The sequence below is a fragment of the Panthera uncia genome (genome assembly GCF_023721935.1).
Source record: "Panthera uncia isolate 11264 chromosome A1 unlocalized genomic scaffold, Puncia_PCG_1.0 HiC_scaffold_17, whole genome shotgun sequence".
NCBI classification, from domain to species: Eukaryota; Metazoa; Chordata; class Mammalia; order Carnivora; family Felidae; genus Panthera; species Panthera uncia.
The window spans coordinates 138,653,153-138,725,241 of NW_026057577.1; the positions used below are offsets into that span (position 1 = coordinate 138,653,153).

General features: G+C 44.1%; 1 protein-coding gene across 1 annotated transcript; it reads right to left on the reverse strand.

Moving 5' to 3' along the window:
- Nucleotides 1-3,662: 3,662 nt before the first annotated feature.
- Nucleotides 3,663-59,746, reverse strand: BASP1 (brain abundant membrane attached signal protein 1). Its single transcript, XM_049648265.1, has 2 exons — nt 59,663-59,746; nt 3,663-5,250 (listed from the first exon to the last, which is right to left on the reverse strand). Exon 2 carries the CDS (start codon nt 5,239-5,241, stop codon nt 4,570-4,572), a length of 672 nt encoding a protein of 223 aa, XP_049504222.1. The 5' UTR covers nt 5,242-5,250; nt 59,663-59,746; the 3' UTR covers nt 3,663-4,569.
- Nucleotides 59,747-72,089: the final 12,343 nt, after the last annotated feature.

The window sequence follows — 72,089 nt, forward strand, 5'->3', positions numbered from 1 at the left end:
ACTGGTTAGTGATAGCATTTTTTGGTATATTCTTAAAATTATCTTCTGAGCATTCAGCTTTCCATATTGAGGAAATTATTTACAAAGTAACGATCAAAATTACCCCACAGTTACTCTCAAAAAGCAGAATAGAAATCAAAAGAATGAAGATTAACCTCATCAATTTTGAGACAAGTTCGTCACCAAAATAGTAAATTTCACAAACAGCAAATTTTTCCCCATAAAATCTGAGTCCCCACTTGACTCAAATCGGCTGTGTGTCACAGCCTTCTGTCTGTAAAGGAGTGTCCCAAAGCCAACTCTGACAGTGGACATTAAGTGGTACGTTGGGTGAAGCCTTCAATGAAGATAGGGTGTTTCATTATGCCTTGATGTTTCATGTGAGGAAGATTAAGGATTTCGGATGCCCTATGAAAACAAACTTTGCGTAGCTGCTGGCACTTCCCAACTTACCCAATTCAGGCAGCTGAATGTCTAGATCTTGCCAGCACCCAAGTTGACCACCAATCCCCTGTTGTACGCTAGACCCTGGGTCTTGACCCCACTGAAAGATAGGGGACTGTCCAAGAATGGGGAGTGGTGTTCCTGTATCGTGACCATGTGTGACCTCTGCCTCAATGGGCAGTCCCAGGCTGAAGACGGTCTTCTAGGGCTGAGGCCAGATAGGGCCACTCCGGGATGCCTGGTGCTCCCCAGCTCTTGGGATTTGGCTCCGTTCCCATCATGCAGAGTCAGTGTCAGCTACTAGATAGGACCTTCAGGGTGGAGGGACATAGCTGGTAACCTCGGACTAGTTCATTTTGGTTCCTGTGTTTCCTCTTTGCAGTATGCACATAGGTCCCCAACAGGTATTAGACCCTGGAACCCTTCGTTCTTCAGAGGAGACGCTGTACTCCCCATGAGGGAGCTAGCGAGCCAAGTAGGTGGTGAGGTCCGAACAGTGCTGACTTGACTGCAAAGCACAGCCTGGGTATTGCATTCCCTTCATTTTATATTGTTCACGAGGAGGGAACAATCTAGGTTAATCCAAATTTAACATGGATTGCCCAATTGTTCCCTTCCTGGCTGGGCCAAATACTCCCACACATACGACACTTTCTGCTGAATATCTGATTTCAGACTACATCTTAGGTTTTCTTAAGAATGGTAAAATTTGATGTCATGAGCCATAGTTAGGTTAAAAGTCGGATTTAAATATTTTGGTGAGCACATTCATGATGGTCTTTAATCGCTTGCACACAGTTTGAGTAGAGTCAGAAAAGAGAAAAAAAAATGCATACTTGGTTCAGATTTTAATTCTTCTATACGTTACCCAACACATCTAAGTGTAAGAAAACTGAGAAAAAATGTCTCCTTAGTTTCACTTATCCCTGAACAGTGATCTATTGTAATAAACACTAATTCAGGAGGCTGATTTGATTATTCTAATCACCAAAAAACCTAGCGAATTTTTTAATTAAAAAAGGGGATGAAAAGACAGTGACTATATAACATATTGCTTCCACCGATGACATTTATCTGTAAGAAATGCACAGTATTTAATATTAGTAACCGTATAAATGTCCCCCAAGGTTCACTGAATCTGTGATCTCCCCACCACCCCCTACCAACCTGCCCCCAAGCTATTTTATATATGCCCGGACACCTTGTAACAACCTGGGCATTCCTCTGCTTTTTTTCCTACCTAAAACAGTTGCTTGGTGGTTAAGGTGTTTACGTCTTTCTTGTATGCTGTGCTCTCAAGCATTAAGAATTCAAATTCAAGGGGCGCCTGGGTGGCGCAGTCGGTTAAGCGTCCGACTTCAGCCAGGTCACGATCTCGCGGTCTGTGAGTTCGAGCCCCGCGTCAGGCTCTGGGCTGATGGCTCGGAGCCTGGAGCCTGTTTCCGATTCTGTGTCTCCCTCTCTCTCTGCCCCTCCCCCGTTCATGCTCTGTCTCTCTCTGTCCCAAAAATAAAAAATAATAAAAAAAAAAAACGTTGAAGAATTCAAATTCAAAAAAAAAAAAAAAAAAAAAGAATTCAAATTCATTTCACTATAGAAACAAGAACCAAAAGTCCCCAAAGGCAATCATAGGCATGAATTGAACCCAAGAGGTATAATATTTGCCCAGTATTCGGTTTCACCATTTCTTCTTCCAGAATTATCCTCTGACAACATCTTAGGTGTGGTACACACGACAGATCACTCAGAAGTTAACTTGGGGCCAATTTCTTTAACCCACAGGGACAGCACCAGGTTCGTCTGTATCTGCTGTATCACTTAAGTCTCTTTGAGAATTAATAATCCCCGTGTACTGGCCCTTCACAAGTTCCATAGAAATTTTTCTATGGTAGGGTGTGAAATCATATTTGTTACTCTGATTAATTACCACCCAATGCCACTCCTTGCCAAAACCTGTTGTTTAACTGATTCAATCATGAGAAAGCTTTCTGTGACTAGGGTTAAGTTCATTTTTAAGGGGTTTACATCTGAGATTTAGCTTCTAGAATCCAGTTGGAAAAGACCCAAATTACTACCAAGAGATTGAAGAGACAATTCCTTATTTTCTTGTGTTACAGATGGATGAGCACACTCTAAAAGTCACTGCTTCTGCCAGTTCTCCAAGCCTTTCCCCATGTACAGAATATATGGAATCAGAACAAGCTTTGGGGGAGAAATCAAGGATGAAGTTGAAGTCACATACGTTGGTGGCTATCTATCCATCCTATAACATTATTACCAGGCATATATACAAATTACTAAATATTTCCGAAGTGACAAGGGTCTTTCCTTAGAGATCATAAAACCTTCACCCTCTTGTAGGTAACACAGGGAGACCTGGAGGTTAAGAGACTGAAAAGTCATACAAGACAGTAGTGGCAAAACCAACAGAGGAATCCGGTCACCATGAACTCCTGTTCCACACTTGGCTTTCACAGAGCTGCTATCTCACTGCCTCCTCACAGCCCTTGGGGTCCTCTGTCCAGGCTTTGTCATGAATATGATAAGGAAAGGGCTAAAATAATATGATCATCAGTGTTTTCACAACGTACATATGATATTTTTCCATAGGATCTTCTAATTCTCTTTCCCAGCCTTCAAGATCAACTCTGCTTACGGCTTCTTGTTTTATTCAAAAATACTTGCTCTGGGGGCACTTGGGTGGCTCTGTCAGTTGACTGTCCATCCCTTGATTTGGGCTCAGGTCACGATCTCATGGTTTGTGGGATGGAGCCCCGAGTCGTGCTCTGCACCGACAGGGTGGAGTCTGCTTGGGATTCTGTCTCTCCCTCCCTCTCCGCCCCTCCCCTGCTCATGCTCTGTCTCTCAAAATAAATAAACTTAATATATATATATTGATAAATAAACTTAATAAACTTTATATATATATATATATATATATACACACACACACATTTGTTCTAAGTAAATTAATAACACCCATGTTATAAGGTATATATCCAGAGTCACTTTTTAGTTTAGCCTCTCCAAGATAATTTAGTGACACTGATCCACCAGCTAATTTTTTAAACAGATAATGTTCACCAAAGTGAGAACATACCGCTTTATACTTCTATCCAAATACCTCCAGGAAAATGCCCAAGAGCGCGCTCTATTCTCTACTGAGGTAATAACCAAGGAGGAAGGGGCCATAAAAGAAAACCAATAGTCCTCATTACTTCTTTTTAATTGTTTAACTTTATTACTGTTGCACCATTTATACAATTACATATAATTTCAATGCATCCATTGTACATTTTTTTTGTTTTTTTTTATTTTTATTTTTTTTTCCATTTTCCAATGAGCGGTGTGTTGGTGCCTGTGACACAGAATGGAAGAGAAACCAGAACTGCAATGAACGCAGACTTTTTTTTTTTTTTTTTTTCATTTCCACTGACCAATAAACAGAACTACAGGTGCACCCAACCACGGACATGCATTAACTCGTCATGAGAAATCTAGGGAGGCTAAGTAGGATGAGAGAATGTTTGTTACTCCCAAAAATACCTGGGGAGGAAGAATGGAGTCTTGGCATCGAGATACGTGTGGACAGGCTAAGAGGGCTGTCTGAAAGTTGGCATTCATCCACAACATTAAAAAAATATCAAAATAAGAAAAGCTGTAAATTAAAAAGAAAAACACAGAAAATACTGCTTTCCGAAAGATCTGATTGCCTTGGCCTAGGCCCTGTGGGCAGAATCAAACGCATCACTCCCAACCCCCTTGCAGAAGACAAGATATTCGGATCTTAGCGGCGGAGTGCCTGTGACAGCAGTTCAGGTACAAAAATTGTACTGTACTTTCAGACATTGATCTTTAAAATCCAGGACTGATTGGTAAAGTTGACTGAAGGTATATTAGATATTTCCCCACAAAAATACTATTTGGATTCTCCCCACCCCCTCCCTCCCTCGATGGGACAACATCCTTTTTTTTTTTTCTTTAATCTTGGGCAATACATATCATTACTTCGGATTTGAAACGAGTTAGTATAGGAGAGAGAGAGAGAGAGACAGAGAGAGAGAGAGACACAGAGAGAGAGAGACAGGCGGTGGAAGCAGACTCGGTTTCCATAGGCTGTCCTTGTTACTCCTTGACTGCTACGGTTTGCTCGGAGCTGGCGGGCGCCTCGGCCGCCTTGACCTCGTCCGCGGGGGCTGCGGGGGCCTGGGCCTTGGCCGTGGAACTGGGTGCTTCCGTGGCTGCGGGGCTCTCCTTGGACGACGGCGCAGCCTCGGTGCTGCTGGGTTTTGAGTCTGAAGCCGGGGCCCCGTCACTTTTCGTCTCCTGCGCGGCAGGAGCTGCGGGAGCCTCAGTCTTGGTGGGTTCCCCGGCCTCCTTGCCCTTGTCGTCGGCCTTGGCCTCCGCGGGCGCCTCGGGCTCCGCGGCCTTGGGGGCGTCGCCGGCCGCGGCCGCGGCCGCGGGCTCGGGCTCGGCGGCCTTCGGGGGCTCGGGCTTGCCCTCGGCCGCCGCCTCCGTCTGCTCGGGCTCCGCCTTCGGGGCGTCTTCCTTGGCCGCGGCCGTGTCTTTGTCGCCTTCCTTGTCTTCGGGCTTGCCGGCCGCGTCCTGGCCATCCTTGTCCGGCTTCTCCTCCTTGCCCTCCTTCACCTCTGTGGTCTCGGCGGCCGCCTGGGCCTCGTTCTCCTTCGGGGTTCCCTCCTCTTCGGTGCCTGCACCCTCGGCCTTCTTGTCTTTGTCCTTGGCCTTCTCATCATTCACATTGTACCCCTTCTTCTTCTTGCTCAGCTTGCCTCCCATCTTGGAGTTCTGTAACACAGCACAACACGACACAACACAGAAGCGTTACTGGTGGCTCCTGAGGGAATGGCTTTGCGCACCTCCCCACCCCTGACCTGGCGGGCTGAAATCCTAACCCCGCGCCCTGAGACGACGGCACCAGGAGGTGGGGCTTCTGCGAGGCGATTAGGACCCGAAGGTGGGGCCCTCGCGGGTGGGACTGCAGACGGGACCCCCACGTGGCTCCCCAGCCTTTTCCCCACGCGAGGAGCAGCCAGGGGACCAATCACGACCAGTCAGAAGCGGGCTTTCCCGTCACCACACCTGCCTGCACCCCCACCTGGGACTTCCCAGCCTGCACAACTCTGAGAAAGAACCTTCTATTTACAAGCCACCGGGTCTGACTGTTTAGCAGCCAGCATGGACCAAGATGCTTCTCAGTAGGAAAACTAAAAGCTTCCGTTTACAAAGGAAACAGCTCCGGACGCTACTGAACTGTGCACTTTATTCCTTCTTAAGTTTATTTATTTATTTTGAGAGAGACAGTGAAAGCGTGAGCAGTGGAGGGGCAGAGAGAGAGGGAGAGGGAAAATCCCTCCCCGTCAGGGCAGAGCCCAGCCCCGTCTGGAGGTTACGCACGAACCATGAGATCGTGACCTGAGCCAGATGAAGAGTCCCACACTTAACCGCCTGAGCCCTCCCCCCCAAGCGCCCCAGAACTGTACCCTTTAAGACAGGTTACTGCAGTCAATTTCATATTTTGCCACAGTTAAAAATGACAAAAAAGTGAATCTGAAAAAGAGCCCAGTTAGAGAGTGTCTGGTTGCAGCAAGTAGAGGAAATAATAAACTGAGATCAAAGAATCCGTGATGAAACGCTAAGCGTGTCCATCGAAAAGAGAAGGGGCGCAGTATTTGTTTCTTGTCTGCTTTCCGACGTCCAACGCAAACACTAGTGAACGCTTGTGTACAAAATGGCAGAGGCAGCCAATTTATCTTATTTTAATTTCTTTCTAACTGTATTTATCATTGAGAGACAGAGAGACACAGAATCGGAAGCAGGCTCCAGGCTCTGAGCTGGCAGCACAGAGCCGGACCTGGGGCTCGAACTCCAGCTCACAAACCGGGAGATCGTGACCTGAGCCGAAGTCGGACGCTTAACCGACTGAACCCCCCCGGGGCGCCCCCAGAGGCAGCCATTTTAGATCCATAGTGCAGCCCGAAAGAGGCTCCATAATCTTAAAATACTTGCCAGAGAAATGGCACAGCTGTAATCAAGCACAAATGACAAATTCCTAGAAAAGAATCTCAAACTACCAACTCTTCTCCAACGAAGCTATTCAGCTACATGCTCATATCGGCACACACATCTCCAAAGACAAGCAGCATGTGGCCTTTCTGATTATCGAGCGGGACCGGTTAAAGGAAAACTACCACCCAAGAAATGAAAAGCCTACGTAGTGTCTCTAATTATATTTGCTTTGTCAGTTGTTCCAGACTTGTATTCACTGCTTTTCCAGGTATTTTTGGCTTACATACTAACATAGCAATATGAAAATGGCCTTCATTATCAATTATCATAATCAATAACCTGATTAGAATTCCAACTAACTCAATGGTCATTAACAGGCTTTTTCACTCCGAGTGAAGTCCCCAACTTCCTAGAGGCTTTTGATTCTGGCCTCAGAAGCTGTGATTGTATTTGAACCCTCAATTTTTCTTCCGTAGTACGAAAGCAAATCCAAATAAATAATAAATTATAAATTTATAAATAAATTCAGTCTAGAACCATTGCCAGAAATAAGCGGGCATGCTATTTTTTTTCAAGTGCATGTTTATGCCATCATATATCAGTGGGAACCCACTGACCTGTTGCTCTTTAGAGGAAATTTGGTTGCTTTTCCTTGATGAAGCATGGAAAAGATTGAATGTACATGTATTCTTCAGTCCTCACCATTAAGAAAAGTCCAGGAGAGAGAAGGCCTTGCCCTGGGCACCAGCGGAGGCAGAATTAGAACATTCTTGTTGCCCAGTCACCTTTTTTTTTTTTTTTTTGTCATTAATGTCATCCATTTAGAACAGAAAATTTTATTCCTTACACTTCTTGGAATCGTAATTCATGACCGTGAAATAATCTACATTTATCTTATTTCAAAGCAGGGTGTTGGGTAAGAGAGTGCTATGCTTTGGTCAAAATTCATCTCTGTCTGCTCATTTCCACTCTATATGTGAATTTCCTGTCTGGAATGCATTTAATGGTTGAAGGAGGGAAAAAGCAATAAGCTGAAAGATGACTAAAATAATGTTCCTAGTCTGAAGGAAGGGCTTTATTATGTTATGAAAGAAAGAATTTATCTTATGTAGCTTTAAAAAAAAAAAAAAAAAGAATGGCTTTTGGTCATGATCCACTTCGGATATCCAATGGGATCTATTTGACTTAATTTTTGGTTATTTCTCCCTCAGAAGTGGGGGCAAACATATAGGGTAAAAATACAATTAAACCCACTCTAATCTCCTAAACAACCACAAAGCAATAAGTGAAAACATAAAGAGACAAGTTGGACCAGGGTCTTAAGTTGTCGTTTACAACTCTTTCATTGAGTTCTCAATTAGCCAGTACGCAGGAATGTCAAAATAATTTCAGCTCTGATATTTCAAGATCTATTCTGGTTCATTAGGTTAGAGCTAAGAAACGCAAAACCTGACAGGCCTGCCTTTTCTATATATTCTCCAATTCTATCATAGAAACCTATACGCCAATTTAGAAGTCACGGAATAGAAGACAAAGTGGAAATGTGGTGTGCATTCTGCACATAACATAGGGGTGCCTCTTTTTGACATACACAGCATGAAATTCTATATAGCTATCCCCAGAGGCTTAAAGCTATGTTGGTCTACAAACCTAAAATCTGTGTTACTAAAATTGGTTTTCTGAAACACAGGGCCACTTTCTATTCTTTAAACCCAGCTGTGATTCATTTCTGGGCAGGAAATGAATGTACATAATCAAGTTGTAAGAAAGTCTCCAACCCTATTTGTTTTTCAAACACAAAGTTAATAAATGCCCCTACATTTTGCTAATTTTCTTACATTAGTTATAGTGGGGTATCAGAGGGAGGCTTATAGAATCCACCAGAACCCTGGAAAAGCAGGGAAGTCTGGTTATTTCCCAAGACCACAGGGGTGAAAACCTTGCATATGCCGAGGGGTAAATTAAAATTACAGTTTAAAATCTAACGGTTTCCTGCGTGTCGAGCACAATCCTAATCCTAAACACATTACGAGATTATTTTATTTAACCTTCTCAATAGTACCACAATGTAGTAAGTATACCATTAGTATCCTCTTACCCATATGGAAATTCTAACTAACGGAGGTCATGGGGCAGGACTAGAAGCAAAAGCCAAATCCAGCATGTAAGGTGAGAAGGCACCATCCAAGAGGTCAGAGGGAAGTTCATGAGCAAGCTTCTCACAGGACAGAGCTCATCTCAGGAATGTTACCCACCCTGGGTCACAAGGTTGGTGCCGACGTGGGGTGACTCAGAACTCAAGATGTTGTCAAGATAATGATGAAATTCTGAACTTCAGATACTCTCTGCCCATAAACTTTTCATCACCCCATTTGTCAGTGGAGCTTTGTATCAGTATCCTTAAAAAAATAAGGAGAGCAGTGGGTATGCGTTTTAATTACTTCTCTCATAGTTTTCATTCTAATTTTGAGAGAAATCAGTTGCTGTAGCAAGTTGTGAGTTGAAACATCTAAGCTATAAAAAAAAAAAAGCAGTTAAAATCAAAAATCAGCAGCAAATAATCCCCCCTGGAAATGATTTAAACCTCAATCTGAGCTACAGTGAAGGCTAAGCCTACCTTTGCATTTCTCCACATCTGGAACATTCACTAGCCATTAAAAACTCAGACCAATGCTGATGCACTGAACTGACCTCATAGTGTGGATACAATAACCAGACACTTAAGTTGATCTCTTACCAGAGTTGTCCTTTAAAATTACAAGACAATTCGATGTCACCAGGGCCAAAACTACACGCTAACGGCTTCAACGTGGCATAGAAAATAACTAGCGGCCAACAACAACCGAAGAGACTGCACTGTGTTAAATCTGGAAAATCCTGTACAAGAATTATTTCACGGAGTGCCCGCATGTTGCGTCATGGGTGACTCCTAAGATGTTGCTAATGAATCCCAACTCCTCAGCACACCTGCCCTGAATCCTTGCAAGTCACTTAACCTCATTGTCCTTCCATTTCCTCTACAGAAAAAAAAAACAAAAAACAAAAACGTCCACCTTCGGGGAATTTCGTGTGAAGCATCGGTATAACGTTTGACATTTCATGGGCCTGCAAGAAACATTAAATTCCCTTCCCCGTCACTTAATTTTGCGATTCCTAGCTAGGTCTGTGCTTGTAAACCCCACGAGAACAGTAGAACATGGGCTCCACACACACAGGCACAGTAATCAAAAGACGATTTAACAATATTTTGAAACGTCACCAAGAAGATTTTTGGGACGTGCGTTTCAAGCTTGCTCTTGCCGACCGGGTGGATGCGGAAAAGAAGTTGGTGCACCTATCTGTTGTCATCATGTTGCTGAGAGTAAATTTGTCTACTCTTTGGATGTGAATGTTCTATGCACTTAAGATTCTCAAGAGGTTACAAGTCTTTTTAAAAACATCAACAGTCTGTGATAGCAAGAAACTATTTTCTAGACAGAAGTAAAAATTATAGACCGGTCACCAAATCTAATGACTCGTAATTTGAGCTGGGTACCAGAGCGACCACGGAAGAAATATTATTTCATCTTCCTACCATCTATTCATCATTTGTTCCAAGGAAACAAGGGAAAATTCCGTCTCGGTCATCGGGATGAAGGCAGAACCCAAATTCTGCAGTTAAAATTCATTTATTGCCTATAATACACGTGGAAGGCCAAAAACCTGATCGACGCCTTAGCGCAGCTAATAAGCTAAACAAATTGCTTAGGAGGGAAGGTCACACTGTCAAATGCCCCCTTTTTTTCCCAGCATTCTGTGGAGGACTTTTTTTCTTTTACCAAGTACCAACACTTTCATACTTTTAAGGTCCTAACATGGTGTTTGAAATCTCCCACAGCTGTCCTGTGACTTACTCCCCCAATAAAAGCAAACCTCTCTCTAGTTAATTAATCCCACGTGGCTATAAACAAAAATTCCAGAGAATTCAAGTTCTGCTTGTTGGTGAAAAGAGGAGAGAAAGGGTCACTCTAGCACGGTTCGCTGATCAAAGCAACTGACACGTTTCTTTGTTGGCAGCTAATGACTTTTCCTAATAAATGACCGTGTATACTCGTGAACTTCCATGAAAATTCCAAAGGTGTGTTTCTCTAACGTCTTCAAGCGGATGAAGGCACGTGAAAGAACAACTCCCTAGCTAGGCAGGCAAGGTAAGATGATGGGTTCAGGCCTCAGAAATAGGTACATGAAGTAAAGTAATAAATGGCCTAAAAATTAGATTTTAATTCTTTCTCCAAACATCCTGTTGAATCTTGAAGCTGACAAGCCCTTTTTTTATATAAAACAAAATCCTGCTTACGAGCTCATGTTCAACTATGAAGTTGAAGACTATACATATCTATAAAGAAAAGAAATGTGACCCCATATATCGCCACTATAGCAAACCTTAAAAAAATGATTCTGACTCTTGACAGCTTAAATTTTACATAAAAAAAAAAAATTTGTTTGGGGGATTAAGGGCAAGAAATAATTTGAAAGGTTATGTTGTAGTCAACATACTCTAATAGAGATGATCTCCCCTACAAGGTTCTCCCAAGTCTTTGTTCCTTTCACTCCAGAGAGCCTATCAGGGAATGTGGAAGATGCTTCTTAGCCATTCAAATCACCTAAGTCATGTTTATTTTGTACACACAACCCTCAGGGCACACCGGGTCAAAATCACCTCTGTACAGAGCTGAATTATCACTTAATTTCATTAAGTAACAATTCTTACAAACACTAATATGATCAGCGCGTCCAGAACTTTCCTGATGGGCACTTACATTTTTTTCTTACCTTAAAACAAACCAGTCTACCATCAGCATAGCCTCCTAGCCTCCTGAGTTAAAATCTGGTCTTTCATTTTGAGACAATGAAGGCAGAAGGGCTGAGGACAAAATGTCACTTAGAAAAAGGTTAAGTAAGTTATAAATCTTTTAAGACGCGTCAAAAACAAGCCCCCTTGCACTCAGTATGAAAGTTTGCTAAAAATGGCAAGCACGCAGAGTGCTGGTCCCAGCTGTCAATAATTTGCTTAAGAGTCTGAGCAAATCACCTTCCCCTCTGGGTCTCAAATTTCCTATTCAGTAAAATGAAGATATTTAAAGTTCGTGCTCTTGGTGGGGAAGGTGGAAATGTGTGCATATATTTTATGAAGGCTTGTGACACTAACAAAATGCTATGTGTGTGAAAAATGGGTTATGATCAGTGCTATGGTCGGAATGCTTGTGTCCTCCCCCAAATTCGTAAGGTGAAAGCTCATCTCTGAGGTGACAGTATTAGGAAGCAGGACCTTTGGGAGGTCCTGGGCATGGAGCCTTCATGAATGGGATAGGTGCCCTTATAAGAGACCCCACAGAGCGCTTCAGCCCCTCCCACCGCGTGAGGACAGAGGAAGAAGTCGGCACTAGGCCCCAGAGCCCAATTATGCTACACCCTGACCTTGGAATTTTATTGCCTCCAGGGCCGTGAGAAATAAATTCCTGTTGTTTATAAGTCACCCAGTCTATGATACTTTCTTATAGCAGCTTGAACAGATGAAAGCCATCAGTAAAGCTCTATATTCCTGCTAATTATTATCATAAAAACTTACACACCACCTTGCACCCTGAAGACTGACATCCAGTTGGTTTCCTGCTATACTTGGATTTCTTTGTAGATATAATTAATGTACGATAAATGTTCAGTACCTTCAACACACGTGAAACTTGTTAAAAGTTAGAAATAAAAACTTACAAAACACCATCCAAGTATTGACCAAAAAACATTTTCTGATGTTTTCAATTACACTTAGGATATGTTTTCAGAATAATGCGTCAGCTCCGTTAAGTAATGAGTGGGGGCAGAACTGAACCCTGAAAACACTTCGGACGAAGACGTAACTGTCAGAAAAATTACGCTTCGTTAGTTTTGCTCATGCAGAACTATTTCATCTCGTTGTGTTTATAGAAGACGCTCAGTTGTTTCCCTTGACCTACTTTTGATGGGTCATCTACCAACCCTTGGTGGTCCTGCTGGCCAAGACGTGCCCTATGCCAAACTCTAAGAAGAAGCACTTCCTAGAAACAATCAAACGCTAACCATCTCCCCTTTTATGCAATGCTAAAAATATTTTAAAACTATCTTTTCAATAGAATTTAAGTCAATCTATGGAAGATCCATCACAGGCCCCTGAAGCTAACATGACTTGCAGTTGAGTGTTGGTTGAGGAAAACCATGTGGGAAGACTTCTTAGGTTCAATTTGCTACAACAATATATCCACCTAAAACTCAAAAGCAAAAGTCAGTGACTTAAATAGAACAATAGTGACATAGAAGGATTACTAAGCCTCAGAAGCCAAATTAAAACAATTTCCTTGTCCCATCCTATATCCTGTGAGAATCATTTAAATATATAAGTTAAGGGCTCCTGGCTGGCTCAGTTGGTAGAGCATGGGACTCTTGATCTCAGGGTCTTGAGTTCAAGTCCCATGATGGGTATAGAGTTTACTTAAATAAATTATATATATATAATATAATATATGTATATTATATATATTATATATGTGATAATAATATATTATGTATATTAAATTTATATAAATATACATATATATTTAAATTCAGTTAGTTATGGAAGACTATTTAAGTAACCAGTTTCCTGCATATAAAAAAAAGCATTTATAAAACAGAAACTTGCACCAGGTGGAAATTATTCTCTTGCCACCACCATGGGGAAAAAAAGTAACTTGAATTTTATGGAAAAGGGTAGAATTCTTGAGACAGAATAAATATTAAGATAGTCCAGTACCACAAAAGTGGTCTGAATATTGCTAAAGTTGAAGGTTGTAGCTGAGGACTCATTCTCTTTTCCTTCAGACTTGAGAAGTCTGAAGAGCTTAACACACAAACACTTACAATCACTTACACCACTTACTTTGGGTAGAACCATTTTTGTTTTGTGTTTGAGCACAGAAATATGGGATATTTCTTTCAAGGAAAAAAAATTCAATTTGTTTATAAAGGTCTGTATTTTTTCTGAATTTTCTTATGTGTTCAGAACCTCATTAAACAGTTTTATCTAAGAAATCTCTCATGAATTGTTTTTTTTAATTTTTTTAATGTTTTTATTATTATTTTTATTTTATTTTATTTTTTTTGAGACAGACAGAGAGAGACAGAGCATGCGCAGGGGAGGGGCAGAGCGAGAGGGAGACAGAATCGGAAGCAGGCTCCAGGCTCTGAGCTGTCAGCACGGAGCCTGACACGGGGCTCGAACTCATGGACTGTGAGATCATGACCTGAGCCGAAGTCGGACGCTTAACCGACTGAGCGACCCAGGCGCCCCAGGTGTTGTTTTGTTTTGTTTTACTTTTTTAGTCAAGCAGGAATTCATTTCTACATTTATTGTCAGGGACAAATGACACAAAACAAAATTAGGACGGACGCATCAACTTTTTACAAAGCTACAGAAAGCAACATTTTACAAGACTTTGTTGGGAGTTTGTAAGTTGAGAAAGAGTTCAGGCCAGTTACAGGTTTTAAATGCCAACTTTGCTTTGGGAGGTCATGGTCAGCACGAGGTCATGGTGACTTGAAAACAGTAAGGGCAAAGATTCACTATGTTCACATAAAAGAGAGAGCAAGGGCAAGAGTGAGGAGAATGAGATCAGAGAGGAAGTTTCTTATTTTGAATCAAGTCTCTCCGCCCTCGCTATACCACTTCTGAAAATCTACTCCTCCATTGGATCCAATCTTTATCTGCATCTTTTTTACTCATGGAAACCGCAGCCAGCTTTTCTAGCAAGATACCTTCCGGGCACCCAAGAATGAGAGTATCTAGCTGTGTAAGGTTTCTACCTGGACTCCACGGTGAGTGGCATTTTGAATCAGGGAGCCCATGAAAATAGTTTCTCTGTTCTCCAATGCTCAGAAAGGGGCTCAGTTTGGGTGCGTGGAGCCCTTGAGCTGACTTGCTGCTCAGTCCTCCCCATAGACAGAAGACATTCTCCCTCTTCTAGAACTGAGGCTCTCAAATCCTCTGGCTCCTACCACGCGAAAACACAGGCCCTGACCCCCTGCCTTTGGTTTTAGTCAAAAAAAAAAAAAAAAAAAAAAAAAAAAACAAACTAGCAATGTTTTAAAACATAGGAAGGCACAGCCTTAGTTACCTGGATAGAATCTAATCGATATTTTCGCCATTATGGAAGTTGTTCCTATAGTCACCGTAGGGTTTCTGGGAGCTCTCATTTACCCTTTCCTTTCTTCAGACCCTGAACTAAAACACTTACTAAAGAGTCTGGTTGGGTGCAGATGAGAGAGGAAAGGAGAAATGTTGGGTCAAAAGGGGTTCTGAGTAAGAGAAGCAAAGAAGCACTGTCACGACCGACTTTGAGATTTCAGTCCTTTGAGGCCACCGATTGTCGCTCGTCCCCCACTCCCTCCAAATAGCTTTCAAGAACCCGTCTGCATCTTGGTAGCGAGCAAAATTACTGGCCATTAAGTATTAGTATTTATCTTAGCCCACGTATTGAATTTTCGATGTCTCGATTTGCACAGGGCCGCCCCTTACAATTGTCGAATCTTCGTTTCAGTAATCCTCGGTTGGTCAGTATCATTAGCGTCGCCCCAGTCTTTGGAACAAAACTGCAAGCCCCAGTTACAGCAGTGTCGCTCTTCAGAAAATGCAGCCTTGCATAATGACATAGTTTCCGGGCATTCGCTACCCCCAAGCCCCGGGGGATTACATGCACTGTGTTCTCTCTCCAACCACTACATACTCCACAATGTCACCCACTTGCATTTCTTACTAATATGTTCGCGTTTTTGTCACTACGTCAGTGAACACCACCACAAGTCTGTGACAGGGAAAATCACTGGTATACTTAACTGGTATATACAACCAGACCACACCAAACCAAAAAAAAAAAAGACTAATATAGAATTTCTCCCATATGATCTAAAAGTGACTATATTTACAACTTCACATGCTATTCCTATTTATGTCTTCTTTCTCTGTGCTAATAATATCTAGGCACCTCCTATACAAGACGTACAAAGGTCCCATCCATTGCCAAGATTTTTATTCTGAAAATGCAAATCTGGATTAATTAACCATTTCATCTCCAACCAGGAGAACCGAGGTTTTTTTTTGTTGTTTTGTTTTAATTTTTTTTTTAACGTTTATTTATTTTTGAGACAGAGAGAGACAGAGCATGAATGGGGGAGGGTCAGAGAGAGGGAGACACAGAATCTGAAACAGGCTCCGGGCTCTGAGCTGTCAGCACAGGGGCCCGATGCGGGGCTCGAACTCAGGGACCGCGAGATCGTGACCTGAGCCGAAGTCGGCGCTCAACCGACTGAGCCACCCAGGCACTCCGAGAACCGAGTTTTTAAGGATGACATCAACCAGATTACAATGAGGATGACTCCACGCACGTAGCAAAACGCAACACGAATGAATATGCCACGGCAGGTGTCACAGGCTGGGGCGTTATTCCCACTTTGATTGCTGCTTCATGATATGATCAAGACCAAGTAGAGTCTCCTTTTGATTCCGTTTCCATTTCAGAATCAGAAGAAAATACATCTGCTTCACACAAATGCTGAGAACGAATCAGTGCTTCCTGCCATGGTTAAATGTGTGGCCAGAGTATATTAACGGTACTCTTGAACAAGTAATTATCACTCTGAATTCAGGGCTGCAAAGCTCCCACAGGTTTATAAGCAACGCAATCCATGATTGATTTTAAGGTAACCTGCAAAGTTAGAACTCATGAATTGTATCTGCAGACAAACTCTTCACCAGACCAACTGGGTTTATAATTACTGTGGCCTAAAAAAATACCCAAGTTACTGGTTAGCTGAAGCAAATATTAGGGTAAGAGAAAAGGGGGCGAAATTACCTTTAAGAAAGAATTTACAAGAGCACCGGGGTGGCTTAGTCGGTTAAGCATCAAGATTCCATGATTTCAGCTCAGGTCATGATCTCCCTGTTCCAGAAGGGGCCTCACACTGGGGCAGAGCCTGCTTGGGATTCTCTCTCCCTCCCTCCCTCCCTCCCCACTGCTCATGTGTGTGCGCTCTCTCTCTCTCTCTCTCAAAATAAATAAACAAACATTAAAGAAAAAGAATTTATAAAGAATGAAGAAACACGACATATTCAAAAACTATATTCGATAAGAACAGATATGCCCCAATATGCAGTGGGGCGCCTGGGTGGCTCAGTTGGTTGAGCATCCGACTTTGGCTCAGGTCATGATCTCCCAGTTCATGGGTTTAAGGCTCGCATGGGGCTCTCTGCTGTCAACACAGGGCCAGCTTCGGATCTTCTGTCCCCGCCTCTCTCTGCCTCCCCTGCTCACACTTTCTCTCTCAAAAATAAATAAAACATTAACAACAACAACAAAAAACAAAGAATCCAACATGCAGAGTGGCCTCGAGAACTTCAAATGTTCAGAAATTATTCTAGAAGAGACTTAATCTTAATAAGAAAAGAACTGTTTTGAGGTGGGTTCAAGTAGGAGCCATGCACAGAGACAAGTGGACCAAAAAACCTCCTCTCGTCTAGCAGGAGAGAGACGACATACAGAGACAATTAAAATGAGAGTAAGCTAAGTGTTACAAGAGGGTGAAAAACCATACTTTTCCCAGAAGAGATAACCTTTAGTTGGAGTAAGGGCATCAGGAAAGTTTGATAGAGGAGATGGGGTCTGAGATGGTAGAAATATCAAAAGTATTTATACACATAGTACTTACTCTTACTGTATATTGACTCATTAACGGTCTCATCCATCCTATGGAGAAAGAATTCTTATTACTACCCCCACTTTGCCCTGAGGAAACCAAGGCGTGTTGTGGGTCAATAGCTCACCTAAGATCGTACAACTATTCCTCTGGAGGTGTCGGTGTGAACCCAAGCACGCCGGCATTTACAAGAGGTCTCGACCGTCATGATAACCTCCCCGGACAGATAGCTACACTATCTATAGATGAAGACAAGAAAGCAGAAAGTCCAGTTAAGATTGTAAGAAAACCCTCTTGACATTGAGGAGACAGGTGAGGATGTATTTACCTGGAGAGAGGGATGATGGAATATAAATCTATAAGGCTGTCTAATAGAATGTTTGTATTCAAATGGCAGAAAGTAGGAAAGCAGCTCTTAGAGGAGTCGCAAAGGGGAAAAACGTATACGTCTCAGAAGGCGAAGGAAGAGAGGGTTTCAGGAAGCAGTTTGGCGGGTCTGCATGCTGCTGCAAAAAGGCCAAGAGGGAAATTGTGTGACTCGATCTGGGGATAAGTTGCCCACTACTGACTCTGGAGTGACTCGGGTGGAGGAATGAAGATACACGTCTCTCAGGAAGGGCTCACAGAGCGTAAGAGGAGCCAGGAGAGATATCCACAATGGTCAACAGAAAAGAGCGTTGCTACAGTAAAGGCAAAAGCCAAGACGAGAATTTGGAATGTTGTCAAGACAGAGTTTGTAAGGGTTTGGAAGAAGAGAAAATACACATGGGAAGAGAGGAAGAGACAAAGAAGGAAGAAAGAAATGAAAGGAGAAACAGGAAGGAGAAATCACTGATTATTCAAGGTTCCGGAAGACTCGCTCAGAAAGTAAGTCAAAATTGGGCTTGGTAAAGCTTACTTACTATACAGATGGGGAGGGAGAGAAAGGAGTGAGGGCAAGTCCAAGGCCAGTGGCGTGCCCAGACTCAGCATCCACATCCCTCTCTTTCAAGTGAATACGGTCAACTCTGACTTATTCCGGAACAAAGATTCACTACGATCTCAACAGGATCCCTCTGAAGGGCATGTTAACTCATGAGCATTTGAAATAGTTGTTTATCTTTTAGTATTCTAGGTCTTTATTTTTCTAGTTATTTACCGTATCACTTAGCTTCTTTCATATTACAACACTTAGGATTTCTCAAGCACACAGAGAAAAAAGGACAACCATTTCATCAATTAAAGTGTTAAAGGATGAACACAGTGACCAATAAACCTGGAGAGGTCTTATCGGAAAACAATTTGATGTGCACAAGTTAAAGCAAATAGGTTCATCACATTATATATAAAAGGCTTGGAAATGAGGGAAGGCACATTTGGTCTCTAGACCCTTATTCTCAATGTAAATATAAAAAAGGCATTCAGTCTTAAGAACTACTTTGCTACACTTATTCTTTCCTGATCATGCAATCTGGTCTTGGTCTTTAATTAAGCCATCCATCTGTATGATCCTTGCTTAGCCCTTGTATATTCTGTTGTATCGTGCAGGGAGCTTTAACAGTAACACAGCTCTAGTCTTACTGGAGCATTGACCTAAAGCCCTTCTTCAAATTTCTTCAACACGTATCTGAAAACTCAAGAGCAAAGGTTTTGTTTCACGGTTGTGAATCCACGATGGGTGCTCCATAAATAAACAAGGCAGACTTACTCCACACTGACAAATGCAATTTTCAAATTATAAACTTATAAAATGAAAGAACCAGGAGTATACATTTGGCTACATAAGCTCAGCTTTTCCACAGCGGTAGAAATAAGTCTGCTAAATTACAACTGAGATCCCCATTCCATTAAATGAGACATGGCCAAGTTCCAGAGATCATCCACGGTGGCGAATTCTACAGCATTAGGGCCCATCACGTAATTAAGAGGAGGACGCACAAATCACTGCGAGACTTTTGAAGTTACTAAATGCATATTGTGGAAACCAATTTTTCAAAGTATATCTCCAGTTGACTCTACAACTTTTAACCATACAACTGAATTTATGTGCTGCTATAAATATGACAGAGGACATTAAGCATGGCTTTGAATAGGAGGTTGACCGAATGCAGACCTTATGCAGAGGGTTTTTTTTTTTTTTCCCCTCCCGTTTAAAACATCCTGCCACACACAGCAGACCATCAGAAAACATGTATTATTCATTCTCGTCAATAGCCTAATATGCTTTCCTTCAGAGTCTGCTGTGCATTTGCATCATTATTTATGTGCACTTAAGAAGTGGTCCTTTCAAGAGTCTTGGCTGCGACATTCTAACATTTGACTCCATACGAATCACCTGTTCTTTTCGCCAATAAAGCTAGTAAGTGAACCACAACCAACCCACGAAATGCAAGCTAAGATCACTCCTGAACCACTCCTCCCATCCACTACCGACCTGGGAAACTAATATGTCCTATGACTGCCACTAACTGAAAGCTCTCGAGACAGAATTAAACAAAGCCCAGGGAAAAACAAAACAGAACAGAACAAAACAAAACAACAACTTCCAGAAGCTGAGATATTCTGGGGGCTTACTGGTCAACTAGACAGATCATCCTAGGCTTGGGGCCGTAACAGATGCGCTCAATGTAGTCCCCTGGACAAAGTCTGACTAGTAGCCAGGGAGAAGGGAGGAGACCCGGCGGTGCAGGGAAAAACCCCAGTTTTATTTCCAGTATTTTCTATATCTAATCACGAAGGGCTGGGTCACACGTTTTATGACCACTTAAAATTGCCACATATTGACATTTTAATGTACCTTGTTGTTCTGGCACCAATAGCAAATGTAGTGGTATTTCCAGTCCTGCTGCTATCTCATAGTTTAATCATTTTCAAAGAAAACCGTTATATATATTTTGAGAGAGTGTGTGTGTGCCCGCACGTGAGCGGAGCAGAGAGGGAGACACAGAATCTGAAGCAGGCTTCAGGCTCCCAGCTGTCAGCACCGAGCCCGACATGGGGCTTGAACTCACGCACCACGAGGTCACGACCTGAGCCAAAACGGGATGCTCAACCAACTAAGCCAGGCAGGCGCCCCTACAGGTCCTTGATTTTTTAAGCAAAGCATTTGCCCTTTTTTCCCCCCTTGGTGCCATGCTTAGCGCAAAACAAAGAAGAGTTTCGGAAACATGGGCTGAATGAAGGAAGAACACATCGAATCCACAGGCAAACAGTAAAAGCTGTCTCTTTTCAAGAGGCTACCGCAATGGCGAGCTTAAATAACACAAGGTCACCTTTGATGTCACTCGTAACGCGGCCCCCCACTCTTACAGGTGGAGTAGATCTCTCAATATTTCTCATCCAAGCATTCCCTCTCCACACTTGCCTTCTTCAAGTTTGAGTCTCTTGGCCACTTAATGAGGCATTGAATAATAAGAAAACATTGAAGGTCTGAGTCCTGGAGTGCTGTGGGATTGAAAAACATAACTGAGGGGTATTTGTTCCCAACCGGGAACTCCTAAAGCAAGACTACGCCTTTTATCTCCACGCCCGCTATGGTAAAAATTCAATCCGTATCTCCTCACGGAATGAATGAATAGGAACGATTTCTAACTGAAACAACTGGAATTCAGTACCAACTTGCCCCTCGTGTCGACGTCATTCAAAATCTTTTTATTTGGTGAAATTGAAAAACAACGTGTCGAATAGTAGTGAAATTTGAGAACAGCGGAATCCCGCGAGGACCTTGTTAATGATGCAGACCAAGGGGTCTTTTTCCAGATTAACTCATGGCTCTAGCATGGGTCCTAAGCATCGTATTTCTTAAGAAGCTAACGTGGTACAACTGAAGCCAGTGGCTCAGAGGACACTCACTGAGGAGTTTGCAGCCACACGGGAGTCGGCGAATGGTTTTGCCTCATCGATAAAAACTGAAACGTGAAAATTCCAAAGACCGGTATGATTATTAGGAGCCATGAAGCAGAAAACAGGCATAGAAGAACACCTAGCTGGGTCTAACCCCGAGGTAAGGGGGGACAGAACAGGGTGGCGTCAGCCCCAATAAAATCTCGTCACCTACGGGGCCATCTTTGAGTTCTCTCTGCTGTCACAATCACAAATACATTAGCATTATCGCGACTTCTCTCCCTCCCAGAACCTCTCCAGCAGCCATATCCCCCCCCCCACCTCCCTACCCCCCTGTTCTCCCCCCCCAGCCCCATTATTAGTGCCACTGTTTAGCCACAGAAGGGGCACCACGCGAGCAGTCTGCAGAGAAGAGGAAGGTTCCAGACCGAAGAGCAGTGTTATCAGCTGCAGAGAAGCACCCCCCCCCCCCAACGCACCTACATCAGGCCTTAGGTGGCCCTTTGTTACTGCAGCAACTTTTCACACTGGGGGGACACACAGTAGGGCTCTGTAAACTCCCTTCTTACAGAACCAAAGCTTCAATTGTTGCTCTGGGTTTATAACTCTCCCTGAGACAATATGCTTTTCCGGGAGCATCCATTTTATAGAATTAGACAACAGATTTTCCTCTTCTACTTCAAATGGAGCTTTGACGGCTGGCCAGTGAGTTTTGAGCCCCCATCCAATATACCCTGTGGGGAGAAAGCACTTGGGCAATGGGGTCAGCAGGCCAAGTTCGGCTGTGTGAACTTGGGCGGGGAAGTTCACCTCAGCAAACTCGGTCTCACCTACAAAAGAACAAAAGGCAGGGGAGGGGGGGAGCTAGGAGCGAGGTTGTTAATAGCATTAACTGCAGTACTTGCACGAGAGAGCAAAGTTCAGCTCAGGACACACAGTAGGTATTCAGGAAATTTTCATTCACCTTTCTTTACCTCGTGAAAGAGAACACCACAGGCCCAAAATGGAGTCATGTATGCTAGGCCAAGTCACCAAACCAGGGCTCAAGACCTAACCTACCTGCAGCTTCAACCTCCCCTTAGAAATGGAGGCTTACCCGGGCCAGTAAGGAATGTTCTCATCCGTGCTAATGAAGTAATCTGTCACATGGGCCCCCTCTATGCCCCTGAGGAAGATGAAGTCATCCACAAAACAGGAGCCCTTCTCTGCCCACTAAAGGAAGAGGACCTTGCCCGAAACAATCTCTTTTCTTTTGCTGGTAACATCCTTGCCCTACTGGCCTTCCTACAAAAACCTTCCATTTTGTACAATTCCTGGGAGCTCCCCTCTACTGCCTAGATGGGATGCTGCCTGATTCACGAATGGGTTGATAAAGCCAATTAGATCTCTAAACTTTACTCGATTAGACTTGTGTTTAACAACCTGAAACCTTTTCTCAGCCCTGTTAGTAGGTAACTGGTGGTGACCTTGAATTTCAAGATTAGGTAAAATAGAGGGCGAATAAGTTACTGTATTCAAAACAGGCAAACAAATGGAAATTGATTCAATTATGATCAAAAATAATCATTTTCCTTCACATTTAAATCCTAAAGCCTGCAATACTCATCATATAATGAGTAGGTTTTAAGAGCAAGTGAATGTTACTAAATGTGCAAAATCTTACAATGATAAGAACAGAGACCTCGTGTTGACAAAAGATGAATGCCAACAGGGAACACCAAATGACTAAGGGAGCCCAGTACGTATGGGAGAAAGTGCCAGGAAAAAAAAAAAAAATCGAACGGGAGAATGTGTCTTAAAATGTGCCTGAAAGCAACTTTGGGAAAGAGTATTTTCCAACTACATATCCACCTCCCTTGTTTTAGGTAGATCGGGAGGTTGTGGCAAAGGGCCATGCACAATACTCAGTTTTGCCCATCTTACCTGTTTGGAGTTCAGTAAAAGTTTTAAAATGGAAATATCGATAGTCCCTTTTCCTAGGAATATTTTATTGTCCATGTATAAAATAATACATTCAAACACAGAGTACAAGAAAGAGTTACCAGAAATCTTTCCTGGCTGTTAGTATAAAACTCAGGCAAGAAGTCGGCCATTTCTCTATTTTTTTTTTTTCCTATAGGCTTAGAAAAAGCAAGTTAAGAAAATAGATTACCCAAATCCGTGAGCAGTTTTCTTGGAATCAGGGAGCCACCAGGGAACGAGACATTGGATTCCAGGCCACATGAGTATCATCACAGTTGGGACTCGCCTGCTGACCAAGTGCTAAATATCAATCTAGCACGTGAACTTAAAACCAAGCACCTATTTAATGCGTCAGCAGTGTCCCTCTTGAGGGGTTCAAGCCATGCAAAACTCACCCCACTCTCCTTAGAAAAGGAACTAACATCATTAATTGCACATGATCGCGTGAACTGGAATCAACAACGTTCTGTTCAACTTGGGTTTCAATCTCTTTATGGCTGACGTGGAGAACAAAGGTAAAAGAAATGTAGAACAATTAAACTTCCTTACAACTTGCAACATTGACAAGGACTTGGGACCGGCAGAGTGACCTTCCTGCAGGAACTCAGGTGCCTGGAGGTCAACACTTGGTAAGGGCAAAGGGCAACCTTTGCTTGACATGAGCCTGAACTCCAGGATCCTGTACGGTTTCTTTAACATAATCCCATTTGGAAGCTTCCTTTATCTCTATCCCCTCAAGATATATGTTAGCAACTGGCCCACTGATACACATCTGAAGTGTCTCATGACTAAGGTTTTACTAGGCAATAGTAAATGACTCCTCAAGGTCCTGGAAAAAATTCCCTAGAGACTTAAACTATCCCTAACCCCTTCCTTCCCAGCTTGAAAGTGTATAATCAGTCACTCCTCACAACTTTTTCTGCCCACGGGTCCTGTCCCCATGCTTTAACATCACCTTCGTGGCACTGAAGACATCTCAAGAAATCTTTCCTGTTTGCTCCCAGACCCCCAACATTTCACATCAATGGTCACTACTAGAGATTTATGTTAAACAAGCCGCTTTTTAATTCCCCAAGGCTTGGTCATTTCGTTTGTGCTCTTAAGTGACTACCACTGTATCCCTTAGGTCTATAACTTTTGGTCTTTGCACAGATGTACAATAATCATGTGTGGATTGGATTAGATTGTATTGAGGACTCAAATCCACTTTCACGTTTCTTTCGGAAACGCCACAAATGTCCAGGCACTGTCCCTGGTTGCCTCGGAACTCCCATCCATAGGTCCGTCAAAGTCTAGACCCCAGGAAGATTACACCTTGTCAATTGGTCAAAGGTAGCAAGCAGATAAATAGTAGCTGGGGGGGGCTGGATTCTGACAGTGTGGCTTAGGCAATTTTAACAAGTATACTACGATAAAAAGTCAATTATTTGGCAAGAGTTAGAGGAGAAAATACATAGTCAGCGGCCCACATCTTTCCTAATGAGGCTTTCTAGGCTCTCCTAGGGATGTCTTTCAAAGTTCTGGTGCACCATCTGAGATGCAGAACAGGGCGGGTTGTTAAGGCAAGGGTGGGAAGTCAGGCTGCTATCAGACAACTGATGATTCACTCAGTCTGACACAAATTCCTTCTGATGAACAGACCAAGGATCCTGTCTACACTCAACCCAAGTCTCCTATGTGGGTGTCTGGAGTTCCCCGTCTATAAGCCTACTCTGGTCTGGAGGACGGTGCTAAACAGAATGCACCATTGGCGGAGTGCGTCTTAAGCAATCTTTAGTTTTGACAGACGTGTTCGAGGAGAGGGGTACTGTCTTAATGAGAAAGTCAAAGGCACACATATTGTCCACTTCAAACAGAAGGTGGGGACGATAGAGAAGACGTATTTAACGTGACAAAATCGACCCGATTTCACAAGCTGGCAAAACTCAGCCTCGGTCAAGATTCTGAGAGTTCCACTACTCCTTCCTGTCACCAACCTTGCAGCCCCACAACTTCTGAACCTGTAACACGGAGAGCAGCGGGTTACAAGTCACATTTCCTGACTGACACTAGGCATGGGCGTGGGGTGAGGGATTAGAAAACACAGAGCAGCCTTGCACCGCCACGGTAACTGTCACCAGGTTCCAGGTGACTGTTAGGTATAAGGAGAATACAGAAGAAACGCTGGGAAGGGAATATTCACCTCTGACTCACGAGTCGGTTTCAATGGAGAAAATCCCAGCAGACTTACGACAGTATTAAGTGGGCAGATTAGTTTACTATGTCAAGAACGCGAGACCCAAAATTGATTCAGTTGAATCCAAGGGAAAGAGAATCTTTGTTAGGATGGCTTCCCCTAGCCCTGGTGACCGGACACTTGTCCCTCACATCTCTGGACCTGCAACGTTTTTCTGTAAAACAAAGGGACTGAGCCAGTTCGTCTCTAAAACGTGAGACGTCTAAGACACTAATTCGGTAAATACCAAGAGAGAAAAAATTTTCGTGTCCGGAATTACCGACGTGTTCGGAGCAATGGGTCCAAATAAATAAACATGTAAGTAGGAGCACTGCAGGTTAGAATAAATTACCGTGTACAACTTAAAAAAAAAAAAAAAATCAAAGCTATGCCGTCAGTCAGTTGGAAGACAGTGAATTAAAATTTCCTAAGACCACCCATAAAAGAGGAGGCACCCATTAAAATAAAGACCAGTCGTCAGAACACCGTTACTTTATTTTAATGTCAACTGATGGACCGGTCAACGTGGCATATATGAAACAAAGACGTCCGGCATAGATGGTGTGTTAAGCTTTATCCACTCCACTTTTATATTGGAACTCTCATCTAATTTAAGCCTCAAATGTCTTAGGAATCAGTACCAGGCACGACATATAGGAGAAAGTCATGATTCTGGATCACGTGACTTGCACTCTGTGACAACTCGGATGTGGGATTTGCGATTCTTCATCAAATGAAACTCTGAGAAATAATTGTAGTTCTTCAAAACTGTCACTGAGCTCTTCACTATTCACTGAAGATTCATGGCAATGAACTCCCATTGAATTGAATGTTTTTATCAAACTACTTCATTTAACTGATTCACACAGATTTATTCCACTTGTAACGTAGCTCTGAAAGGTAGACTATGCTGAGATCCAAACCATCCTCTATGGCAGGCACAACGGACTCTTTATTTAGAATTAGCGGAACTTGACTGTGATGTGTGATTACAGCGGACTCTCGGGATTCCCCAAACCCAGCCTTTCCGCTCCTCCAGTCACCGGAACTTTAAGAGAACTTTCGCACAAGGAGAAAATATTTTCTTTCCTATAAGTCATGAAGAGAGCCAAAGGTCAAACAGATACATAATAGCACTCAAAGGCAATGAGCGTGCAGGTGCTCAAGGTGTATCCTGAACCATGCAATGCCTGCGATGAAAAGGAACACACAAAAGGTGAATTACAATTATTTTAGCAAACATTTGCTCTGTCTCTTACAAATCAATGAGAACCAACAGCTAGAAAGAACAGAGAATCTGCTTATGATTCTCCTACAAATTAATTACGCTCACTGGTCATAATCGGCACTTATTTGCACACAAGATACTAAAGTCCTCTTGGTGTGTTCTTCTAGAAGAGATTGCCCTTAAAATCATCTAGTTGAAATTACTAAAAACTGTCCACTGCAGGACGAATACAGATTTGAACAGATTGTAAAACTACCAACAAGCCAACTCCACCTTACAAAGCTTTTCCATGATAGCTGTGTACGTCGGCATTATACAAAAAAAAAAAAAAAACACTAGACGAAGTAACTAAGTTGAAGGATTTTTCTGTTCCTAAAGACTCCTGAGGTGGTCTTCTTACCGCCTGGGAGTAAAATGCATGCAAATCTGCCAACAGTGTGAGGACCCACGACTCCTCTCATCCACAGATTCCAGTCTATACCAGTGTGGCTATCAGGATACACCCTGATGGTGATCAGAGCAACTCAGAAGTCTGTTTGCTGGTCAAGGTACTCTGTGACTTAGGGGTTGACGTGGAAACGACAGATGATGTTGAGACATTTGGAAGGATCTTGGTAACTCAGAATCCCATCAAGACTACACACAGGAAAATAAAATAGAGAACAAAACGGGGACTCCAATTTCACCCTTTTCATTTGTCCTCTCAGAACGGTCATCACACTTATAAAAGTTCGTTCTAGAGATAAGGTCAAGTTTAAGAACAAAATCAGCTACGTATTTTTCGAGGTCTGGAAACAAAGGGGAATAATTCACTACTTTCACAATTTTGTCAGATGATTTTACTTGTGGGCTTAAAAGCAGAAATTCTAGGGGCGCCTGGGTGGCTCAGTCGGTTAAGCGTCCGACTTTGGTCATGATCTCACGGCTCATGAGTTCGAGCCCCCCGTCGGGCTCTGTGCTGACAGCTCAGAGCCCGGAGCCTGTTTCAGATTCTGTGTCTCTTCCTCTCTCTCTGACCCTCCCCCGTTCATGCTCTGTCTCTCTCTGTCTCAAAAGTAAATAAACGTTAAAAAAAAAAATTTTTTTTTTAAATCAGAAATTCTAAAATTCACCTTTCTTCTAGAGCAAGGGCCAGCAAATGGGGCCACCCGCTTGCTTTTTCAAATAAAGTTTTGGGGCGCCTGGGTGGCGCAGTCGGTTAAGCGTCCGACTTCAGCCAGGTCACGATCTCGCGGTCCGTGAGTTCGAGCCCCGCGTCAGGCTCTGGGCTGATGGCTCGGAGCCTGGAGCCTGTTTCCGATTCTGTGTCTCCCTCTCTCTCTGCCCCTCCCCCGTTCATGCTCTGTCTCTCTCTGTCCCAAAAATAAATAAAAAAAATAAAAAAAAAAAAAATAAATAAAATAAAGTTTCATTAGAACACAGCCATGCCCATGGAGGAGGGCACTTGTTGGGATGAGCACTGGGTGTTGTATAGAAGTCAATTTGGCAATAAATTATATTAAAGAAAGAAAGATAAAAATAAAGAGACCTTCCATTTCTCACACATGACAAAAAGAAGAGTAGGAAATAAGGTGTTGGAAGCCGATGGTGTCAGATCTAAAGAGGATCCTTTAATGCTCATGCTATCGCCATGCTGGACGGGTTAGGGACTTCTGACTAGTCGCTTAGTCTTGAAGGGCCAAAGTCTTCTAATTTTCAAAATAAAGACGGTATATCCTCGTCTGGCGGCCGCATCCGGCGGTTTTTTGTTTGGTTATTTTTGTTCGTTCATTTTAAAAATGCCAATGAGCTACTTCGCATGGATAACATTAAGACAAACTATAAAGTTATATAGAATAAAGTTATATATATGTATACATAAATGGCTATTTTCAAAACAAAAAACAAAAAAACACAGCCATGCCCATTCATTGTCGCACCCCCTCTGTTCTCAGGCTGCAAAAGCAGACTTGAGTAGTCGTGACAGAAATCACACGGCCGGCAGAGCCTAAAATGTTTGCTCTCTGGTCCCTTGAGGAAAAGTTGGCAGATTCGGGTCTAATCTAGTCTTAGATGAACATATTTAGCCAGTGCGAACAAGATAGTCCTTTTTTTTTTTTTTAATTTTTAAATTTTGTTTTTAAGTTTTTAGAAATGTAAAAAAAATTTCTTTTTAATTCTTTGAGAACAAAGGGACTTGGGTTGTTAGCAACAGCACAGCTCTTACCAAGTCAAAATCTCCTGACAAGTCGACTTCTCAGGAGTCATGGTACTGAGGCACAAAATCCAGAGCAGAACCAATAAATGCGCTTGGTTTCCAAGCCAGGGATCTAATCCCTTTCTGCCCCATGGCAGGGAGTGAACTGCCGAACCTCGGCAAGCCTGCTTTTCATAAGCATAAAATGGGGATAATAACACCTTGATGTGAGAAAAGATTTATTCAGAGGATCTTTTAATGATGAAATGAGACAACGAGGACCTCAGTGCTTTTCTTGAGCTGGCGGCATAGTCTTGTGTGCCCTTCAGATTATATCACACCTAGCCTTTTCTGAAGTTAAAATGTTCATCTTTGTGATGCGTCCATTATATCAAACAACAGTCCAACGGTAAAAATGAAGCTAAAATAAAAACACACCTATTGCTTCCCTCTAATTTTCCACACACCTGTCTTTCTCACCTTTAAGCCTCAACCTAAGTTCCTCTCTTCTGTCCGTGACTTCCTTCAAATGCTCATGGAGGCATCACCTTTGGTCCTCGTCAACTCAGCTGTCTTGCTTTTCCTGAGAGATTCACCCACGTGCACAGTCTCAAGAGCCTTCTGGAATGCTAAGGTTCCTTTGTCTAGTGTCTACAGCTTACCGACTATTATTTCCTGAGCTACAGACTCGAGCACGCTGTGGTATACCACTGACCCAACACGGACATCCCTTGAGTACTTCAAACTCAAGATTTCCCCAAGTGAGCTCCTTACCACCTTTCCCACCTACCTGAATCTACTCCTTTTCTGTGTTCCCATCCAAGAGACTAAAACCATCCACCCACCCCCCACTGCCATGGCAGAAATATGGGGGGTTTTGTGGACCAACGCACACGACCACTATCACAACCGCTCTGGTATCCAATTACTTGTGTCCTTCTCCTATGTAAAATAAGTTCAACTCCTCTACTAAGTGCTGGCAAACAAAATATGATCTAAAGTGTTGTACGTGCTTCTGAAGAAAGAGAGCTTGGCATTCCAGCCGCCATTTTGAACCACGAGGGCAGAAATCAACACTGAGAATGGAAGCTGAAAGACAGGACCCTGGTATCTTGAAAACACCACCGAACTACCACATCAGCCCTGGAGCCCATCGTTGGAATTTTATGTAAAAGAAAATTAAACTTCTCTCTCATTTAAGCCATTATAATTTTAAATTTTCTGTTTTATCTATACAAAAAAAAAAAAATCTAATTCCAAGAGTAAATTTCTCAAACCCACTCCTTAAGTGCCAAAAATTCAGGTTAAAAATATCTCAACACATTTGGCAATAAATTATTCATAAGACTCCCTCCTCCCCAGGACCATCTCTTAAACACATACATTTCTTAACAATTAGTGGTCAGAGTCTGGAATCACCCGAAAATAGCAAGCCTGCTCAATGAATTCACTCTGAAAAATAAATAGTAACAAAAATTAGGTTGATTCTTAATACTTACTGTAAAGTCAGTGCAGCTAAAAACAGACAAGTGAATCAAAAATACATCTCCTATAAAATACAAAGTTTCTATACAGAACAAAGTGACTTTTTATAGTCAAGTGGAACAAAAACCATCACATGGAAATTGGTGTATTTTAGTATGGATGGACCAAAGCACACCAGCAAGGGTCTTAGCAATAAGTAAAAGTAAAAGAGAACCCTTAAAAAACACATGCAAATGAGAAGCCTTAGGGATGGTCCAAAAAGAAAAAAAAAAGAGAGAGCTCAAGTTGTGGGTTTCAGAAAAATTAAGGAAATAGGAAGGCACAAAGCCGGCAAAGAGGCAGAAATGTTAGCATGGGGGAAAAAAAGAGCCATTTATAGAAAACATGAGAAAGTCTACACTGAAGGTGTAAAAAGGTGAAGCAGCTGTGTGTCAAGTGATTTTTAAGTAGGGGTTTAAAAAAATGCTGGTGGGGGATGGGGAGGTGGGGGACAGCTCGGGGCTCCTGGGTGGCTCAGTCAGTTAAGCGTCCGGACTCTTGATTTGGGCTCAGGTCGTGATCTCACGGTTGTGGGATTGAGCCCACATCTGACTCCCAGCTCATCTGGCTCCCAGCTCAGAGCCTGCTTAGGATTCCCTCTCTGGCCCTCCCCCCCAACTCTCATTCTCAAAAGAAAGAAAGAAACACAAAAGAAAATGCTGGCAACTGCCTTACCACTGACCGAACAGGACTGAAAAGGTCTCATGGATCTAGTGACTGAATTTGGCTCTTCAAATTCCAGGCCGATTAATCACATCTATCTAGACTTTGGCCAGTGCCGCAGCTCAGGGGGGAGCGACCATGCAAAAGACCCCCAACACCGCAACCCAAGGAGATTAAAACTCGGACTTGCGGCCAGGCACACAGTAAGGGAGGAGCTTCTTACCTTTGGATTTGCTTCCGGCTGGAAAACCAGGCTTTGCCAGAGGGACGGCCGTGCCTCACCCAGGTCAGACCCACCCACCAGGAGGTTAGGCAATGCTAGGCCAGCGATGAGGACAGGCCCTGCGGACGTGGGACAAAGGTGTCAGCTCTCAAAGGCCCTGTAAAGTCTGCAAGGTTAAGATCTCAAGGAAAGAAAAATAAAGCCTCCAAAATTCAAAAGAGAGAGCTTAACGAATAAGTACGTAACTACTGCTATAGACTGAATGCTGATGCGCCCCACCAAATTCCCATGTTGGAACCGAACCCTCAGGGTGACGCTATGCAGGGGCAGGGCCTTTGTGAGGTACGTGGGTGTTGGGTCATGCGGGGGAAGCCTTGATGAAGGGAATCGGTGCTCTTTGCCAGCAGACCCCAGAGAGTCCCCCCCACCGTGGGAGACGATGATAAGAACACAGTCCCCTACCAACCAGGAAGAGGGCTCTCACCAGACACCCCATCTGTTGGTACCTTGATCCTGGACTTCCCCAGCGTCAAAGCTGAGTGAAATTAACATTTAGTGTTTAAGCCACTCACTCTAGGGTATTTTGTTAGGGCTGCCTGAACAGGAGAAGACAAATGTTCACAGTAATAGTTATGCCATCAAGCCTCCACAGATCGACACACACAGATTTATAGCTCATGCAAAGCGTATTTAATTTGAGGTGTGAACATGTTTAAAGTTTCATACGATGTGGTATAGGCCCTCCGTAATTAAGAGATGCTGGGACTTGTGCAATGGTGGTGTGTGATTAGAAAAAAAGGTAATCGCGGAGCCCTAACACCGTACATAAAAGCACTTTGAAAGCTATAAAAAAGGCACAATTGCCACGCGGCGTGTATTTTTACCAAGATGGGAGGGTGTTGAGCCGTCCAGTGCCCCCTTGTTTAATGGTAGGCAACCATAAACACGCTCGTTGTAGGAAGCCGTGCCGTACCATGGGCTGGAAGTAGCTCACGTCCCACAGTGGAAAACACATTGCCTCCTTCCTTCTGAGTTTGAAAGGACACCTCAGTGACAGAGCTTGGTCGACGTCTCAGCTTGGTTTTATTCATCCTCAAGTGTACGCAACGAGAATGTTCAGCCAGAGAATAAACATCGCACTGTCCGTGCGGTAACGATCACACAAACACCGCCACGTCCCACGGTCACATTCAACTGCCTCCGGAGCAGATATTGTTTAACGATTCCACTTACGTGACCCTTCCCCCCGTGTAGATTCACACCGCGGGAGGCCACTATAGAAGTAATGCCACAGATGCACCGGAAGTTCAATGCTTTGTCGCCTTACCACACACAGCAACAGCACATGATAAAATAATAATAATAATAATAATAATAATAACAAGCTTTTAATTTAAGTATGGTATGGCTGGGGTGCCTGGGTGATTCAGGCGGCTGGGCATCCAACTCTTGATTTTGGCTCAGGTCATGACCTCACAGTCATGAGATCGAGCCCCCAGTTGGGCTCTGCACTGAGTGTGGACCCTGTTTGGGATTTTATCTCTCTCTCTCCCTCTGCCCTCCCCCCATCCCCACTTGCACACACAAGTGGAAGTCTCTCTCTCGAAAGAAATAGGTAAATAAAATATGGCATCATTGTTTTCACTTCAATGGATTCAGTTCACAACAGAGGCTGCTCTCATAGGCACAATTATCGGTCATTGTCTCCAGGTAACAAACACGAGATACGAACGTGGTCTTTTCACCCCACGAGTTTACAAACAGTGGCTAAATTTGTGTGTGTGTCAGAGAGACTGTTGCGTTTATAGCTGAGGTGAGAATTCTAGCCCTAGGACTGCACACAACCATCTAAAAGATATTTACCAGAATATTATTTTCATTTATTTTTAGTGAGTTCAACATCCAAGGTGGCGTTTAAACTCATGACCCCAAGATCAAGGCTCATGTGCTCTACTGACTGAGCCAGCCAGGCGCCCCATATTTACCAGAATATTAACCAGCATGAAACCATCCGTTCACTCCCCCAGGTCTGGAATATCTCAGATCGGTTTGAACAGAAATAATCACAAGCAACTGAGAACAAGACACAGGCAGACCCATGACCCCGGGGTACTAGCCAGCCCATGCCTAAGAAAGCTCCACGGTGGCCCAGATGCAGAGATTCACAATTTCTCTGATCACTAATGCCCTTGCCCCAGGAAACAGTGGGGCACTGTTAAAGAGACCACAAAAATGCTAAATATTTTCCAAATCCTCTGCAGCACATTTATCCCTTGATTCTTTTAACACAAAGTCTACCAATTCTTTTAAGTTAAATCTGGGACATATGACGTGCCAGAGGATTCAGACAGCCATTCTCACATACTCTGTCCCTGCCACTGTCTTATACGGAAAGAGATACAATTTCTTAAAGTTGACTGAGGAGTTATTCCACCAAAGGCCAGCTTAAGTGCTGGGCCAGGAACTTTAGAGGCCACGTCAAAGTTGATTCCCAACCACAGGTACCTTTTGAAGAGGGAACACTCCAGATAAGAGTTACAACTGACAAACCAAAGCATATGGAACACACATCCAGTGGGCAGTCCGGTATTCAACGGACTTCTTCCGTCGTTGAATTGAAGACACAGTAACATTTAGGTTTTTTAATCCTCTGCACCAAATAAAAACATTATCATCACTCAGCCATACGTACGAAGTCAGGATCCACATCTTTCAGAGTGCCAATGGACTCTATTCAGTCCGAGGGGCTCTGGGTCAAAGCCTCTCAGATTCGTGTTCAGAACTTTAATCCGAGGAAGAACCCAACACTCACTGAAATGACTTTCATAAGGTGATACAAGATGACTGATAGAAGATTAGGTGCTTCTCCTCAACGGTCAAGCCAGAGTTCAGATCTCCAGAGATCCAGAGGGAGCAAGAATGCAATGTTGAAAAAGATCTCTCATGGAAGGGTTTGTAAAGCAAATTGGGGAAATGGCCAATTGGGGAATGAGGCCCCTCTTTCTCACTGGCCCCCTACTGCCATCACGGGGGCTCAGTTTTCAACCTAGTTTTCAGGGTTGTCGTGGCCCCTGTGATCTAGAATTTCCAGCTTCCCAAAGGTCTTTCATGGGGAGGACTCTATTCTTGTCAACACAATGGAGAACGTCCTCTGAAGAGTTGAAGCCAATTCTCAAAGCTGGGACAAGTTGTGGCCATCATTTCTGGCTGAAAGACCCTCTCCAAATACCTTTGAGTACAATGGGACTCTACTATGAAGCCCTCTCCAAGAATTCTAGAAAGATTTTAGAAAACCTGTATCCCCTTCCTTTTTTAGACTCTTCCTGACATTTATTTCTCTATCCACACATTTCACTGATACAATTCAACCTATCCTAATTCACTACACTTCCCAGTTTTACGTTTTGACTCTACGAAAGCAAATACACAAGCTTGAGCATCATACGCCCATCACTCTGAATCCTGCTGCTTCCAAATAATCCATCCTGATGCTGGCTGAGCTACCCTACACAATTAATTTCTCTCCTTTTTTTTCCTTCCCTCACCCTTTTCTTTATTTTTGTCTTTCCCACCCCAGCAAGTTTTCTCTGTGTTTTTCTAATAGTAAAGACTGAGGAGATTCTCTACCTAGAGAGAGAAAGAAAGAGAAAAAAGTGACGTAACTTTCTGTGCAGTGCCTAGTAATTTCTAAAAGCCTATAAAATTACAGTTTTTTTATCATCAATCTCAGAATTCCATACATTAAATCGCTGAGGTGAGAATGTTTACCAAAACAATGGAATTACTCATAGAGGCAAAGTGGTATTTATAGATTTGTATAGATGTATACACAAAACATCATATATCTAGCATTTAGATGTAGCACTTATGCAATGTCTCTTAACAATGAGAATAGAATAGGGAGGCCAGACGGTATTAATGGAAAAACTCCAGGGAGAAGAAATAGCATCAACAATGACAAAAGACACTTTATCTTCAAAGTGAGAGCAAAACACAATGTTTTGAAAACTAAAGTTTAACTGTAAAATAACTTTAGCATTTTTTAAATATTAAATGTGAAAAAAACTTAACAAAATGAATCTGATAGCCACCACAGGGGAAAATGTCTTATTTCAACATTGGCACTTAAGTATGTTTGAAAAAAACTGTAATTAAGGTACTTTCAATGTACTTCGGCGCAAAAATATATCCAATGACGTATTTCCACTAAGCTGTACTTAGGTTAAAATCTCACTTTAGGATCTGACGGTGCATTCGATCGTAGTGTCTGTGCAGGTAACTCGGAGTCCTTCTACCTTGACTTCCCACCTCCCTAAAATAGGGGTTGAAGAGGCAAGCCCCAGGATTCGATGTCGGACCCCCGCGTGGCAAGAGTTACTAACTACAACACAGGTCCCCAGGTATTCGTGGATAATGTACTCCCAAGCCAGAATGTGTTCTCCCAACATGACGACCCTCTTACATTTTATTCACATTGAAAGCTCAGTACAATTTTCACCTATACACACAAAGCAAACAGTCGCGACAGCTCTACCAAATGTGCTCTGAAGTTAAAGCAGATGACTCATAAGCATAAATCCAATTATATATTATCACGACTTAAATTACTAGTTAAACACACACACACACACACACACACACACACACGATGATGGACCAACCTTCCACCTAATTATTCTGTCCTGCAGACCCTGGGAATGTGTAATGTACATATTCTCAATCTTTTTTAATGTTGATTTATTTTTGAGAGAGAGAGAGAGAGAGAGAGAGAGAGAGAGACAGCGTGTGAGTGGGGGAGGGGCAGAAAGAGAGGGAGACACAGAACCGCAAGCAGGCTCCAGGCTCCGAGCTGTCAGCACAGAGCCTGACACGGGGCTCGAACCCACAAGCTGTGAGATCATGACCTGAGCCGAAGTTGGACGCTTAACTGACTGAGCCACCCAGGCGCCCCAGTAATGTACATATGCTTATCAAGAAGGCATATATTGGCAATATTTAACATGTAGATTCCCACAGAATAGGAACCGATATTCTACTATTTGAGAACCTAAAATTTCAATTAGAAATCTTGAACCCTGTTTTTACAGTTTATGGTGTCAATATATATTTGCAAAGAACGAACTCTAGCTGATTTCACATCGTCCCCAGCACATACTGCACTGGAGAATAGGTGCCTGATGAACGTTCTGGCAAGAGCTCTACTGCTTGGTTTTCGGTTGGCAGTAGATGAATATTCCTTGAAGAGATACAAGGTGCAGGACGCTGGAAACAGAGCCAGGCAGAGAACGCCTGGGGGCTGGTAGCACAAAGCTGCCATAAGCCAATAAGGGAGATAGTTAAGAGTTACAGAGTCACACACCAAATAATTACAATTTGTCAAAAATGCTCTAAGGAAATGAAGATCTAGATAAGACAGGGAAGGGAATGATGGAAAAGACCACCCCTTCCTTCTTTTTTCTTTTTTTTAGTTTCTTAAAATATAATTTATTGTCAAATTGGCCTCCATACCACACCAGGGCTCATCCCAACAAGTGCCCTCCTCCCTGCCCACACTCACTTTCCCCTCTCCCTCACCCCCATCTGCCCTTACTTAGTTTGTTCTCAGTCCTTAGGAGTCTCTTAGGGTTTGCCTCCCTCCTTCTCTGTAACTTTTTATTTTATTTTTTATTTTTTAAAATTTACAGCCAAATTAGTTAGCATCTAGTGCAACAATGATTTCAGGAGCAGATTCCTTAGTGCCCCTCACCCATTTAGCCCATCCCCCCTCCCCCAACCCCTCCAGCAACCCTCAGTTTGTTCTCCATATTTAAGAGTCTCTTCTGTTTTGTCCCCCTCCCTGGTTTTATGTTATTTTTTGTTTCCCTTCCCTTATGTTCATCTGTTTTGTCTCTCAAAGTCCTCATAGGAGTGAAGTCATATGATTTTTGTCTTTCTCTGACTGACGAATTTTGCGTAGCATCATACCTTCCCAGTTCCATCCACGTAGTTGCAAATGGCAAGATTCCATTCTTTTTGATTGCCGAGTAATACTCCGTTGTGTATATATACCACATCTTCTTTATCCATTCATCCATCCATGGACATTTGGGCTCTTTCCATACTTTGGCTACTGTTGATCGTGCCGCCATAAACATGGGGGTGCGTGTGCCCCTTCGAAACAGCACCCCTGTATCCCGTGGATAAATGCCTAGTGGTGTAATTGCTGGGTCGTAGGGTAGTTCTAGTTTTAGTTTTTTTGAGGCACCTCCATCCTGTTTTCCAGAGTGGCTGCACCAGCTTGCATTCCCACCACCCCTTCCTTCTTCAGGTGTGTTCCCTGCCTGGCTGATCCTTACAATAACGAGAAGCAGACCTCCTTCATGTCAAATTAGACACAAAAGGAATGGAAGCTAAGAAGGTTGGAGGAACTGGATCCAGCCAATGTGGACATAAATAAGGTGTGAAATGAGGATTTAAGTCCAGGTGCATCTATCATGACACCCTTTCATGATGCAGTCACAGGGACCAGGGGAGGGGGTGCCTGGGACACCAGTGGCCCTCAGGGGGTTCACAGGCACAGCGATGGCTGCCCCACTTCCGGGATAAACCTATGAGAGCCTCGGAATCTAGCTCATTGCCAACGACGGCAGCTAATGTACGGCACTTACTTAAAGAAGTCAAATTAAAGTTACCCAAATCGGAAGCAGCAAAGTTTTTCTACCGACTAGGAAAGCACGGAATATAAACCAAGAAGGGCGAAGTCACACTGGCCGCATGATCTCTTACTTATTTCTCTGTGTCAAAATTCCATCATTTGTACAATGGGATGACAACAGTACCTCCCCCGTTAGGCTGCTCTACCTTAGAATGTCAGTCTTTGAGGGCTTGGCACATGCTACCTCCTGTGTTCCGTAGACCAAAAGGCTTCATTTTATTATACTGTAATCAAAAGAGATTATAAAATGTTGCAAAATAACCGCTGAAAAAATGAATCGTGGGGCGCCTGGCTGGCTCAGTTGGTTAAGCATCCGACTTTGGCTCAGGTCAGATCTCACAGGTCGTGGGTTCGAGCCCTGCCTCAGAGCCTGGAGCCTGCGTCGGATTCCGTGTCTCCCGCTCTCTCCGCCCCTCGCCCGCTCTGGTTGCCAGTAAAACGGATTCTGAACAAGTACCAATTCACAGATTCAGGGGGAACCCAGACTAAAACAGTTTTGTCTCCCTGATTGAAGGTTGTATTTTCAACCATAAAAGGACATTATAAGATGCAAATATGCCACACATATCTGCAATCCTAACAGGGCCTTAATGAGGATCAGCCTTGCGTCGCAAGGCCTTGGAAGGGAGACAAATGAAGCTATAATTTAGATGGATAGCCTGGGCTGTCTTAACATGCCCTTCGGGACACCAATGCCCATCCCAAGAGGCGTGTGGGGTCAACAGCTATCACCAAATATACGGCCTTCTGTTACATGTACCAACACTGACCTATCTATGTGGACCCTGAATTTGGTGGCTTCAAAAAGCGTTTATCAAGAGAAAATGAGAGGACTTATCATGCATGCCATACCTTCTTCCGGAAAGAGCTAAAGGCAATGTGTGATATTCAGACAAGTATCGATGGGTTACCCGGGTAAGGGGTTGCATGGTTTTATCCACCAACACATTTGTATATTCTGTTGGATGAAGACAACTTCACTGGCTTCTTTTAAAAAAAAAAAATTTTTTTTAAGTTTATTTTTGAAGAGAGAATGGGCACAAGTGGGGTAAGGGCAGAGAGAGAGAGGGAGAGAGAGAGAATCCCAAGCAGGCTCCACAACGTCAGTTACGGCACCCGACGCAGGGCTCAAATGGACAAACCGTGCGATCCTGACCTGAGCTGAAACCAAGAGTCAGACACGTAACTGACTGAGCCACCCAGGTTCCCCTTCCTCGGCTTCTTCTATGGCTAAGACAGCAAGCACCAAACCCAGTCCTCCTTTCCTAGGCATTTATCAGAACTGGACAGTCCTCATTTCAGCGGAAACATACTTAAAAGTTTACCAAAGATAACCGAAGTCCAACAGAAAGCTGGTGATGAAGAGTTTACGCTCCAACAGAAATTTCCACATACTCTTCGAGAAGTCACTGTCACAGCAATATGTGAATGCAGTTCATAATGAGTCATGTTTCCATCGCAATATCGTGTATGCCACACTTCAGATATTCATCAGAAATGGCCAACAGTTCCTGGTGCTAGAAAAGAGGATGACAAACTGGAGACAGTGTGAGGCAGGCAGAGAGATGGCAGGGGCGAAGAGGAAAAGGTGAGCCGAGATCGGATAGGAAATGGCTGTGACTCCCCTCCGGCACATTCCGAGGAGACCACGTGGGGGCCAGGCAGGCATTTTTAACTCCTCGCTTTCAAGGGTGCCATAGAAACCCCTGACCACAGAGCATCAAATGCTCAACACAGAATCTTAAAAGGTTTCTGCGCACCGTTCTGAAGCCTGACATTCATGTCCATTAACACCTAACCACACGTTTCATCAAATAAACATCAAATTATTCCCAAGATAAACATCGGTAGGTGTTAGTTGAAAGGGAAAGATGGGAGGCTCCAGCGTCTTCAGTTGCTTTGAAGTTTTATTTTGGCTTCCATAAAAACCTGGAGAGCCAGCTAGGTAAATCAAGTTGGTTGAAAACAGTGATCACTTTTCCTGTATAAGAAAGTTGGAACATGGAGAAGAACCAAATGAATGTTAAGATTTTATGGAGAAGGAAAAGTCCGGTGCTGTTTTTAAAAAAAAAAAAAAAAAAAAAAAAGATTTCAATAAAGAGAAAAAAGAAAGGCACCTAGACCATAGACCATAGAATACGTATAATCACAAAAAAATTTTAAGTCAAAAACCAAATAAAGTGTCAACGGAAGCACCCAACTGCAAAGACAAGGACCCCCCACAAATAAGCATTTACGTAACTAAACAGTCTCTTCTCACACACACATCGTGTTGTGCATGGGTTTGGAGACACGCATGCTGACTTTAGAAAGTAACACCAGGGGACACCTAGCAAGAGTTAAGTGACAGAATCCTCACTGAAATACTTCCTTCCCCCAGGTCCACACCTGTGACGTCCGCAAGTTCAACCACAGGCTTCGGCAGTTTTCCTTCTCCATAACGAAAGCTATCCAAGTCACCAATGTTAAGACCTTTAGTTTTAATTCAGAAAACCCTTCCAGATGAGCTCACGGAAGGTTCTTCGTGTCCATAATCAGACAGCCTTGTCAGTCTTTGTTACAACACTTCCGATGCAGAATACTTGGGTGTTTACTGCAGTGTGGGCTGGGAGATTCCATGAACAAACTTTCAAGGTACACAGAAAAATTTCAGCTTTTGAAGATTTCAGGGGAACTACATGTAACACAGCAGTTTTTCTGATTCACAGAATTGTGATTTATTTATATCAAGACGGGGTGTTACGGATTTTTCTTAAAATATGATCTAATTAAAAGTATGCATTATTCACCACATTTGAACTACTACTCAACTTTTACATATCGGAGTCTGTGAAGACTTAATATAAATCTTTAATTCCTATTATTTTTTTTTTTTAATAATGACATGAAAATTAAACCTGTAAGACAGAATCTATTTCAGAGTATATTCAGGAGTCATAAGAAGTCATTTTTGCTTTTCTTCCCCAAGGCAGAATAATCCCAAGGATTAATACATTGATTCACATGGAGGAAATACTCTGGACCACCTACTGTCTGAAGCTCTAGGAAAACCACAAGTAAGCAGACAGGGCTCCCACGTCCTGTGAAGTTGAGAAATAATCACTTGTCAATCAGCCATTAGAGATTACAAGGTAGTAAAAATCAGACTGGAAACTAAAGGCTTGAGGAATGAGAAAATAATTGGTTACCAACCTACGTTTGGTTGCCCTACGTTTGTTAAGATATAAAAAAAAAAAAAAATCACGTTCAAGAGTCTCAGCTACTTCTGTAAACTATTGGCAACTTAGGAGTCAAGAGAAAGCAACACATTAGGGCAAAAGGGCCTAGATATGGAGGGAAATATCATTCTTATAACAAAACATTAACGGAAAAATGATCTGATGTGAACAGCACTGCAAACTTACCCAATCCACGAAGAAACTCTGGAAATTAACATTTTCCAAAGTAGATGTTATCAAAACAAAAGGTTTTCTTTGTGTAGAGATACCCCTTCTCATCATATGCCACATGTAATTTCAGAGTCATTTTCGATGCGGTCCCCCCCCCCCCCAACTTGTGTTCCTAGAGATCACATCTCTCTCTGGAACGAAGGACAAACAGCACTTATACTCTGGATTCAAGAAGTTAGCATCGCCAGAATACAGATTTGCTGGGTCCTACGAACCAGCGTGAGTTTTTCTTAGAATCTTGAACGTGGGAGCAACAGTAGTCCTTCCCTCATTCTCTCAAGAGGACTATCCTGTCCCTGCTGCAAGGCTGGCAGGAGAGGGCACCTGCTGGGGACATTTCCCCAAGAGGTCCTTCAGTGACCGTATGCTAGAGATATAAAGTATATTCTTCCTGTGTTTTAAGAACTATTTTTGGAAGGCTTTTCCTTCCATTTTTAATCCTTAAAATACTTTGTTTTTGATGGGAATGTAAGATATCTGAACGTCTTCTCTATCTGGTAATTAAGACCTTTAAATGAAACAAAATCAATCCCGAAATTCATATTCTCAAAAGTGATAGTCACATAACTCGTTAAATGGTAACCAATCGAGCCCAGAATATCTCACGTGGTGTGGTCAGGTGAAGGAGGTGGGTCAAGTGACATACAGTAGGACAGAGAAAGGACAGAAGTAATGACCGAGGGGTGCCTGGGTGGCTCAGTCAAGTTAAGCGTCCGACTTTTGATTTTGGCTCAGGTCATGATCCCAGGGTTCATGGGTTCAAGGCCCACAGTGGGCTGTGCTGACAGCACATTCTCATTCTCATTCTCATTGTCTCTCTCTGTCTCTCTGTCTCTCTCTCTCTCGCTCTAATAAATAAATAAATAAATAAATATTTTTTAAAAAAGTAATGATTCATCCATGTAGTTAATTTAATGGCTATCTTCTGGCCAGTGTCTCTACCCCCCACATCTACAGACCAACACTTGTCTCATTCTAATTACTGGTGCACCTCTTTGCCTTCATCAACTGTGAGCTCCTTAAAGGAAGGAAACCGGTCTTTGCATCTCCCAGCTCATCCAATAAACAAACATTAATCCTGCAAGAGTTTAATGTGGTTTTGCCTTTTCCCACGTTGCATTTGACAGAGCAGAAAAATCCCACACGGGCTGCTCATCTGGACTGCCGTTAAAAAGCTTGGTCTTGGGGCGCCTGGGTGGCTCAGTAAGTTGAGTGTCCGGCCTCCACTCAGGTCACGGTCTCACGGTTTGGGAGTTCGAGCCCCACGTTGGGCTCTGTGCCCGGAGCCTGCTTCGGATTCTGTGTGTGTCTCTCTCTCCTTCTGCCCCTCCCCCACTCCTGCTCTCTCTCTCTCTCTCTCTCTCTCTCTCCTTCAAAAATAAACAGCCATTAAAAAAAAAATTAAATAAAGGATAAATTCATCGCAAAAGCAATAGCTATATCTTTTAGCTGCATTGTTTTCTTCTTTTTTTTTACTTCTGGCTGCAAATATGTGAGGGTACATCACGTGCATCTGCCCCAGTAACATATTTATAAAACAGAAATAGGACAATCTTCACAACTGAAGAGGGGGAGGCGAGGCCTATACCCACAACAGCAGAAGACTGAGGGCCACATGCATGTTCCCTGGAGTTCAAAGACTTGATGGAATCCAAACATCTATAGCAATACTGCTGACTTCCTTCACTCGGGTCACATCAGAGGGTTTGAGAAAAAATACAGGATGAAAAATATCATCTAGTAAACTGACTGGAAATACACATCAAAAGGCGTATCGATCATCCAGTCTGTGTCGTAAATTCCTGCCCCACCATCCCTACGCTGTCATTCCAGCTAATTACATATTCCAAGGACAGAACCTGCAACCTGGCCTGGGCTTCCCAAGAGAACGTGAAGTTCGGGAGACTTAACAGTGTGCATCAGATAAAAAAGTACCCGCAAAGAGTTGGCCCTGCTCTTTCTGGTCTGCTAACCGATTTAAATCAAACTGGCTCGACCCTATGAGCTAGAGCTGTCCTCTCCCTGTCCCTGATGGCTGGCTCCTTTAGATGGATAAGGAGTGCCGTTCTGTACGCAGGGGTGAGGGGCGTTACGGGGAGGAGCTCACAGCTGCAGACAATGCTGCTGGCTGATCCATAACCTGAATTTATTTAAAATGAGACCATTCTCGGGGCGCCTGGGTGGCTCAGTGGGTTAAGCATCCGACTCTGGATTTCAGCTCAGGTCATGATCTCAGGGTCATGGGATCCAGCCCTGCGATGGGCTCCACACTAAGCTTGGAACTTGCTTCTGATTCTTTCTCTCTCTCTCTCTCTCTCCCTCCCTCTCCCTCTCTCTGCCCCTCCGCTGCATGCATACGAGCTCGTGCCCTCTCTCTCTCTCTCTCTCTCTCTCTCTCTCAAAAACAGAAGTTTAAAATGAGATAATTTCAAGATGAAATACTGATCTCATAGTATAAGTAGCAAGTGTTTAGGGTGTAAATCATGTAGGTGATACGTCTCCTCTCCCAGCTCAGCTCACAAATGTAGGCAACAAAGACAGTCATCAACTCAACGGTAACTACACTTTTAGTATGTTAGAAAAAAACCTATTACAATAAAAATTTTGCAAGTAAAATATCAATATCTAGGAACATTTTTAGAATGAGCAAATTGTATTGTCAGATAGTTGCCTGAAACCCTGCATCATTGTTCCCTAAATACAGTTTGCTTTGGAAATCCATTTTGCGTCGTTATAAAAAACTACAAACATTGTCTTTTAATTTAGTGAGAGTCCCATGAAGAAGAGTCAGTTTTAGGAAACTAGACACAGATCCGTGAGAGATCTCAGACTTGACAGGAGGGTTTTTAACTCTCTAACCATCTCAGTTCAAAGTAAAGCATGACGCTCAGGGAGGAGACAGTGACAGTTGAACGCTGGCCATCGAGGAGTGTATGAAATGAGGAGAGAGGGGGAGTAAATCACAAATGCTGTCTTAATTGTGTACCCCCAACCCCTAAAGGAAACACCATGATGTTGGCTAAAGGTTCTTTGCCAGCTGGTTCCTGGACGTGAAGGTAAAATAATTAACATTCTGGCATATGCCTTATGGCCCTGAAACATGCCCGTCTGTGCATCTGGCCCTTTACTGGACCACAGGTTCTGAGCTAGAAACTGACATCCAATGATGAATGAAGCAAGGTCCTCGCTTGGCAGAATGCACGCGTTAGAATGAGTAGTTACAGCACAGAACCAGGGCTAAACTCATTTTTATTTGTTATCGTCAACTAATGTGTAAAGATTTAAAACTGCACGCTCCTCTGGGGGCCTAACACATGACACTTCCCAAAGGCGGTTATGAAAATGGATTAGTCAAGCTGTTCAATAATGATGGATCCACTGCAAACCCTCGATATTCAGTGACTTGGAGGAAGGGATGAGAAATGTACCTGTAATGAGCCCCAGCTTCCACTCACTGTGGTTTATTTCTGAAAAGATTCCATAACAGAATACTATTTGTTTCCCACAAATAACACAGTTTCATTCTTCCTCGGAGGCTCTACCTAGGGAGGAAGCTTAGATGCACAAGCCATTAGGACTAATTATTCGTAATGTCTCAGGGCTTTAGAACAATTACTACTAAAGTTACTGCCTGGAAACAGAATAATTACACTAATTGGAGTTCATCAGATATTCATCTTCATAGTAAGCACAACAGATGAGGGGAAATTTACAGTGTCCATAAATGGAAGTCATTTCAACTACCAAAGGTGATTTTCAGAAGACACGGGCCCTCCATATAATGTACGGTAGGCAACCTCGTCCACTGCACAAATGCGGAGGGCTAGGTTATGTATCAGAACTGTCACAGAGCACTGGTATGGGTCAACAAAACCAGTACACTCCCGCCTTCTGGTCTTTTCATCTAGAGGGGTGGAAACATGAAATAATGCCCTCAGTTTTGATAAATGCAAAAATACAAAAATGCTAAGGGCTGCAAGAGGTGTGGGGACAGACAGGAAAGGCATCTCTGTGAAAGTGGTAACTGAAGACTACTTGGGCGGTGGGAGAAAGTATATTCCAGGCAGAAGGAACAGCAAGCCAGGGCCTGCACACAGCACTAAGAGAACGGAAAGGCGGGCCATGTGGCTGGAGAACAGAGGGTAGATGAGAGAGGACGAAGGAGTTTAAACGGGAAACTAGGGCAGGAACTTGCAGATCAGTAGGATTTTCATATTTTATTGTCGGTGGACCAGAAAATCATGATATAAAGTCTTAGGCAGAGGGATGTCATGCTCAGATATACAAGAGTATTTAGGGCGGTAATCAAGGAGAGGGATAGAAGCTTCTATGAGGTTCATGGCTTAGAGTAGAGGGCGATGAACATAGTGAGATAACGACAAGGTACACCGGTCACCAGAAAGAGCCCAGTTTTCCAGAATGAGTGGAAAAAGGTGATGCTGACCAAGAAAGTGAGCCACTAAATGCGAACCGTGGACATTAGCTTGAAAATAAATGTTGCATAGGGACGCCTGCGTGGCTCAGTTGGTTAAGTGGCCAACTTCGGCTCAGGTCATGATCTCGCACTCCGTGAGTTCGAGCCCTGCATCGGGCTCTGTGCTGACAGCTCAGAATCTGGAGCCTGCTTCTGTTTCTGTGTCTCCCTCTCTCTCTGCCCCTCCCCCATTCGCACTCTGTCTCTCTCTCTGCCTTTCAAAAATGAATACATGTTAAAAAAAATTAAAAAAAAAAGAAAATAGATGTTGCATATTAAAATCAAAAATTCTATTACTTACAGCAATTTTATGCAGAAAGTAATTTACCACTTATAATCCTTTATAAAAATATTAAATAGTACCAACTCTCAATTATTTTAGGACCTGTGGTTTATCTGGTGTAGGAAAACTGAACTGTTATACTCAATTTAGTGGTGGATCAACGAGGTAGTATTTTATTGCTGCCGTTAACACAACATGACGTGACCTGAAAGCTGAAACAGAAAAGGCGGTAGTTGAACTACTTGATGGGACACCCTCAAAAGTTGCAAAATTGGTTTTTCAGAAAGAGTCTCTCAAAAGCGTTAAGCATAGGCATATACCCACAGGCACATGTGTTGACAATGCCCCTCAGGAAAATCCCTTAAGTATCACTACTTGTTTTATTGCTTGGAGAGACCCCGAAATGTATTAGGCTTGATGTCTGCAGTCATCAAAGACGTCATATGATTCCTGACACTTGCTACTTTCCATTCCCCAGCGTCCCACTATAAGGCAAACTTTCCAGCAAAACTCTAATGGCCCCGCCCACACTTGCCTTTGTTAAAACTCCCATCTCCTAAGGTCTCCATCCATCAAAACCTGCCCCTTGGTGACACTGTGTGTGGTGAATTCCTACCAATAAGCCTTGATGCTAGTGGGGGATTTTCAACTAGCCTAGGCATCCCGTCTACTCTTTCGTCTAGAACAAGGTCTCTGCCATTGCCACTGTTGGTAGATTTTATAAAGTGGGGGGGGGGGGGGGGGGGGGGGGTGGGGGGAGATCATGGGAGGGGCAGAGGGAGAGAGAGTCCCAACCAGGCTCCGTGCTCAGCCTGGAGCCTGACGAGGAGCTTGATCCCACAATGCTGGGCTTAGGACCTGAGCCAAAATCGAGAGTTGGATGCTCAACTGACAGAGCCACCCAGGTGCCCTCAGGATTGGCAGATTTTAAAGAGGGCCTTCGGAAAATAACTCTGTCTTCACCTACTCGACACTAGCTAGTTCTTCACACCGTACTCACTAAGTAAATCTTTCTCTCACTCCCTTTGTTCACGGTCTTGTAATATTTGGGTATGTGGCTACCCAAATGGGAAAGCCTTCGGGCAGAGGGAAAGAAACAGAATATAATGCTAGAATGAAAACCGGGCTTCACCACGTATTGATGCTTACTGGTGGACGGCAACTGCCTAGAGACTGTGTTGAGAGGGATTCCAAGGCCTCTCGTACCCGTGTCCGTCATGAGTACAACAGAGGGAACAGTACCTGCACGCACTCTTGGCCATCCCCCGTACAAGGGAGCCACAGAAACCTGACTCTGAATCTCATACCAGGCTTGATCGTTTCCAGTGATGTGAATCCTGGGGAAATTAACTTCTCTGCATCTCATATCAAATGGAGGCACTTATGTTTGCCCCACGTGGATTGGTGGGGACCAAGCCAGGGGCTCAAGTACCATTGATTCTCTCCACTCTCTTCTTGGGGGCAGGGACAAGTGAAAAACCTTTTTGCCCAGGACTTTCCAAAGTTCCTCACTATAAACCACCTTTCCTAACATCAAGCATGAGTTGTTAGGGGACGAATTGTGTTCCCACAAAATGCACACGTTGAAGCCCTGACCTCCAGTACCTGAAAACGTGACTATGTTCGGAGACGGGGCCCTTAAAGGGGTCATTATATGAAAATGAGGCCATTAGGGTGGGCCTTGTGCTTACAGATCAGGAAGAGACGTCAGGGATGGCTGTGTGCACAGATACGAGACCACATGAGGACACAGCAAGAAGGTGGCTGGCTATCTGCAAGCCAAGGAGAGACTTCAGAAGTAACCAAACATGCCTTCGAGCCTCCATAGTTGGTCTTATCCTTCGAGCCTCCATAGTTATGAGAAAATCAATTTCTGTTGTTAAAGCCATGCAGTCCGCGGTATTGTGTAATGGCAGCCCGAGCAGACCAAGACGGGAACGAGGCATTGGTGTCTTCCACCGCTTCTATTACTACACATTTGTTTCCCCACCTGTCCTGTCCCTTCTCTTCCTCCTCTCATGCACTATTGCCCTCCCCCCAACACTAGGAGGAAGCAGCGGGGCTCAAGGACAAGAGGTCACTGACCGTTGACCTACAAGACAGTTTCGCGTACTTTTTGTACAAGGGGAATCCAGACACTCCCAGAAACAGAAAGGAGCGGTGTTCCCCTCTCTCCAACCGGAAACATGGCTGCCAAACGACCGTACAGAAACTCCAAGTACAGTCATGGCCTCCTTTTCGGAAGCACTTTACAAACTTCAAGATTTAACAAGTTAACGCCACTGCCCACAGTGCCACCCCCACGCCCTCAAGATTGGACTGTTTAATTAGGTAGGGAGATAGTTCAATATGTTCTCAGTATCAGATTTAGATGCAAATGCCAATTAAACCTCGCACTAACCACTGTGCCTTCCGGTGTTCTAAAACATTTGTGTCAGCAGTTGGGTCATTTCTCTGCCAGGTAAACTATGCAAACAGTGGCTAACATGCCAGGGCCTGCTGGGTTTGCCACGCTCCGTGCAGCTGATGTGAACACTGTCTAAATGCCCTAAGGGTTTGGGTTGGGTTTTACAGATCTATCTCCCCCAGGTTACACCCTCTTCCAATAGGAATCATGCCCTGCTCAAAACTGGCTTGAGCTTTTTTGACTCCCCTTAGAAACAGCAGCAACATTTTTTTGCAATATTACATCATTCTGGACTCCTTTGCCCTTTATCTGAGATTCTTGGCTACCTCACTAGGCCGAAAGCCCAGCCAATGGGGATCAATACAAGCAAGGGGACTGCAAATAGTAGCTCCTGGACTGAAGAAGGCAAGTTAAAGGGGAGGCACGAGTCCATTTGTCCTGATTTGCCAACCGCTCCCTTGAACGATTACCTGTTCTCCTTAACCCTGTTGTAGTATTTGTTGCTGGAAGCAAGGATACAGTCAGAGACTGTGTTACTATTCGCTGCACTAAAGTTCAAAGTGCACCAAAGTGATAGCTTGTAAGCAGGAAGGGATCATCAACAGGGTTGTTTCGGTGACGGGGGGGGGGCAATGTGAAGCCTACTGACATTTAGATACACTTTTTTTTAAAAAAATCACCTTTTGTTACATCCGCTGCACCCAGAATTAGTAGAAAGTTGAATGTAAGATCTTAGCAATATTCAAGAGAACTCTTTTCCCACTGAGTTTATTCCACTTAAAACTACCACTCTTACCTTAGTGAAATCATGGGTTATAATTCCACTGTATAGTTACTTCTCTCTTCGTGGTGGCCAGTTGGGGTCTCCTAAGATGACCACCCACCCAGGAGACTTTAGGACAGATGAAATCAAACCTAAGCTCTCTGCCTGATAGAAACAAAACTAGTTAGAATCAAAAGGGTGAAAGGGAATGGAGCGAGCCAAGTTTTTGACTCTTGCACCCAGGAGACCTTCAGCAAGACTTTCCGTTCATTAGTCAGCCATTGGATTGGATGAGGGAGAAGAGGAACATTCAGATGTGAGTCACGTGAAGAAACACACACCTGGGAAACCATTCCTAATCACGTATTAACAACCCGGTGGCGAATATTGCTACAAACACCTGTTACTAAAACCAAACACTGGAAATTCTAGAACGAGGTTTCCAAAGTCCAGTTGGGTGAGCCCTGGGAATTCAAGTCTTGAGGTCTCAACAAAAGATCACCAGGGTTACTGAGGAAACCCTGGGTGCTACAGTAAACCTCCAGTCAACAGGGTGTTATTCACTGAGGTTAGGAGATCACGAGAAGCCCCAGAAGCTATTGTCACCACCAACTGCTGAGATTCTTTCTTTTTTTCCTTAGGAAAATGGGTCATTCAGAGATTCCAGACCACCTTACTTAACCATATTATGTCTTCAGTAAATTCCCAAGTGGTCCCGTCACCTTATCCTACCTTCCTGATGAAATAAATGCAGGATAAAGGAGGAAAGAAAGCGATCTCCCCCCTTCCCACCTACAGATCACGGATTTCTCTAGATTGTTCTTTCCCATAATCATCTCAAATATGCCTGAGACAAATACAGACGCTGTTAATCTGTACTGACACAGCTGAGAACATAGGTAAAGGTCAAAGACAGCAAACATTCCTCCAGCCCCTACTGTTTTCAGGACAAGCTCAGAGAAGCTTATGACAGTACAAAGACACAAGACCTTTCTTCTAAACATCCTTAAGAAATAGTGATGTTCTTACAGTTGCTACCTGGTTGCTGTTGCTTTCCTTTTTGATACATTATTTCCCCCAATTAGATTTGTTACTGCTTAACTTGGCTGTTGAATTAGTCTCTGTGGTAATGGTGGTTTAAAGACCTGTCAACAGGTAATCAAAATCACTTTGCCAAGCAATCCAGGAAACTTGTAATTTAGAAAGCTCAACCAGGAAAGGCTGTTCTCTACCATCTATCTCTTCATAACCTTCAAGAAGAAATTTTAATTTGGATTTATTTGAGGACCAGGTTTCTGACCTACAGAACTGTAAGAATTAAAAGCCGTCTAAAAACTGTGAAGTCACTTATTTACTGCAGGCTTCCCTGGAGAAATATAAACTCATCAGGCTCATTCTCCACTTACTGAAATGTCCAAATAGATCATTTTAAATATGAAATGAAAACCGTATCTCACCAAAACTAAGCTTACTGGTTTCTCCGCGTGCAAACGCACATACACCATTTACACTGCTCAAATAAGTTTTCAAGTCTGGCCAAAGTGTTTTCACAACCTCAGTACTTAATTACATTCCACTTTCAATGACTGCTGCAGAAACTTGCCGCGCTTTGAAATCCTCTAAATCGGCCCAAACACTGTTAATGGTGATTCTAAAGAAAAAAGATGAAACCTCCTGCTTTATGCAGCTCTCAAACCAATAAGCCAGATAACACTAGTAATCAGCATGAAGGCTGCTGTCCATCCGTTCTCCACAGCACTGCTCCCTGGAGCTTCCAAGAGACTCCTGAGTGAGTCTTCCTAGCGCACAATGCTTGACTGTTCCACTCGCTCTGCAGCCCCCAAATTAGTGCAGAGCCAACTGGCTTTCTCCTCAAAGGAAACAAAATACCCCCAACCCTGCACCACTGCTCATTTCAGGAGGAAAACGCAGATACGACACCAACATTTCATTTTATGAGTAAAGTTATTTTAATGCATGCCATAAATGCTTTGGCATGTGAAGGAAGTCACGTCCCATAATGCAAGAAGAGAGAGAAGTTGAGGGGGAAAGATGGCACGTGGAGAAAGCAGGTGGTACCTGAAGACAAGGGGCTCACGTGGTCTGTTGAAGGCGGAAGAGGTTCCTTCTGCAGAGGAGGGGAGAGAGGGCAGCAGCGAGAGACATACAGGATGCAGAGAACATTTTCACAAAATGGTACCAGGTTAAAAGCATGGCAGGAATTTAAGTTGCAGACATTGAGTAAGAGTTTGACTCAATTCCACATAAGGGAGAGGCGGCAGGAGTGAGGCTTTATTGGGAAATAACCTGGTTTTCCACTCGGCCACTAACCAGCTCATGAGACCTTGAGTAAGCCACTGACTTTTCTAAGATCCTCTCGAGTTCCAAAATAAGTGTGTTTGGTCATGAGCTTTCAAACCTTCTGTTGGAATGACACAAGTTATTTACAGAAGACTGAGGTTGTGGTCAGGATGGTATTTAAAAGCAGCCACCAATTTTCTGTAAATGAATCCTGCCTGGAGGCAGAATGAAAATGGGTTGGCAACGTTAGGACTTGAGTTTGTCTCTAATGGGGCAACCGACAACACAGCAGGAAGGGGGTCGAGTAGCATCGCTGATTAGCACCACGAAGGTAGGATTACAGGTAAGGTATCTGAGTGATTACTTTCACTTGTGAAGGGCAATGAGGAAAGTGAAGGGGCCAACCAAAGCCACATTCATTTAGAGCCCTCATTAGGGCCAGTTGCCATCCCCCTCCCCCTCCTCCCCCTTCCCCGCCCCCTCGAAAAGGATGGCTTGAGGATATCAGTCCGTATTCACTAGGATAAGAAGCACTTCTAATCTACAGATCGCTTAAGGCATTACTGATTAAAACATTTATTCCACATTGTATCTCTATGATAAACATCTTTTCATTGAAGAACTTAGTACAACTCTATATGAACACTGAAGATATTAATATGTTAGAAGGCTACCCATGTTATCCCATGTCCATTGGACATAAGATAAAATGGCCAAGGCTTATGGGAAATACAGTGTAGTGCTGGACAGCAGAACAGGGTCATCAGACGTGGATTTGGAATATAGGACTTCCTATTAGCTCTATAATCTTTTTTCTTTTTTAATGTTTATTTATTTTTGAAAGAGAGCATGAGTGGGAGAGAGGGGAGAGAGGGGGACAGAGGATCCGAAGCGGGCCCCGCACTGACAGCAGAGAGCCCCATTCAGGGCTCGAACTCATGAACTGTGACATAGGACCGGCACCGAAAATCGGCTGTTCAACCGACTGAGCCACCCAGGTGTCCCTAGCTCTGCAATCATATGTGTATTATTCAACCCTCCATTTTTCGTTTATTCATAGGCAAAATGCATCCTACAATTTGTCTGAGGGGATAAAATTCAGTTAGAGTATAGGATGTACAAGAAATATTCACAAATGTCCAATCTCATCCTGTAGCGTCTCTAAATTAAACCAAAACAAATCAAAACAAGCCTTCACAGAGGCAAGTTTTCAAAAGCTACAACACCCATATCCAAAACCTCTTGGTAAAGTAAAATATAATTTCCCTCCTAAATCCGTAAGATTCAAAAAGCTGTTTAAAAAAAAAAAAAAAAAAAAAAAAAAAAGCTATTTAGAAAAGGATTTAACCAAAATGGAAATGACTTTACCTTCACCCAACAGGAAAACTCAGTCTCCAGAAGGTAAAACACAAATCACCTTGGGCAGATCTCTGAATTAAATGCCTAAAAGGTTCAAACTGAATCTAGGACCGACCCATCAAACCCAAATATCTGAAACTCCAAAGAACTTCCTTTTTTGTTTTTAAGAAGCCAGGCTGACTAAGGTGTCTACGGGGATAATTACATAATTTGGTCAACAGGTAACAATACCTTTACAGTCCCGCATAATTGAAGCTTCAGTTTTACTCCTGGCAACGGGGTGGTGGGGATGTGGTTAAGTGTATACCTTAGAATTTTAAATATCGAGATTGGTTTATACTAATCTTAGTACCAATGATTAAGACGCTCCTTTCAACTGCAAACGAAGGCGTCTTGATTCAGGACACAACAAAACCGCGTGCCTTCAGGAATCTGAATGAATTATGTCTATTCCCCAGGTGATAGTTTTGCCCTGATCTGAACATATCAAAAGAGTAAGCCTTTCTCTGAAGGTCTCTGAAATCCCAAGGACTTTCTTTCCCCTCCCCCCCCCCATTTTAATACCAGTTGTGGAGGCTGGGGTTGTGTTGATTTACCCACTCTGGGCTTTTGAAACCAGTTAAGTGTCCTGGCAACATGTTCAAGGATCATAGCTATACCTGGAGGATGTTTCTTTTTTTTTTTTTAACGTTTATTTATTTTTGAGACAGAGAGAGACACAGCATGAATGGGGGAGGGGCAGAGAGAGAGGGAAACACAGAATCGGAAGGAGGCTCCAGGCTCTGAGCCATCAGCCCAGAGCCCGACGCGGGGCTCAAACTCATGGACCGCGAGATCGTGACCTGAGCCGAAGTCGGACGCTTAACCGACTGAGCCACCCAGGCGCCCCAACCTGGAGGATGTTTCTAAACCACGTATTTCTGTGTTCTACCAACTCCTGTCCAAGGCGCCACCGTCAGCTTGTTTTGCGATGATGGCCTCTTTGAAACAAGCGTGTAAGTCACTAACACAGGGCATGAAGTAAAGAAACCTGGTTCTTTCACCACTTTATGGTGAATGTGCTTTACAAAGACTTGCAGAAGCGCCTCGGTGGCTGAGTTGGTTAAGTGCCCGACTCTTGATTTCAGCTCAGGTCATGACCTCACAGTTCCTGAGTTCGAGCCACGCTGGGGCTGTGCAATGACAGTGTGGAGCCTGCTTGAGATTCTCTCTCTCTCTCTCTCTCTCTCACTGCCTTCCTCCCCCACTCATGCTATCTAAATAAATAAATAAAACGGATTTTAAAAAAAGACATGCAGAATATGTGAGGCCGTGTTGTAAGTGTCTGACAATTTCACTTAATCCTTACAAAAACTCTAGATTGTAATCCCCACTTTAGAGATTGAGGCACAGAAGCGAAGCAATTTGCCAAAGGCCACACAGCTCGTAAAACGGTTGAGGCAAGATTCTTCAGCCAGGGAATCTGGCCCCGAAGTCCAAATCTACCACACCTAGCCCTCCAAATCATGCTTTTCTAAATACCATAGTCCCTACACAAGGTACAAACAATGGCTGAAATCTATTTATTTCAAAGAGAAGTTTAAAAAACACACCAGTGAAACCCAGTCCTTTCTAAAATGAAGGGGAAAAGTCAATCCAGAAACAAGTTCACAAAATGTTTAAGCGATAAGAAGGAAATATTGTGTAAATGCTCTGCCTGCCCCACTAAACACCATTTTTCTCTATTATCTTGAGAGGTTTCCTTATGCCCTGGGCCCCTGTTTGTGCTTGCAGATGGTTTCTATTTCTAAATCTCTAAAGCTTTCAGGAATTTATTCCTAGACTTTGAAACCTGCCCACTTGCAAACCTCCCCTCACCAAAGGCCTTGGCAAGTCAAAAAACTCTCTACTGCCTTTGGAAAGCCTGATTTTTAAAGCTATTTAAGTTCTCAGGTTGCAGAAGAAGGAAAAGGCACTATGAGTCTCTGTGTCCATGCCACCCCATTCCCGACTTCCAGAGGGAAAGACAGAATGCGGTTTAATCAATGTCAAGGCTTGTGTCTTCTCATATTTACACTTTAACTGTATCCTGGTAAGAATTTGATTCTATGTGGTCACCTCTTACTCTTGATAAGGTTCGCTGGACAATTTTCTCATAGGACACTTACCTAGATGTCTGTCTTTAATAGTGGCGTAGGGAATGGTATTTAGGAAAAACCTTCCTTTGGCTGGCTGGGAGCTTCTGTGGTTTTAGAACTACCCCTGTATTTTCTCAAAAGAATTTAAATGCCACCTCTTGAGTTATATAAGCAGCCATGGGAAATTCAATGAGCGTGGCTACCCTGGCTTAATTCAATCCACTTTGGGGCAAATTCCCAGGGTCTCATTAAATCTCAAATATGTACATGTATGAAGACAGTAGCTGGGAATTATGATATTTGAGCAAGTTTGAAATTGAAATATCCAATTTCTAACTGAATACACTGAACCCCTCAGGTCTTGATTAATCAGCATGGAACAAAAATACAGCTCAATATACAGAAATTAATTAGGGATGTTAATTAACTGTGTTGAAACTGCAGACTGAGAGGTCAAGAAGCCACAAAGAGCCAGCCACCGTGCCTGTGCGCTTTTCAGACTTACGTGTGGCCCTTATTATGGCAAGAAAAATAAGAATTATTATCCCAATTTCACAATTGAAGAAAGTGAAATTCAGAGAGGCTTGAATAATTTGCCCACAGTGGTTTAACCAGTGTCTAGAGATTTTTCAAACCCAGTTACTTTCCGCTGTGTCTTAGGAAGCCTCCCCAAAATGCACTATTTTCTCTTAATAAATAAATAAATAAATAAATAAATAAATAACAATTCTGACTATTCACAACCTCAAAGCTATCTCCTGATTATGTATCTACCATAATTAAGCCAAAGAGTAAAGTTCATGTTGTATGGGGTTATCTACAGAACTGGGATAAATGGAAAGGATCCAGTTGAGTCGAGAAAACTTGATGAGATGAGAGATTCTGCACCCAATTTCCCAAGAACTTCAACTTGTCTATATACTCAGTTTTCCCTTAGCAGTTACCTGGCTTCCAGTTCACCAGCTAAAACGATCATGAAGAAGATGTTAACCTTTTGATAAAGAAAGTGTAAAATGAGCAGGTCAACTACACGGAAGAAAGAGGAAGGCCCAAGCGAATCAGAGCATTTCTTTCAACAGAATCAGACACCAAAAGCAATTACTTCTGACACACAAGAGTTGACAGGCCTTTGGGGGATATTTTTCAAAACCAAATTGTACAAGAGATCAGAAAAAGAAGACAGAACAAGTTTACAAATCCTTTATTTAGTAAGCATTGTTTATTACAACTTTTAATGTTCACTAATGCTCCTTGTGAGTTCTTAAGCCTGTAAATGAACACCTCAATTTAAGATGTTCAATGCAATCCATTAGTTTTACCCTGCTAGGCACTGGGAATGGGCTTCTTCGGACACTAGCTAGGCTCCCCCTTTTACCTACGTATTTAGAAAGACCAAAAATGGATCATTTTCCAAACGTCAGTATGAAGCACTGTACAATAACTAAACTAGTTTAGTTTCATATCATTAATAAGATTTTATTTTATAGCACGTGTACATATATATACATATGTGTATATGTGTATGTGTGTGTATATGCGTATACACATGTGCATATACCGGACACCTCAACTGCTTTAAAAATTAGGTTTGGATTTTGCAAGTTTTTGCAAAACGACAGTGAATAACACAGGCATCCATTTTACAGTGACCAAATCTCCCCCAAACGTAGTAAGTTTTTCATACTCTCCTTATCGTGACCGTGGAATAAAAACGGTTTTTAAATTGTTCTTAGTGTGAATTTGTTTTCAAAAACACAAAAGCCAAAGAGAACAAACACATCACATCTTAGACTATAACATGGTTTGTTCTGGTAAATCCAGTAAGATTAGAAAGATGCCTCCAAGGACAGAGTGGAAGCCCTCAGGGCTCTCGCAGTGGACATTCAAATTAGAGTGACCCAGCAGGAGAGAAGGTTCTCCCCAGCATGCATAATGAGAGGATGAGCAAAGTTAAAGACAAAAATGCCACTGTCTGATATGGTTATTGTTGGCGCATTTTGTCCAAAGGCCCATTAGCTCCTTTTCTCCACCTGCTAAGGACTGCCAAAAAAACTAGCCGGATAAAAGAATAAGGTAACTGATTATTTTTTCAAATTCAGCTTAAAAATGATCTCGCTGAAAAACCCATGACTCACTGAATTGGGGGCATACTGGAATACACTTGCTATCAAATCCCATCTATATTCTAACTCACCTCTCCCTCAAAAACATAACCTTAAGTAAAAAAGAAAAGGAAAAAAAAAAAAAAGATAGCCCTCTAAACCATAATAAGCTGCTCAATACTAAAGACTAGAGACAGAGTACCAGGCCTATCAAGCACACACCCTCATCTATTAAACGTGGTCAATATCAATATCCTTTTATTAAAAGGAACAAAAGAGAAGACTTCCATTTTCCTGCCACATGCTGTCCTATCAGGGTGTACTAAGAATACTTAAACATAAATTCTTTTAAGTATAACGGGCTATTGCAAAAATACAGTATTTAGTTATTTTATATCCATAAGTCACCTTTTGGATGGTAGAATAAAGAAGCCCAAAAAGAAATCTAAATGACCATAATCTGGTTATTACATCATCCTTAAGAAAATCAGCACCTAAGGTATATGTATCATGGCTTCTGCTGGAAATTGACCAAAAAAAAAAAAAAAAAAAAAAAAAAAGGAAGCGTTATGAATTCAATCGACCATCTTCACCCCTGCAGCCCCAGTAGCCTTCTTCCTTCTTCCTGCCCTATCAGTGATCTGCATCTCTGTGGGGTTGGCCTTTTGGGGTCCCTAGTAAAACAATGAGGCAGGAATCAAGAGAAAACACAGGGTTAGGATTCTGACAAGGTAACCATTTTCTCTGCCTTGGGTTTTGTAGGCCATCTTGTTCCTATAAACGCCAGAATGTCTTAATTTCTCCCAAGTAGTGACACTAGGGGCAGATAGCCACTGTTAGTTTTGAGGCCAATGTCCCTTAATGAAAGGACCAGCAGCAAAAAGCTGTCAAATGGTTAATTGATGCAAATCGAGGGCCACCATCACTGCGGTGCAATATGTTGCAGAAAAGAGAACAATGGACAGTACTAGAAAGGAAAAGAGCAGTATTCGGTCATTAAAACATTTAATCCACAGTTTGCTCTCATCACCAAGGATAATCTTTACTTTTCGTCAACTGAGATCACTAAGAAAGCAAAAGATGAAAGATAACCTGGAAAAGAAGAAACATACACACAGAGGGGATAAAAGAAAAACTGTCATTTGGGTCCAAGGATTTCACGCAACATTTAGGGCAAACGCCTTTGTTCCTCGGCTTCGGAAGGCAGTGGGTGGGTGGGTGGGTGATGGAGAGATCAGATGGGGCTGCCGGGGCCCTCCACACCCTGCTCTCCGGCGCATGCGCGAGGCCAAGACAAAGGAATAGGTAATTACAGTCCCGATTCATTCATTTTGCCCGCAGTACCAAGGATCTGCTAGCCCTGGCTGGAATCCCGGGGAGGCCGATCCACACCCCTACAGCAAAACGACCACCTCGATGCTACTGTTGGATTTTAACCCGCGAGGTAGTGGCCTCGAGGGAGATCGAGGTGTGTCAACCCCGTTCAAAGGCACTAAAATTGCACCCCTGAGCGCTGTGCTGATTTCAGCAGGGTGAAAATTACACAGGCACAGGCTGTCCAAGGAGTTCGTTTCAAGGCGGAAATGTCTCTGGGGAAGCAGATAAGGAGCTCAGCCGAGCATTCGATGAATATTCATGAAAGAATGCGGTTTGTAGCCGCGCGCTGTGTGTGCGGTCGCATCCAGGGACTCCGCAATTTTTTTTTTATTTGTCGGGGGAGGGGGAGGGGGGGCGTGGGGACGGAGACAGGAACCGGGCGTCGGTTTCAGCGTTAGCGCTTTCGGCAAGACCTGCTGAACCCCAAACCTCGGCTCACAGCGGAGCCGGGCCGTGGGGGGACCGCGCGCTGTCAGGTCCGCGCTCACACTCTCCCGGCCCGGGCCGCGAGGGTGGAGGCGAGGCGCCCCGGGCATCTCTGCACCGAAGCCTCGCAAAAATATAAAATGCTCCGAGATGGCCCACAGGTTAGCGGGAAGGCAGTTCGGCCACGTCCGAGGCGGGGGGGGGCTTTGATCCGCTCAGAGGTGCTTCGGCGGGCACGTTGTCGTGTGAACCTCGCATTCCTTGGCCACCGCAGGCCAGGATTCAGGAGTCCCCCGGGGTCAAAGAAACCCATTTGCTGAACCAAAGAGCCACCTCCTTCCTTGGGATCACACCAGATCCCCGTGTTCTTTCTCCCCCTACTCCCGCCCCACCCCACCCCCACCCTCCATCTTTCGCTGCTGCGCCCCTCTCTCCCAGCGCTCCCTCCCGGGCTGCGACTGGTTCCGATGACAGATACGCTCCCTTCCGCCCCACAAAACCGTCTCCTCGGGACTCGGTGCGTTTAGAGGGTTTCCCATTAGGCAATTTCCTCCTTCACGAGCAGCTGGCTCCCGCTCGCTACCCACCCCGCATCTCCCGTCTACCAGACTCGCCACCCCCGCACCTTCCCACCCCGCGAGAGGCTGAAGCCACCCACTTCGGGGGGCCCCCCCATCACCCCACAGCCCCGAAGTGCGACGGGAACCTCGCGGAGGGTCCCCCGCGTTGGGCGCCGTCTAACGAGGCCCGCGGCGCCCCACGCCCCCGGCCGCGGCGCCGAGAGAACAAAGGGCCTCGAGGTGGGGCGGGGGCGAACGGAGGCCCCCGGGCTGCCGGCGCCCCGGGTCCGCGGGGGCGGCGGGGCCGCCGGGGCGCGCCTCCTTACCGGCTCTGGGTGCCTGTGCCGGCCCTGGGTGAGCGCGGTGCCGCCGAGGGGCCCGGGTCGCAGGCGTCGTCCGGCCGGTGCCTGGCCGCTGGCGGAGGCTCTCTCCCCGGCTCGACGGCGGAGCCCGGAGCGAGGAGCGAGTTGGAGCGCTGCCGCCGCCGCCGTCGCCGCTGCCGCTACTGCCGCCGCCGCCGCCGCTGCAGCCTCTGCATTTCTCGCGCTCGCGCTCCCCCTCCCCTTCCTGCCCAGCGCCCTCCCCCGGCGCGTCCGCCCGCCCAGCCTCCCTCCTCCCGCGTACCCCGCCCGCTTCCCTCCCCTCCCTTCCCCTCCATCCCAGGCCCCGCCCGCCTCCCCTCACCTCCCCTCCACCCCGTCCCCTCCCCGCGTCCCGGTGGTCCCCTTTCCCCTTCTCCTCCCCTCCATCCCGCTGTCCCTCCTGCCAGTCTCCATCTGCCCTGCACGCGGGCTTCCCACTCCCTCCCCACCTCCCTCACCCTACCCTACCCTCCTCTCCTTTGCCGCCCCCCCCCCCCCAACTACCACACCCCGCGCCGCCTCCCCTCCCCCGCCGCGCCGGGGCTGTCTGCGAGCACCTCTCTCTCTCTTCTCCTCTTTTCTCTCTCTCGGTCTCTCTCAGTCCTTTGGAATGGGTGGATAGGAAGTGCTCGGGCTCTCGCTCAGACTTCAGGGGCTGCGTGGCGGTGGTGAATGACGCCCCCTGCCACCTGCTACCCTTCTCAGCACCCCAATCCCGCTCGCGCGCGACGTCCGCCTGGGATTCCGATACCTGGACGGGCAGTGAGGTTGGGGGTGACCTGCCGAACCCCCTCAGCCCATCGAGACAGAGGTCCTCGGGGTTGAGGGAGGCTGCCAACGGCAGGCAAGTCCGGGCGGCGCCCCCCCCCCGAGGACCGGGCGCGCTGGGCGAGGCGGCTCCTTCGCACGCTGGGCTGAGCCCGGAGCTCCGCGGCTGGGGACTAGCGACGCCGCCGAGGTCCGCCTTGGAGGGGGGGTTGGGCAGCGTCGTCCCTGCGACCGTGCTCTCGGGACTTGGGAGAGGAAGGAGAAAGGACAAGAGCCCGAGGGAAGGAACCGTCGGTGTTTCATGTCTGTTCTTTAAAAGAGGCAACCAGTTCTCGGGAAGACTGGGTTAGCCGAGGCAACCGGTGCAGTGCTGCCTAGAAGCGCACAGGTCAAAGCCACGGCCAAGCCGTGTCGGGGTGCCCTGAGGCACCGCCACTTTCACACCGGGACATAAAATAACCACCAGCGTGGGGAGGTATGCCCACCTTGCTTATCTGTTGGCCAGAAGCAAATGCAAAACATAACGGGACAACGCTTACAACCGCAGCTCTTTCATTAGACAAAAGCCAATTTTACCTTCCCGCAACCATCCGAACCTTTGGAACTTTTATTTGCGGCATTTTGGCGCCCTCTGGCTGTGCTCGGATTGCTTTCACGTTTGCCCACCTCCCGGTAGAGCGAAGGATGGAGCTGGGAGTTGTCCTTGAAGGTGGATCTGCCCTCCTGACCCGCGCCTGGATTTGGGGGTTGGGTTGTCCTCCAAAATCGAGGCGACAAAATGCAACCATATCTTCAAAGGGAGGACGCCAAAGGCAAGTGCATCTGCATTCAACTGGGGAAAGGTAAGTCCGGGTAACAAGGAAAAAACTTGTTAGAACTTAACTATATTTAAATTAAGCAGGGTGTCAATATCAACCCAATTCTATAGGTCGCTGGAGGCTATGCAGGTAACCGCTAGACAACCGTACTGCACAGGTAGTTACGGTTCATACGCGGCCACAACAGATAAAACGCGTGCAAGCTGGAAATGTTCGCATTTTAACCAAAGGGCGGTAAGAAAAAGTGGCGATTTTGTTTCTAAGTGGTTTTTTTTCCTTGCTTTCCTTTTTTTTCTTTTTCTTTTTTTCTTTTTTTCTTGCCATTGAAGTGAAATAGCAAAGAAGTAACTATAGTTCAAGAACGGGGTGGAGCGGATTACAACTAGGGTTGCCTCCAAAGCATTTTATATATTTGAACATTTATGTTCAATAATTGAGTATGTTCAACCTATGCCCCTTATTCCAGAACATCATCTGTGAGGCCGTATGCAGGGTTTCTCAACCTCCTGTTTGAGATGGGTAATTTTTTGTTTTGGATGGGGGACAGGGCTGTCCTGTGCTCTATTGGATGTTTAGCATTATTGCTGGCCTCTACCCACTAGTTACCAGTAGTGAGTGCACACACACACACACACACACACACCCTCTACCACCACCACCAACATACCATCAGTTGTGACAACCAAAAATGTCTCCAGATGTCTCCAAACGTCCCCTGGGAGGCAAAAGTCACTCCAGGTTGAAAACTGTGTGGCCATCAAATTTCAAGTCCTCTTAAGCAAGCCTCTAAGTTTTCACTTTATCGAATCCGATGAGCACTTGCATTTTACACTCAAGGCATTTGCTGAATGTATTTGTTAAGACATCTGAATAGTTATTTCATTAACATTCAGTTTTAACTCTGTGATCTTTCAGACATGTAAATAAGTCATCTGAAAATTAGTAAATATATGTTCCTATTGTGTTTGCATGAGAGGCCTCTGAATGTTACCTTCTTTCTGTTTTCTCTTTTTCCAATTTTTCCCAAAATAGACAACGCAGAAAATAACATTTGTTACCGTCAGTGCTTCTAGCTAAATTTTCATGATGGGGAAAAAACAAGCCTTTCAAAGGTGCGATTGGAGAAAAGATCACAGGTTGCCATAGAAATGGGAGGCAAAGGGGCACCTGGGTGGCTCAGTGGGTTAAGCATCTGACTCTTGAATTAAGCTCAGGTCATGATCTCACTGTACATGGGATGGAGCCCCGAGTCGGGCTCTGTGCTGACGAGTAGAGCCTGCTTGGGATTCTCTCTCCCTCTCCCTCTGTCCCTCCTCCCCTTGTGCATGCTGTCTCTCAAAATAAATAAATGAACATTAAAAGAAAAAAAAAAAAAGAAACAGGAGGCAAAAACGTACGCCAATGAGACTTTGGGTCTCCTCAATTTTGTCTTCCATTAAATCCAATTTGTTGATGTTTTTAGTTTGATTTTTAGTTGTTCATCTCCCATCTTAACATTTTTAGGGTGCATGCACTTGAAAACGTTTTCAAAACACACGCTTCAGGAAGCTCTGGAGTTTAGAAAACTCTTGTGGATGTCACTCGCTGCTTCGATTATAAACGAATGGATTTGGAGGCATATGTTAAAAGCACGTTTTATGACAAATTTAATTACCTGCCAGCATTACACTCGTGAAAACCAGCTTTACTCTCCAAATGGAGTGAATATCTTTTTAATAAACAAAGCTGAACTTCCCGGGGTTGTAAAATGAATCCTAGTGTCGTTTTCAATTGCCTGCATAATTTGCTTCAGTGAAGCATCGCCTGCATCATGAAATTACTCATCCAAAAGATAAATTATTCAGCGACAACTGATTTTTCCTAAAAGACTTACCAAAGAATTGCTTGCAGTGTAATGGACACATTGCCACCGAAATTACTAGTCCGTTTCCAAGAGCCTCAATGCGAGCTCAGCTTTTTCAACTGTATCTAGTGTGTCAATTGAGGCATCTCCGATTGATTAGTATACAGACCTCATCTCACCTCCAAACCTCACCCACAGCTCCTCGCCCTGGACCCCCAAATCTCCACCTCCCCAGGCCTGACATCGTCCTCGCTTCCCCTTCCTTTTCTCTGGAATAGTAAAAAGGATTAAGGTCCCAAATACGATGTGAACCCAGATGAGTGAAGCAAAAGCATGCTGACAGCCAGGCCTGTCACACCAGCCGCCTTTGCTTGACATCTTTTTGGCTAGCTCCTGTCCAAGGCCACGTGTTAACCCAGAGCCTTGGAGGAGAACCACGCGGAGAATTCGATAAATTCAGCTCTACTCATTAAGCTATTGAACAGATAACCGAATTGCGGCAGGTGTTCACAAGGCCTGATCTACAAATTCCAGGCCAAAGGCCAGACAGAGCCAGATCCCATATGACATATGAAAGTGTTACAGCTTCCCCCCACCCTGAAGTATATTTGTGACTTAAAAAAAAAAATGAATGCTTATTTATTTTTGGGAGAGAGACAGAGAGAGAGCACAAGCCGGGGAGGGCAGAGAGAGAGGGAGACACAGAATCTGAAGCAGGCTCCAGGCTCCGAGCTGTCAGCACCGAGCCCGAAGGCGGAGCTCGAACTCACGAACTGTGAGATCGTGACCCGAGCTGGAGTCGGACGCTTAACTGACCGAGCCACCCAGGCGCCCCAGTGTCGTTATGATTTTCGATCAAAGGAAAATATTGAAATCGGTACATTTATTTCGTCTTTCTCCCTGCCTCACTTCCCCCAGCCTGCGATTATCACCACCTCAGCATTCACAGATCCAAGTGAAAAGACTTCCTTTGTTCCAATCGGTGGCTCTCAGGCAGGTACTCTTTGACTTCCCAGAGCACAGCCTGCAACACCTAGAAGCATTTGGGGAAAGAAGATAGAAGTGGGGGGGGGGAGTGCTACTGGCATCTAATGGGTAAAAATGAGCATTGCTGCTAAGCATCCTTCAGCACACGCAGAACAGCCCTGCAGTCAGCAATTATCCAGTCTAAAATGCCCATAATAATGAGGTTGAGAAACCTTGGTGTAAAAGCGCATGAAGTCGGGAAAGATTTGTTTTGAGAGCACGTGCTGCCAGGGGAAGTGCCTCTTGCCGTGTGTGTGGTTCAGGGTGTCTCGCAGGCAGTGGGTCTGGAGCTGTAAAATTCTGCTCTTAGCAGGGGCCCTGAGCCCTTCACCGACCCCCTTCCTTGACTATGACATGAGTCTGAGCGGTGACTTCAAGAGCGGAGCCAAAGATTGACATCAGGGATTTTTGAATTCCACCCTCTGTTACTACCTGCCGAGTAACTGGAAGAGAAACAGCTTAGCCTCCCTTCCCAATTTCAGTTTCCTCTTTGTGTCCTGTAAAACGATAGCCGGGAAACCTGAGCAACCCTGGATGTGCTAACAAAGCATGGGACTCCGAGTGGAAGGAGCAAGCCGGCCTCGGCAAGACGCTAGGAACATGTTTGCCCAGGAGAAAAAGCAGGGCAAAACAACAACAGCAAAAAACAATCTCATACTCTGCCCGAACAGTTCCCCTTTTCAACTCCCTTCTCCCTTTCTTTCACTGTAATTTCCGCACCTCCCCGTCCCCCGCCACATTGGCCCCCAAATACTTTTCTACTCACCAGCATTTTCTATTAAGGAAATACATCAAACCAGTGATAAAGGGTGTGTGCCTCACTCACCAGCGAGGGCTTTTTCTAGCCGGTGCCTACCCGTTCCTATAGCCTTGAGGCCTGGGATTAAACACAGGGACCTCGAGTCTTAGAAAAACAGCCCTTAATTCTTTGGCTGCCCTTCCGCCCAAATCGCCTGTTAAACCCTTCAAAGAACAAGTTGCTTTTAAATGACATAAAGAATGTCGTAGAACAATTATTCGCATGGCTCCACTTTTGAATAAATGAGACTGAAGAGGTTCTGGTGTTAAATAACACGAGCTTGAAGTCTCGCCCATTCCTTGTTGCTACCTGCCTTTACTCTCAGATCAGCCCCTACCGGTAATTAAAATATTTTTGCTTTAACTTCGAAGCCAGGAATGGTGCCCAAAATAAATTGCTAAGTGCAACAGTAAATTGCCAAACAGAATGCAGAGGACGAACATTTTTTTGTTATAAATTAATTAAGGGATGCTGCCTCCCCTGCCTCTCCAAGCACAAATGCTGCCCAAATTCCAATATCTAGCCAACTCTGCTCTTTGGACACACACCCTAAGACCCCCAAATAGACGCCATGACCCTCCCGTGTCTGAAGCCCAGGAATCTCCTACTCAGATAAGGTCAGCTCCATGTCAGAAAGAATGATTTTAGAGCCAGAGTATTTGGCACAAAGCATCATGGTCCCCATCTGAAAGCATCCAAAAGGACTGGGAACAAAAAAGGAAATTTCATTGTAATCGAAATATTCATTTGATCAAAACCGAACACAAGGAAGGGTGTGAAAGATGCCAAGAACTACTTCTCAGGTGCCAAAGCAAGTTGCTGACTAGCACCTGTGGGGTTGTGCATTATGGTAGAAATAAATACATGGGGAAATGTCCACGGGGTTTTAGCCCAGACTGTTACCAGTGGCTGTCATCGTGAATTGGTGTCATTCCAGAGGTGGGGTGGGGGGCTGCTTGGCTCTCTGACACCATGTTATCAAGTTCTATGTTGAATGAATATTTTTGCAATGACCGCTCATTATTTTGGGACTCAGAATATATAATTTTGACCAGTGCTCGAGAGACCTGTTCTGGGCTAAGAAATCACCACTTGGAGACTGCCTTCCCATCAGCTTTCCTGCTGTATGCTTTCTAACCCCATACTGCTGCTGCTTGAATCTTCCTGTTTCTTACCTTTACATTGGTGGCCTAACTGACATGAAGCATGTGCCCTGGCACATTCTTAATAGCCCTGGCACTCTGCTTTCAGCTGCTGGACCAGGTGTCTGGGCGACCTCACCCCAGCCCACCTCTAGGGCAAAAAACCCCTCTCCCCAGCTTTTGAGGTGATTTTAGAAAGATGTTCGCCTGTAGTTTGCCTCCACTATGCCATCCACATATTAACTTACTTTGGGAGTTGATGGACCGATGATCACACGCAAAGCTCTGTTTTCTATATAATGTGTTTTCCTAAATGTCTTTCTTGGTATATCTGAGTGATTTTCTACTCAACAGCATTGCCGCGGATTCAAAAATCACCTTAGGCATCATATCTTCTACTGGAGACCAGTTCTCTTCCTTTCTGTTTTTTATTCCCAATAATGCTGCGGTGACAGCTTTCAATACATGGTTCTCATATTTTGAAGTATTTTCCCAATTTACATTTCTAGAAATGGGATCCATCAATCACTGCTATGCTGATGTTTATGGTTTTGCCCTCCACATCCACGAGATTAAACAAAATCAGTGCAAACAAAATAAACTAAGAGAACTCGTTTCCCCAGAGATCTGACCCCAACACATTCTACAACTTCTCAGAGGTGCCAATGTCTTTAAGTTGCATATATTTAATTACGGACCGGATCAGACTTTTTTTTTTTTTTTTTCCAGTGCTGATTCACTGTATGGGTTTCACTTGATGTCATAGTCTGTCTCCTATGAAAAAGGGTTAATATCAGTTCTACTGACAAAAGTCTTCTGTTCATCCCTTTGTCACTTTTTAATGGGAAAGTTGGTTCCATTCGTCGATGTTCTCTTCGAACCTGTTGAACTCTGCGGGACTAGCGCGGGCAGCACATCTTAGTGGCTCTGCAGACAAGCTTGATTTTTAGATACTAATGGTTTCAAGTCCCAACTGCCTCTGCTTTCTGGGTTTTAGCACAGATCTTCATCTCTTTTAGCCTTAGTCTTTTCATCTGGGAAATGGAAATATTTCCAGTTGCACCGGGTTGTGCTGAAGTTTATACAAGAGACTTTATTTTTTAATGTTTATTTATTTATTATTATTTTTAATATGAAATTTCTTGTCAAATTGGTTTCCAGACAACACCCAGTGCTCATCCCAACAGGTGCCCTCCTCAATGCCCATCACCCACTTTCCCCTCCCTCCCATCCCCCCCCCCCATCAATCCTCGGTTTATTCTCAGTGTTTAAGAGTCTTTTATGGTTTGCCTCCCTTCCTCTCTAACTTTTTGTTTTCCCCTTCCCCTCCACTGTGGACTTCCGTTAAGTTTCTCAGGATCCACATAAGAGTGAAAACATATGGTATCTGTCTTTCTCTGGCTGACTTACTTCACTTAGCATAACACTCTCCAGTTCCATCCCCATGGCGACAAAAGGCCAGATTGCATTCTTTCTCATCGCCAAGTAGTATTCCGTTGCATATACAAACCACAACTTCTTTATACAAGAGACTTTAAATCCCTCAGGCAGTTCATAAAACACACTCAGAAAAATGTGTTCTAAAGGGGCTGATTTTATAGCGCCACCAAGAGGGCCATCAAGGAAGGGATAAAAAACAGGAGTCAACAGGATGGGAGGGCACACGTCCCTGGAATGGGAAAACCTGTGGCACACGGTCTGTTGCTTTGTTTGCACGAGAAACTTAGCTCGAAGCTTCCTGGCAGCCAAGAAAAGAAGGTCAAGACGCCATGAACTATTAACTCTCCTCTAGTAAAGGAAAGGTTTCCAGGGTGTGCGGAGCGACAGATGTTCCCAGCAAACGTTTCAGAGGAATGGATCGATGTATCCCGCGACGGAAAGGCTCGTGGACTGTGTAAAGGACAATTTTGCAATAACGACGTTTACTGGAAACAGACATTTTCTCATGAGGTCATTTATGACGTCAACCAGCAAACGCCACGAGCCATCGAATCCTAATTCTGGAAAGGAAGCTCGTGAGTTTTACAATTCATATCATACTTCTGGACCTGGAAAGCTATTATAATTATACAGCGATTTTACAAGAAGGGAAAAATAAGGTGGTGCAGGCAGACCATTTGGGCTGGAGCCTAGAGTGAGATTTTTCCGCGCGGGCGGCGCCAGGAGGGAAGCAGCGGGACGCCTTTCCGTGGTCCGCGTAGACTGTCCCCCGGGAGAGAAGGCCTACTGAAAACACACAGCCACCCCTCCCCCAGACTCTGCGGCAACCTCTCCCCGGGAGTCTGAAGCAGAGGAGACCCTAGAGTCCCAGGGGATTGGGGGACAGCCATCACGCAATTCTTCACCCCTCTCGCTAGCTGCTTCTGCATTTTGGTGTGAACTTTAAACACACACTGCGGCGCCAAAATTGACTTCTCCCGAATTGCATTGCCAGAAAAGTAATAAATATTTATATTCTGGGGCGCCTGGGTGGCTCAGTCAGCTAAGCGTCATACTCTTGGTTTGAGCTCAGGTCATGATCTCGCGGTCTGTGGGTTCAAGCCCCGCATCGGGCTCTGTGCTGACCGCTCAGAGCCTGGAGCCTGTTTCAGATTCTGTGTCTCCCTCTCTCTCTCTCTGCCCCTCCCCTGCTCAAGCTTTGTCTCTCTCTGTCTCAAAAATAAATAAACGTTAAAAAAAATAAAAAAAAATTTAAAAAATAAATACAACCAAGAAATATTTATATTCTAAGGTTTCATCTTCCTTTTTTAGACTTAGCTTGTATTTTGACCCAGGCAAAGGGGTCTCCCATGTCCGCCAAAGGGGGCGCCTTGGGATTCTGGCAGAGGACGTGCCACATCTTGTTGGCAGCTGCTTAGAATGTGCTCAGGGGCCTGCAAAGTGTCAACCAGAAGCCCCGGAGGCCAAAAGTGCTGAGGGTGGGAGGTGCAACCAAGAGATTTTTGAGAGCAGCTGTTCCCCATCAACCAGCTGGATGGATTCTAAGCTTTAAAAAACGGCCCCGGGGAAATAGTGGGAGACGCAGGTTGGAAGGGGGTGGGCCTAATGTCCAGCTGTGCAGGCCCCCCTTCCGGGATGGGACCAGCGGCAGAACCCAGCAGAGGGCGGAGAAACAGCCAACACAACCGTCCTCAGATTGGCCTAAACACATATAACTAGCGATGTAAAAAATTTTAAATATGCCCCACAGCATCAAGCTGCGTTTCATACTGTATTTCTTCAAGTTGTTATTAGCTAATCATCTCAAAGTTATGGAGACTTTTCTAAGAGAAATTAAAGAGGAAGCTTAAACAAAGAGTTCCTGCCTTCAGAAACACACACTACAATGGAGAAACTTACAAGGTAAGGCAGGAATCTGCAAACTTTACTTCTGAAAGGGCCAAATAGTGACCATTTCAGGTGTCGCAAGCGGGGAGGCTTCTGTTGCCACCACAGACCCCTGCCGTGGTCTCGGACAGCAGCCATAATTTGAAAACAAACGGACATGGCTGTGTTCCAATAAAGCTTTATTTGTAAAACCACGTGGCAGGTCAGCTTTGACGAAGGGGGGGAGGGGGCTGCAGTTCACCCACCCCTGCTAAATTCAAACCCCTAGGCTGTAGTAAAGTAAGTTTGAAGCTTCCTTTCGAAAATTTAAAAATTTCACATGCATTCTTTTATTTGCCTTGAAATATTATTCGGGAGCAACGAATAAATAAATGCAAGCAACAAAAAGGCGTGCTGAATTTTTTTCTTCACACGCTGTATGCAGAGTTTCATGTGAATATTCGATATTCTCAAATCATTTATCTTTCTTTTTCACTATGATAAACTACATTCTTGAAATCCATTCGGATGTTTTTTTCATCGACTCAAAACATTTATGACCGACACATAAGGGGATGAAAATTTGCATTTAATCCTGATTTCCATTAAAAGGGGCTTACAGTCTCTTCAGAGGTTTATTGTATTTAATCTCATTAACTTCACATTGATTGTCCCAGAAATTGAAATATAGCTTGACATATTTGCCAGTCTGGTCTGGAATTACCTCCTTGTGGGGAAGCAAAATGGGGGAAAGAAAGCGAATGCAGTCAGCCATCCAGCAGAGAAGGGAAATAATACATTTAAGTGAAAATAAAATATTAAACATAAAAAATACTGACTTAGTGCAGGACATTTTTCTGAAAGGAACGTTTTAAAATATTATACAATAAAAAATAACTTTTCCTTCATGATATGAGATATCAGATGAACTCCAGTTAAATAAAGTAGATGTAGGGGTGCCTGGGTGGCTCAGTCGGTTAAGCATCCAACTTCGGCTCAGGTCATGATCTCGTGGTTCATGACTTCAAGCCCCACGTGGGGCTCTGTGCTGACAGCTCAGATCCTGGAGCCTGTTTCGGATTCTATGTTTTCCTCTCTCTCTGCCCCTCCCCTGCTCATGCTCTGTCTCTCTCTCTCTCTCTTTCCCAAAAATAGACATTTAAAAACAAGTAAAAAATAAAATAATAAAATAAAATAAAAGACAGATCCACTTTCACTTATCTGAGAATCACTCCTAGAGACTACAGTTTGCCATTTTGAGCCTGAGTTTAATTCTTACTTTATAATTAAATGTTGAGAACTGTTCAAAGTCTAGTTTAAATCTACCATGCAGCAACGTGTTGAGGTTCTGTCTTTTTAAATCATCCTTCACATTTAGAGCTGGAGGGAACCAAGTTGCCCAAGGATGTACAGTCAATGCCACGTCCTGCCTCCAGGATGGACATCACTAATAAGTCAATATCAATCAATCACAGAATTGTTTCCAGGGCCAAAACATTATTCGTAGTACTATACCCAGATACCACTGCCAATTAGATCTCACCCCAAGGCTGACATGTAACTTTCACTTCCAAGATAGTCCAATCCTGATTTTACAAATTTGGAGACCATAAGGTTAACAAATCTTCCCACGTTCTAAACAGGATTCTCTTCAATGTAACGCCCTTTCTGCTTCTGTTTTACAAATCCCATATCACCCAGGGACCAGGGCGGGGTGGGCGTTGCCATGATGACAATATGAATTCGTACGCAAATTAATCATATTTATCAAGCACCTACTAAATAAACTATCCTTAGTGCTGGGAATTCAGCCATAAACAAGGCAGACAAGGTTCTCCTGGGCACCAGAGATAGAAACCAAACTTTTGAGAGCGTTACTGTGATGGGAAGCAGAGAAACGCAGCCTTAGCAGGAGAGAATTGGGGCTAAGAAAAGCCTTCTATTGGATGCCATTGAACTTGGGTATATATACAGAAGGAGACATACAAGGGGAAGGCAGACTTTGAGAATGTAGGAGAAAGACGGGGTAATGATAGATGCCAAGTCCCTGAGTCCTTCAGAAGCAAGGAAGAGCTGACCTTTATAGCAGCAGGGATGCGGGGCTCGCAGATTAACATATAGGAAAGATGAGCTTCACACGTAGGTAGGATATTCTGTTAACACGTAATAAAGGTTGACCACAGGGGCGCCTGGGTGGCTCAGTCAATTAAGCATCTGACTCTTGATCTCAGCTCAGGTCATGATCTCATCGTTTGTGAGTTCGATCTCTCTCAAAATTAAAAAAAGAAAAGAAAAGAAAAAGAAAAAAAAACCACCACCGCCAACAGCAACAAAAAAATACATTTAAAAAAATAGGCATCTAAAAATGAATAAATAAATAAAGGTTGACCACGTTTCCAAAGTTTAACTTATATACAATCCTTTGTATATAAGGATTATATATACAATCCGTCTGCTCTAACACATAAAGTCCGGGAGGGCGGGGATTCTTTTCCATCTCGTTCGCTGTTGTAAGCTCAGTACCCAGAACAGGGTTTGGTACACGTTAGGGGCTCAAAAATACTTACTAAGGGAAAAGTACTGCAGAGGGCTAGCGCAGCCGAGCCTGGTTTTCCAAATGACCACAAGGTGGCAGGCTCGTTCAAGAAAACAGTGTCACCTAGCTGGCTAACTTTTTAGAGCAAAATCA

Excerpts from the sequence above, each read along its gene's own strand:
- BASP1 (XM_049648265.1), bottom strand. The coding sequence starts at position 5,241 with ATGGGAGGCAAGCTGAGCAAGAAGAAGAAGGGGTACAATGTGAATGAT.